Consider the following 69,617-nt stretch of genomic DNA (forward strand, 5'->3'; position numbering starts at 1 on the left):
TTTAAAAGTCTACTGATCACAGCAGTTTGACCTGATGACCAATAGCATTTCAACAACTTACCTCACCAGGGTGGAGTCGATCCCAGTTTTCATTAATGTATGTCATGAGTTCAAGCTCCGAATCAAAGTATTTCTTTTTGTGAATAACACTTAGGTTGTAAAGGCATAGGTGTGCTATATCTACCCTAGAATTCCAAAGGTTTTAATAAAAACAATTAGGAAATTAAAAAAATTCATAGGTATGAACCCCACCTGGCTAAAGTAGTGATGTGGCTCTTCATAAATCAGCCAGCTTACTGTGCTACATTAAGGAACTGTACAACTTTATAAACTACTGGGGCCATGCCCCAGCTTCCTTTGCCTGCCAGCCAGGCCTACCTCCCGCTCCCTTGACAACTCCCTTTCTCCAATCCCTGCTCTCCCCTCCCCTGCTCATACTGCCTGCTTCACACCAATGACACTGTTTGAAATTCAGCAGAAGAGGTAGGGAGGGCAACAGAAGAACAGGACTACAGCTGGAGAGCCTTCCCCTCTCTCCACCACATCCCTTCTCACCCTCCAACACTGATATGATGGCCTAGCAGCTTGCAGAAGTCTGCTGTCATGCAATATTTCACAGCACTACCTGTTGCTGACCAAGAAAACTGACAACAGCCTTACCTTTTTATTATATGTTAAGAATGACCACTTACTAGACATTTTATTTCTGTTTCTCAATATGAAGCCAGAGAGGAAGAATATACTAATAACAGTAATTGTTCACAAACTTACTAGAGCAGTGTTTCCCAACCGGTGTTCCGCGGCACACGAGTGTGCCGTGAGACACCGGCTGGTGTGCCGCGAGATGCCTGGAGGGAGGCGGGCGAGTCGGGCGGCGAGAGGCGGGGCGGCGGCGGCGAGGAGAGGCCGCGCCTCCTGCTGCTGCCTGGCGCTCCTCCTCGCAGCCGGCAGCGCTGCCTGGGCGCCTCTGCGCGACTCTGCCTCGCTGGGTTTGGTCTCCCAGCAGAGACGGGTCACACGCGCACCTCCCTCCCTCCCTCAGCCTGCGCGGAGGGAGAGCCAGAGAGAGGCATCGCTCCTGCGCGGCGGGAGAGGGAGCAGCCGGAGCGATGCCCCAAACGAAGGCATGGGACCGGAGGGGAAATCCTCCCGGCGTGACGCTGCGCGCTGACGTCACGGGGCGGGGCTTTAATGGTGGTGTGCCGCGAGATTTTTTTTCAGTAAAGAGGTGTGCCGTTGCCCAAAAACGTTTGGGAAACACTGTACTAGAGGACTATTTATGCTTTGTTTACAGCAAGGGTGGCTAATCTGTGCCCTGCTGTGATACCCAGTTTTTCTGTCATCCTTCAACATCACCTCCCTTAAGCCATTTTTAAAAAAAGTATTTTAACTGACCACTCTCACGTGCCCCCTACTGCAATTCTGTGCTGCCAAAACGTTTTTGTGACCTTACAAAATCCCCAAATATGTCCCTTAGAAAAACCTTTAAAACTGATTGCACCTTCCTTGGTCATGCCAACTTTGACATCTGACCCCTAGAAGCCTGATCATGAGTCAATGGGGCCCTTGCCCCAGAAACATTAGCGAAAGGCACGTTACGAGAACCAACTAAAAACAACTTCCTGAATTATTAGGTTACTGAATGATTTCCTCCAGTGCAACATTGTACTTACCATTGCAAGGGTAAACGTTTGAGGTATTCTGGTCCAGAACTACAAACTGAACAAATGAATGTATAAAACCTAAAAATAAAAATAACCAAAAAAGTAATTGCTGAGAAGGTACTTACTTGTAGCAACATATTCACGATGTCTATGACTTCAAAGCCCAAAGGAGCCAATACATGCTACTTAGTAGCATATCCAAGAATTAATAAAGTTATCTAGATTTGTGAACTTAAAATGCTTCCTTTGTTTTATATACATGCAAGTCCCGGTTACCAAACACAATGCATTCCCTGAAAATTGTTCGTTAAGTGAGCGTTCACAAAACAAGTCCATATTGTTTCTTATGGGAACATTTCTAATCTGGATTTGTCTGACCTCTTCACCTACCCTCTATGGTTTCTTCCCAAAATGCCTGCAGCCAACCAGCAAAAGAGAGACAAAGGAAAAACTGATTTGTCCGATCTTTCCTGCTCTCTCATTTGTCTCATTCCCCACTCCCTCCATAGTTTCTGCCCACAAACGGCTGCAGTCAACCAACAAAGCACAGAAAAGGTTGTTTGGATATCTGAATCTGTGGAGTTTATAGTGAGGTTTGGACATAATTCTTTATGTTTGGATAACTGAATTTTTGCATAACGAGCGGTTATTATAAATATAATTGTTAAGATAACTGAATCTTTATCTAGGTAACTTTATTTATACAGGCTAACTAAATACATAGCTAGGTATATATTCTGTCTTTCTGTAACAAATTACAAATCAAAATATAGAACTAATACAATCCTAATAAAGAACAGCAATAAGAACATCTCCACATGTCATAACTGCAAGCGTACAGAAAATAATAGTATTATGATGCTATAGGTATAAATGCATTCTTTCCTTGTGTCTCCCCCTGGCCTGCCCCCCAGAATAAAACCCTGACAAACACAAGTAGGATCAAGAAAATACACCTTACCTGTCACCAAACAGCATTGGCTTTTGGAGGCACTGCACACAAGCCTCATGAAACCACTGTTTGCATTTGCAGCACTGTAGCATCTTTAAATACCAGCTTCATTAACAGAAGGAAGAAAGGAAAGAATTGAATTGGAATGTGTTACGTGTTCCCTACTGAAGTGCAAACGCATGGGGCAGAATCCAAATTTGGGCAAACAGACTTCTGCTCATGGGACATGATTTCACCTTTCTCTCCTTCTCACTGCAGCCCTTCCCCAAAAAAACTGGCTCTGGAGAATCCCCCAACCTCCCGCAGGAGATTTTGAGGGCCTGTAGGAGGCTGTGGGTGGGAAGAAAGAAAGGTGATGAGTGGAAGCGCATGGCAGATCTGGATGAAATCCATTCCATTTCAGTAAATGGAAAAGTGACACTTAGCGGGCAAAAAACTGAAGGAAATTTTATCATACTTTTACTCCAACTGAAAATGTGTGGCTTAATATTATGCATGTTTACTTGAAAGTAACTCCCACTGGGTGCTATTCAATGCTAGTCCTATTCAGAGTAGACTCACTTAAGGTAATGAACATAACCCTGGGTTCATTAATTTCTGTGGGTCTGCTCTACTCCAAGTAGGACTTAGTTGAATACAACCCAATGTGTTTAATGAAGCTTGCTCCCAAGTTAAACGTGTAGAAACGTGAGCTTAACAATCCTATTTTTATGAATGCAGACTTTAAAACTGAACAGAAAGTGTAATGAAAGCCTAGTAATGAAGGCCATTACTGTAGTAAAATTGCCTTATAAATATATACGTAATATTTCTGGAACAGAATACAGCATTCAGCTCTCATATAGATTACTGGCATTTAACAGAATATACAGCAATAAATCTGAGAGAAAATCTTTTCATAAGAGTTTCAACATGCTTACTCTCCAGGACCTCCACAGTAGCAATAACACTGTTGGGCATTTGTTTTATGGCCTGCATCCCATTCAAGGTCGGATACATTGTAAGGCAATGTCTGCTTCATGACTTGCAGTGCTTTGGCATTTGGTCCTTTCTTAAGTGCGCCACCTCTCTGGAATAAAACAGATTGAAGCAGCGACCACTACTATACAAAATCAAGTTCAAATTTAAACTGTAGTCACTTCACTAAGTGGATAACTTACCTTTGTTGTTGTTGCAAAGACACACTGCCGGCAAAGCCATTTATCATCTGAATCTATCACGCTGGAATCAATATTTGGTGTGTGACACAGCTGGTGATAACCTGAATTTAAAAAGAATTTTTTATTTTTTATTACTCTAAGGTTACTAAACACCCTTGCCATCTTAACCTTTATGGCAATAAAGAAAACCCAATCCATCTTCTGATTTACATTATAATTCAAATGTATTTTATGTCAAGAGGTACAATACATATCCCATATGTACACAACCGTATCAATAGGATGACATGTAACAGTGCCAGCCTGCTTATGTAACAGACCTACAAGTGAACTTCCAATTCCTCTCCTACACACCACACACACACACACCTCTGCCATCCAAATCTGCTCTGAAGGGCTAGAGGACCCTCCAGCTGGAGAAGGGAAGAGAAGGACGAGGAAGACCTGTCAGGTCTGCTGGCACAACACTCCATCTCACCCCATGTACTTTCAGCGGACACAACACTAACTTAACTGTGTCACTCAGCTGATGGTAAGGCTTCCATCTGCAAAACAGGAAGGGGAGCAATTTTCTGCAAACCCCTGCCTCCAGCAATCTGCTCCAGAATATTAAGGGAACCTGTGGATTAGCTTCAAGAGCATATGAAAGGCTGTAGAGGAAATAGTGAATTGGCTAAATAAATAAACAAGATACATAAATAGATAAAATCCCCTTCCTCTTTTGCTGATGGAACCCTTGCCATCAGCTGAGTGACACTGTGTAATATGATCCTGAATTTTAAAAAAGTTCTGCACTGTACCTTGACCACACTTATCACAAATAACCATTTCATTGGGTGCTTCTGAATATTCTTCCTGGCATATTGTACAGACCATTTCCCCACTTTCAGTAGCTCCTAAAAAGATAAAATGGTATGGTTTACATTAAATAAATAAAATACATACACTAAATGGATACCAGTTATATCACTGTATTTTTCCATGTATTGGACAAGGTTTTTTGACTCAAAAATCACATCAAAAAACTGGGGTTGTCCAATACACCGATAGTGGCATGGGGGGGGGGAGGGCACCGCCAACCATACGGTTGGCGGAAGTGCGGCCTCCCTCAATGCTGCAGCAAGTGGGGAGCAATCTGGGGGGTGTTTCCTGCCCGCATCTTTGGGGGGGGGGGAAGAAGCTGCACACCGCCAGCAGCTCGCGGAATAAAACTACATGTTATTATTAAATTCATTTTTATATCACCCTCTTCACCTCTTTCCTATAAAAGCTCAGGATGATGACCAGTGTAAAAATGACTGCAATAGCTAATCATGTTTTGGGGACCAGCTGTTTACATCTAAACAGCAACAGATGCACTTCCCTGGGGCAGTTCCTCAAACAGGACATTGCCATACAGATTGCTCAGCCAGGTCTTTCTTCCAGCACAGACATAAGAAATCGAAGGAGATAAGACTTTAAGGCAGGCATAGGCAAATTCCGGCCCTCCAGGTGTTTGGGACTACAATTCCCATCACCCCTAGCTAACAGGACCAGTGGTCAGGGGTGATGGGAACTGTAGTCCCAAACATCTGAAGGGCTGGCGTTTGCCTATGCCTGCTTTAAGGCCAATGCCAAATGTTGTCCATCCAAGATCAATGCAGAGTTGTCAAAAAGGGACCTAAAGTGTCTATTAACGCAAACCCCCTGACCAAGCCTTCAACTTTATTCTGTTCCCTCCCATGGGGTCTCTCACTGGGACAAGACTGGAAATAAATGAGGTCTGAAATTTCAAAGTGTCAATAAAAATAAAGTAAGGTTCTTGCCTGTTTGTATGTCCTTCCAGAGAACCCAGGATTTGGAACTGTCTTCAAATATAATGAAGCAGCTCTGCTTAAGTTTGTTTATCTGAAAAGGAGAATAAATGTTAGTGTTTAGGTGGCACAGCCTCAGAAGTATGATAATTTTACAAGGCTGCTGGACACAAATTACCTTTTTGATAGTTCCAAGATAAAACAAGCCATCTGACCATCTAGCTAGGACATCTTGACCTTCTTCAAATTTGCACACTGGCTTTTTGGTTTTCTGTCCATCCCGCGAGGACAGTTTGGTCAAGGACGTTGGTGGTTTTTGGTTTCGGCGTAAAGGAGACCGCTTGTGGACCACTGAATTACCCACCCCCGTAGAGTCTCTAAAATAAGAACAAAAACAAATGTAGAATTAATATGAATAATTTGTCACTTGCTCTTCTTCTTGTAGTAAAAATATAAAGCCCTCTTTGCACCTTGCAACCCTCCAGTTAAAAGCCATCAGAAAACTACAAGCCATGTGGCACTAAAATGCAAATAAATACAATCTAATTAAGTTAATATACTGAAAAAAGAGAGTACTCAAAATAGGAGTGGGACTGAAAGCAGAACTTATCTGAAGAAAAATCTGAGATATGAATATGAAAGGTGAAGTTAGCCTTTCTCCTAGGGAATTGTAGCTAGTGCAATATCAAAATACAGGGCTGGGGAAATAGGTCATATTCCTAGATGTAAAGATTGAGTTGTAAACATCAAAGTTCTGCCATTTCTACTGCCAATATAATCCTCTGAAATTTCCTTTACAACCTGTCTCTTTGCAGTACTTTCCAAATACTCAAGTAGTACTGATCCGTAAGCAGTGAAACTTGCACATGCTAAGCCTATATTTTAGGATGTCATCTGAATTACTTGCACAACTAACGAGTAAAATGGTCATTTGGTGCCAATTGTAATAATAAAAATCAATGTCATTTTTAATTTTCTATTTAGAGTATAGCAACAAATGCAAAATGCTTCCTTTCACTCTGCAAGTGCGATGTTGTACTTGTTCAATGAGTATTTGCATAACACATCAGAACACAAAACCATAGCCAAGGTACTTACAAAAAGTTGTAAGGAAATAGAGCAAACACTGCTCTTGGCTTCTAAATCTTGGGGTGGATGCAGTGCCAGGTAAATCATGAATTCCAACTTTCCGCACACAGTGAAAAGGAGAATGTGGTATTAATGAAAGAGTGTTCCCCTGCACTCAATAATTTATCTACCAAATTTTAACAAGTGAATTAGGCTAGCCTCATCTTCCCTGTACCCACTGGGGAACACTGGGATAGAGGGATGGAACTCATCCATTGAAAATGTCTACTGATAGAAGAGCCCCCAAAACCAGCTGTACACAACACAACAACAATCTTGACAAGTACAGAATTGTGTTAAAAGAGAACATAATGTTCTATTATGTTCTTATATATGCTGGAAGCCACCCATACTGCCTGGGGCAACCCAGTCAGATGGGTATGCTACAAATAATAAAATTAGCATTATTATAAACCTACTCATGTTCACTACAGTGGTACCTCAGGATGCGAACGGGATCTACTCTGGAGCCCCGTTCGCATCCTGAATAGAACGTAAGACGCGACTGCGCATCGCATTTCACTGCTTCCGCTCATGACATCATTTTGACCGTCTGCGCATGCGGCGAAACCCGGAAGTAACGCACCGTTACTTCCGGGTCGCAGTGGAGCGCAACCCAAAAATACTTATCCTGAAGCATATTTATCCAGAGGTATGATTGTACGAAACCCCACTGTGTTCAATGGGGCTTGCTCCACAGTATTTTAAGCAGTCCACATAAAAATACAAAATTCAATTTATAAATACCTAAAAACTAGATAAAAAAGCAAAATATGTATCACAAAGAAAAAAAGAAAAAGAAAATAATCAAGAGCCCAGGAAAGCTTGGATAAACATATAGGGTGGTATTCAGCTAAGTTTTATTCAGAACAAAGAATGAAATTAATGGGTCTACTTTTGAGTAAAGGTTTGCTGAATATGTTTTAGAGATCATTGCTGCTTCCATCCCAATTACCTGGGAGACAGTGTTCTGGAGAGTGGGTGCTATCACAAAGAAGGCCCATTTTACTTTTTTACCAAGTGACAATCCACTGGTCATGGCTACTTAGGATATTCAAACTGCAATTCTAAATTTATGCTAATACTACAAACTTGCATTTGGTTGCCAATACCCAAATATACCCCAATAATTTAAAAAGGCAATGTCATCATTAAGAAAAGTCAATATACCACTAATACTTGTATAATCATTTTTTAAGATAAGCAAATTATGACGTTTTTGTGATTGTCAAGTGTTATGCTTATGAAAACAGTAGTAAAAAAGGTAATCTTCCGTCATACCATCAATGACACGAGAGAATAATATTTTCCCTTTAATATGCAATTACTTTCTTAGTGATGGAAGGAGAAACTATTGGAAATCCACATAGGGAAGTGGGCTTCTGTTCCCACAGTTGATATATATCTGCATTCATCTAGACCTCAAATAATTGGCTGAATTACAAAAAAATTATATATACCTGTAGTGGGTATGAGTTACTCGTGCGTAAACTGGTGCCTCTCTAGGCTAATTTGCCTTGTTAAACCTCTCTGACTGCGCAGCCCCTTCTCATAGTGGCTGCCTCAATCGCTGGCAGAATCCGTCAGTGGGCGTTTCTTGAACTTCTTCCAGCATAAAAGTTGTTTGATGCCCAGTCTCCGCCTTCTCTCACTGCGCGGGAGCCTCCAGCGCAGGGAGGGCGTGGGCAGCAGAGGACCTGGGCTCTCCTCACTGATGTCCAGTGAAGAATCCTGGAGCCCTCTCTCCGATTCCCCCATCAGCCCCCCTCTATCCCTGGTGTTGCGCTGAATTGCTTCCCCCTCTACTGGGCTGTTTCTCCCCCTGTTGCTGGGTCCTTCTTCCGCATCATCAGAGAGCCTCCCCTTCGCCTCTCGCTCTGATGTCAGTTCCCTGACAATACCCAACTTTCTCCAAACAAAAACACAAAGCTGGTTACATTGGTTTCTAAATACATATGATTTCTAAATGTACATGGAACTAGAAGTGCACCAGGATGAGGTTGGTAGCTTGGAAGAACTGCATAAGGAGTAGATGTTCATAGCTGATCAGTGGCACTGCTATCTAGCTCTAGCTATCTAGCAAACAAAACACGAGAGCAATAGTGCAACACTGAGGCGAAATGGTAAAATACTGCAGAGGTAGCTGGACAAGACTAAACTGGGGACAGAAACAGAGCTGGCAAAGTCTAGAGCAGTGTTTCCCAACCTTTTTTGGGCAAAGGCACACTTGTTTCATGAAAAAAATCTTGAGGCAAGCCACGCCCCCTCCAGCCAGCCGATTGGCTGGCCAGGAGGCGTGGCCGGATGGGATTCCCCTGCTCTCGCGGGGGCTGAGATGGGATTCCCCGCTCACGTGGGGGCGGATGGGATTCCCCGCTCACGTGGGGAAGGGCGTGATGCCCGCAACCCCACCTCCTGGGGCAGGCCCAGTAGCGAGCGGATGCGCAGGCCAAGTAGCGAGCGGCGATGGGATGTGGGAGCTCGCTCGCTCTGCCGCGGAACACCGGTTGGGAAACACTGGTCTAGAGCAGATCATGGCAATAGAGGTGGTCTCCCCCCACCCCACCCCCATTTCCTCCTACACTGCCACCAACTGATGCTGGTAATCCAGAAGGTGGTACTTCCCCTTTCTGCACACCACAACTATCAGAAAACACGACACACAGATGCAGCAGACTGAGACTTACACATGTTCACACTGTGCACACAAGACGATGAAGCGCCACTGCACAAAGCAAGTTGAGCTTGCTCCCGCACGTATTCTTCTGCTTGAGCAAGTTGGTAAGCAGGAAAAGGTTAAAATTCTGAGTTGCCGCTGCTCTGAGAAGGGCTTGCTGCAACTGACTCTATTGGACTCCAAGTAGACCTACAGGATGCCACAGCCCTGCTTCCAGAGTCCCATTTCAACTGCTTAATAATGAGGACCCAGCAATGAAGCCACTCTACATGCTGTATGATATAGAAGTAAGTGATGGGGACTCAACTTGTCTGCCATGCAAATGGTTGCTGGCTACTGAAGATAGATGAGATGTTAACTGGCCACCAATGACCACTTCACATGCTCCAGGGAATGTGAACAGCAGCCAGGAAGCAGCTGTGAGGTAATGAGGAATGGAACATGGCAATCACCAATCCTTCTGTTCTGCAGAAGGAAGTCAATGCCTCAATGAAGAGGTAAGGCTTAGATAAGAGCTGGAGACCCTCTCTTGTTTCAATAAGAAGCACAAGGGATTTTGAGGATTGGGACAACCTGTCCATTAGTCAAGTTAAAATAAAGAAAACATACAGCTAACAGAGTATACCTTTCCTTTTTTCCTTTTCCAAAGTTTGGACTGAAAACTGAGATGCATTCGTATGTCATTGTGCTTGTTAGAAGAAGAGGAGGAGGAGTTTGGATTTGATATCCCGCTTTATCACTACCTGAAGGAGTCTCAAAGCGGCTAACATTCTCCTTTCCCTTCCTCCCCCACAACACTCTGTGAGGTGAGTGGGGCTGAGAGACTTCAGAGAAGTGTGACTGGCCCAAGGTCACCCAGCAGCTGCATGTGGAGGAGCGGAGACACGAACCCGGTTCCCCAGATTACAAATCTACCGCTCTTAACCACTATACCACCACTACACTCACCACAGTGAGCATAAGCCTGCTGTGCCCCCATTTTGCCCTCTTCCGGGTCCGAAAGCGGCCCAGATTCTTTGAATGTACACAAAAAGGTGGTTTGCCTGTATTAAATTTCATGTTTTTGCATGTAAGATAACATGTTCAGTCCCAGGCAGTTCTAGCAATTGTGTGTATTCTAGCTAGGAAGACCTCCAGCTAGAACCCTTACGGTGGACAACAAGGACAGTGTGGGTGCAAACTACTTAGAGGTTACTGTAGTTAAAGTGATAAACAACTAAATAGAGCAGGTAAGGAACTGTGTGCTGTGCAATGAACTTTGTAGGAAGTGACTACCTTACTTTTTTACACAGAAGTCTGAGGCTGCTATGCTCCCCCTGGTTTGTGGGCTTCACAAGCAACCAAGCTTCCATGTGTTGATTTTATTACTATCACTGAATCCACAAATTTTTTCATTTCTTGTAGACAATGAAGGGGTGCACTTATCTTGACTATACCAATTAATATATCAGAAAAAATACGCTTCCCCAATACCCAGTCCCATGCTAATGTGCCCTCAGTAAGACTGCAGTCCCCGCAACCTCTTGTTAAATCATTAGATTAATTACCAAAATATTCCAGTAGATAAATAACACCTACCTGGAATATATTTTTAATCAATTAATTATATACTATATTTCTTGCAAGGAGCTCAAGGCACCCTACATGGCTGGTTCGATTCCCCACTCCTCCACATGCAGCTGCTGGGTGACCTTGGGCTAGTCACATTTCTCTGAAGTCTCTCAGCCCCACTCATCTCACAGTTTGTTTGTTGTGGGGGAGGAAGGGAAAGGAGATTGTTAGCCGCTTGGAGACTCCTTAGGGTAGTGAGAAAGCAGGATATCAAATCCAAACTCCTCTTCTTCTCAACAATCTTGTGAAGAAATTAGGCGAAGACTAAGTGACTAGCTAGCCCAGGAGTAGGAAAGGTAAGGCCCATGGGCCACAAGCGGTCCACATGGGTTGTTTAACTGGCCCATGCCCTCGAACCGAGCCACCTGCTCGGCAAGACCTCCCCCCACTGCGCTAAACCAGTGCAACACGGTGCAGGGACTTGCTTCCGTGGTGGCAGGAATCGCGTGCGCGCTCACACACGTGTACAATCCGGCCCACAGTGGGATCTCCACTGGAGTGAACCGGCCCAGGGAAGGTAAACCTTGCCGACCCCTGAGCTAGCCCATGGGAACCCAGTAATCTTCACAGCTGAAGAAGCACTTGAATCCAACTCTCCAAAGTCCTACTACTATTAACCTCTAACCAGCCTTTCTCAACCTTAGGTCCCCAGATGTTGTTGGGACTACAACTCCCAGCATCCCTGACCACTGGTCCTGCTAGCTAGGGATGATGGGAGTTGCCGTCCAACATCTGTGGACCCAAGGTTGAGATATGTTGCTCTTTCACAATACTGGCTCTCCCTTTTTCTTCACCAAATAATAACTGATATTTTTCATTGTATAGTATAGTGGAGGCTTGGTTTTGGGGGTGTCACAATGACTGCCTGTACAGGTAATCTGCAACTTACACACATTTAACACATGCAATTTCAGCTTTATGCAGTTGAAAGCCAGCTGGCTAAAATTACACAATTTAAATGCATGGATGCTGAAGAGCTTAAAAGCTCTTCTTGCACAGGGTTTTCCTAGGGTGGAAAGCTTTTAAACTCTTAGTCTTGCTTACCAGGCTATGGGTGCCTCTCACAAGATCTTCTGAGAGCCTCCCAGTCTGGTAAGCAAGACTGACAACTTAAAAGCTCTCTGCCTTGCTTGTTGGAGTAAGACCCATTTGGTGCATCACCTCCAGAAGGTAAGATTGCTTGCATGGAAGCGGTTCCAAGGGGGTTGTTCGAGTATATGTATTTTTGTGTATGTGCACCATCCCCAAAATGTACCCACTGTGCAAGATGCAATCGCACTGTACTCAGCCTAACCATCTTCAGGATTACTGCAAGGATAAAAGGGTGTGGAGAGACCTATGTATGCTGCCTTGAGCTCCTCAGAGAAAGGGTGGGATATATATACACCTATTACCTTTGTTAACCAGGAGGGTTGCCATGCCCCACTTATCTGGACTTTCTCAATATAGTTTTCTTACATACTGCTGCTCCAATTCCACCATACTGCCACAGAGCACCTGGAGTTCAGGAATTCTAAAGAGAGGCTGGCAGTCATAGTGGAGAATTTAGCATCCCAGAAATGAGTTAAAAGCTTGTGAAACTGATTTTCCCCCAAAGAAAAGAGCACACCCTCAATTTAATTCATGAACTGGATCTGCTTTTCACATAAGGAACAAACAACCAAAACACTGAGATGAGTGGCACAGTAACATTTGAAAACCAGAATAATGTAATCTGTGCTATCAACATCAAAGAAAAAAACACACCATAAAATACATTGCAATAGCGGTTAAGTGACAGCGGAAGGACATCAACCAAGACCACTAAGCAAACAGCAGCTGGACAGAAATTGCAATTAATCACAAGTAGGAAGGGACCACAAGGAATTATCTAGTCCTACCCCCTGCAATGCAGGAATCTTTTGCCCATCATGAGGATCGAGCCTATGACCCTGAGATTAAAAGTCTCATGCTCTACCAACCTATATAGCTATCAACCTATATGGCCACAGTTAATTATTTAAGGCATGGAATTCTGTGCATGATCAGAAGCATGTGTGTATGTGTACACACACACACACACACACACAGGGAGAGTCCTTCAAAAGAGGCCCCACGGATACAGAGTACACATATTCCACGGGACCTCTTTAGAAGACTCACTGTGTGTGTGGCCATTTATCTATCTCAGGGCTGCTAAACTTCTTTTGCTCTAACATACCAGGAATGTGTTAAAACTATAAACATGAGATGAAGAGAAGGAGGAGAGTAACGAGCACCCTTTGAAATAATATGCAATACCATCTTTATTGGGGGTTGTTGGGTTTTGGTTTTTTGCAAATCCAGAGTCTAAAATTACCGGACCCCCTCTTTCTAAACACCACATAAACATCTACACAGGCAAAGAGCGACGATCATAACAAAAAAAACAACAAAACGCCGCGGCTCGTTCATAGGTACGGATCAACAAAGCCAGGAAACTTCCCCGTTCTCTGGGAGTCGAGGTCGCCACGAGCGATCAAAGTGCCACCCTCTTCCCCACCCCCACCCGGGAGGCCCTCGCCTTTGTTTTGGTCTCCAGGTTGGGAGGTGGGGAGGGGGAATACAACCAGGAGCCTCTTCAAACCCACAAATGCAGCTTTTCTGTCGCCAGTAATATTACCCAAACACACCCCTCTTTTAACAAAGCACAATTAAAAATAAGGTGGGAGTGGAGGGTGGGGGTGGGAGAGAGAGGGGCCTTCGTGATGTCGGTTCCCTCCTCCCAACAAAACCGGATTTGGGGAGAACAGAGAAAGGAAATCCAGCCAGCGGAGGAAACTGAGGGCGCGGAGGGGAGGGGAGACGGAGCCGAGCTCTTTCTCCCGCCCCCTGCGCCAGCCGAGGGGGGGGGGCTTCCCTTCCCCTTCCCGGGATCCCCCTCCCCCTCCCCGGCTACCCTACCCGCTCCCTTCACCCACCTCATTCGGTCTCTCCGGTGGGGCCACCCGCTTCATACAGGGAAATCAAGTGAGCTCAACGCGCTCCTCCCGAGAGAAGCCTCCCGCCGGCCGGGCTCCTCGCGAACCAACCGCCTCACGGGGGTGGAGGGGGGGCTCTATAGGGCCGTTGGACCGGGGAGGGGGGGGTGGGCTGGACGAGGACGAAGCTCAAGGCAGCCTCACAGGCAGCCCTTCGCCTCCACGGCAGCCCTTCGCCATTTTGCTTTCCCGCGGAGGAGGAGGAGGCGCTAGTGCATTGTGGGGGAAAACACAAAAGGAGCCGCTTTCCAACGGCAACAGCGGCCCCGCCCACGCGCCGGCTCCGGCCTCGTGCCGAATCACCGCTGCCCCTTCGGCGAGGGGCGGGGCGAGGGAGCGCGAGAGCAAGAGGCAGCCAGCCAACCAACCAACCAACCCGCCCGCTTCTAGCTGCGTGCGGAAGGACACGGGGCCGCGAGAGTGCCTTGTCTGCGGGTGAACAAAGAGGGATTATTTTAAGAGAGAGACCCTCGGCTCCCTCCTCCTCCGTGTTTTTTTTAGCGAACTCTCCAGCGCGGTAGAGAGTGTTGGAAGGAAATCGGGAATGTGTTTTTAGGAAACAAGGCGTAGGCAGAGCGTTTAGCTTCGAGACCGAAGTGGACAACTTCTGCTCTTGCCTAACAGCGATAATACTCGGTGCTCTTTTTTTTCCTTTTAAAAAAATGTTCAGGGGTACTCTCATTTTGACTCAAGAAAATCACCATTTTATAGTTCGAATCAGGAAAAATAAATACAGTAAATGGACAAAAGTACAAAGATTCAAAGAATGTTTAAGGGTATGCGTGCCCCTGCGTAGCCCCAGAAAAAAATCACTGGATATACTGTACTCTATCCTGTATATTTCTCTGAAATATAAAAATGCATTCCTAGCGAAGGTGTTTTGCAGTCGCCTCCCTGCTGCTCTTCCATGTCCCTGCTTCAGCTCAGAGACGTATAATAATAATAATAATAATAATATAACAACAACATTTATACCCGGCCCATCTGGCTGGGTTTTCCTAGCCACTCTGGGCAGCTTCCAGCACAGGCTTCCTCAAACTCGGCCCTCCAGATGTTTTGAGACTACAATTTCCATCATCCCTGACCACTGGTCCTTCTAGCTAGGGATCATGGGAGTTGTAGGCCAAAAACATCTGGAGGGCCAAGGTTGAGGAAGCCTGTTCCAGCACATATAAGAAAACCATATCTTTCTGCTCCCCTGCCCTAGTGGATCAGGCCCAACAAGGCACATTTGGTGGTTCCCACATCATGGTTCCTAACACTGGCTGACTAGATGCCTCTGGGAAGCCTACAAAAGGGGGCACAAGGGCAACGGCCCTTTCTCCACTGCTACTACCAATAGACCAAATGCAACTATTACGGAAACCCAAATAAAGATGGGGCAAGGAGGGCTGGGTGAGTGTCAATGTGTTACCATGAACCAGACTCAGTCTTCATTAAAGGTAAATTCGGTCCAGTCGTGACCGACTCTGGGGTTGCAGCGCTCATCTCACTTTATTGGCCGAGGGAACCGTCGTACAGCTTCCAGGTCATGTGGAATAACTAAGCCACTTCTGGCGAACCAGAGCAGCGCACGGAAATGCCATTTACCTTCCCACCGGAGCGGTACCTATTTATCTTGGCAGGGGGTTGGACTCGATGGCCCTTGTGGTCTCTTCCAACTCTATGATTCTATGATTCTATCTACTTGCACTTTGACGTGCGTTTGAACTGCTAGGTTGGCAGGAGCAGGGACCAAGCAACGGGAGCTCACCCCATCACAGGGATTCAAACCGCTGACCTTCTGATCGGCAAGTCCTAAACTCTGTGGTTTAACCCACAGCACCACCCGCTGCATTAGGGGGAGCTTTTTACTGTGTCGCTTTCTATCTAGAGAAGGTCACAATGTTGTTGTTATCTTCCTTCATTGATGAAAGGAGATGAGAGAGTCCGATAGGGAGGTTATGTTTGTGTGGTGATTCTGCAATGTTATTCAAATGACGAAGAGAAGAGTGGAAATGCTCCCAGGCTACCTTCGACAGGGTGGTCCAGTCAGGGAGCGTCTTCATTTCAGCTTGACAACAAAGCCAGTTCTCCTGCGGGGAGAATCTGGTCACAAAGGAGTGGAATCGAGCAGTTCTGGCAAGGAGACACAAACAGTCAGAGCTCAGGTGGTTCAATATATGCCCATATTATTATTGGTAAAATCCCGTCAAAGAACACAGTGGCTTCAGTCCGCTGATGATATATAAAGCAGTGCTTGTTCTATGCACTTAGAATATGGTTTGGTCTCATATCCAACTGTGCCACTATCTCAGTGCAATAAATCACTCAAAAGTGAGATTAGCCAGTTACACCTTCAGCACTGCAGGAGAATATGCTGATTTGCCTGATTAAAAATATGATGTGTTTGAACTGCAGATCTGATTGGCTATTTTTACTTTGGAGCCATACTATAGCTAGCACAAAGGTTAATTATTTCAGCAGTGTGGCTAATGCTTATCTGCAGAGCAAAATCATATTGTGTGGAGTTTAGCTGAGGTTATACTGGCCACAGTTCAATACAGTGGTAGATGCATTTAAGCCAGTTGAAGTAAATGCACGTATCCCTGCACCTAACCTTGAGTAGGACTGTGGCCATTGGCTACAGCAGAGCTTTCCAAACCGTGTGTTGTGACATGTTTATTGTGTTAGCTGCAGTGTGTAGGTGTGTCACGGGAATGCTCCCTGCGATCTGCCCAGGGTTGGAAAAGGATTAGTTTAACCTCCGGTTTGCGAGGAAAACTGAATTACTGTGTCGCGAAATGATGCGTGTCTAAAAAGTTGGTCACAAACATTAAAAGTTTGGAAAGTTCTGGGTTATAGAAGCATGCAGGTAGGTTAGGAATAAATTCCATTACATCTGTATTAAGGGATATTTAATCTTTCAAGATTTGATTACTATTTCATTTGTTCATGTTGGTGCTTTGATAAGATGAAAACTCTAGGTGACCATAATAGCTGAAATGTTATCTCACCATGTGCAAGCACACTTGGAATACTGTGTACAGTTCTAATTGCCACATCTCAAACAAGGTATTGAAGAGCTGGAAAGGTTCTGAATAAGGAAACCACAGTGATCATGAGACTGGAACAACTGCCCTATGAAGAAAGAACCTAACATTTTCTGGCTTTTGGGGGGGGGTGAGTAATGGGGGATGGACATGATAGATGTGTCTGAAACCAAGCATGTTGTGGATAAAGTAAATAGGGAGGCCTTTTTCTCCCTTTCTCAAAATACTAGAAGAAGCTGGGGTCATCCAATGAGGCTGAATACTGGAAGATTCAGAACAGACAAACGCAAGTACCACTTCACACAGCACATAGTCACAACTATGGAATTTGCAACCACAAGCCAACTTGGATGGCTTTAAAAAGGGGATTAGACAAATGTTGCTTATCCTTGATGATTATGATCTCCCGCACTGGAGGCACCATGCATCTGAATACCGCTTGCCATGGAGTTCAGGTTGCAGAGAGGGCTAATGCATTCATGTTCTGCTTGCAGGTGTCGCATGGACATGTGGTGCCCACAATGGGAACAGAATGCTGGACTGGACAGGCTGTTCTTATACTCTTCCCTAATCCCTGTTGTTGCTCTATTGTTATTCATTTACAAACAACAACCACCACCAAGTATATTGCAGCACTTTGTCAAAAGTTGTCTGTTTTTGAGATTCCTAATTATGGGTAGTATCCAGTGACGTCTCCCCACTTGTGAAATGGAATTCCACTTGTGCAATACAACATCTGGTTTCTCTTCCTCACACACCTTTACCCCACCCCCACAGGCCCAAAAGCCAATCTAGCAGGTTTCTCAATCCTCTGGAGCAGATTGTGGGGGCTGCAGGAGGAAGGGGAAGCCTGCTCATGCTATCCTGGATCTCACTCACTCAGGTATCAGATTTTCTTTAGGTTGTGCAATATACAGTTCTTTTTTATAAAAAACAAAAATTTCTCATTTATAGTTGGGGGGGGGGAAGAATCTGTTGATCCCCCCCCCAAATCCTACACTTATAAAATATACAGAAATATTTTCATAACTAAATAAATACATTTATATACATGTATTTATATACATCTCTATACATCTACACACAAACACACACAAAAATATTTACAGTGGTACCTTGGGTTACAGATGCTTCTGGTTACAGCTGCTTCAGGTTACAGACTCTGCTAACCCAGAAATAGTACTTTGGGTTAAGAACTTTGCTTCAGGATGACAGAGAACAGAAATCGTGTGGCGGCAGCAGCGGGAGGCCTCATTAGCTAAAGTGGTACCTCAGGTTAAGAACAGTTTCAGGTTAGGAACGGACCTCCAGAACAAAATAAGTTCTTAATCCAAGGTACCACTGTACTTGAATGTTAGGGCCGGTTTGCAAGAGCAAACATCTTCCTGACCAGGGCTTCCCTACTTTTGTGGGCCCATTGAAAACATCTGACATGAGCACATGCAAGCATGCACAACCAAAGGCTTGTTTGGGCACATGGGAAGGCATCTGTGTTGCTCACAGGAGCTGTGGTAGCCATCCATACTTGTATTGAACCTCTTCAGGGAGCTATCGTGGGAGAAGCAAACTAGCTGAGCAAATAAGCATGCAGCTGATTCTGCGCCTCCTGAACGGCCATCTCCCACACCAGAGAACAATTGAGAATGCTCACCTCGGAGCATGTGTTCTCAGAGACTGTGTTTGCAGTCCTATTTTACTATGCACTCATTGCATTTCCAATGCTAGGTTTTTACTCCATGTTCATGTGACGTTATCCAAAATGCATATGTGTCCTTTATAGCCCCATCCTATAAACTGCAGAAAGAAATCTCATCCTGTTATGTAGTGTAGTTTCACCCTGGGCCAACAGGGGGATATTGTATATAGTTTTCTCTCTGGTCTGTAGATAGTTCTCACTCAGGTCCGCGGCAGTTAGTTTAGGCGGGAACTCTGAGCTGTTGTGGTTACAATGTTGACAGCCGGCTGCCTATAAATACAGGCCGGCTGAGCTGTCGCAGTCAGTTCTATTCCAGCTTGTCTTAATAAAGAGCTACTTGAAGAAATCGCTGTGCCAGCTGCTATGTCAACCCACTACTTAATACTGGCGACGAGGATGGGATGGATGGACATCAGAGCACAGCCAGATGCGGCCAGCCTCTGAACTGAGCTGAATCACAGAGCGAAATCACTGAGCGAAATCACTGGGCAGAACCAATTCAGAGCTGACTGTTCTGGCTAGAGCACTGTGTTCCATCCATCGCCCTTCACGCCGGCATCGGAATCATGGCTTCACTTGTGCCTCTACCGCCGTTTGCGCCAGCCTCTGAGTCATGGGACTCCTACCTCGCTCGGTTCGACTGCTACCTCCAAGCCAACGAGCTGACAGCAGTATCAGTGGATCGGAAGCGGGGCCTATTCCTCAGCCTCTGTGGGCCTGAGGTGTTTGAGACGGCCCGAGCATTGGTTGCGCCTGAAGCAGTCCAGGCAACACCATGGGACACGATCCAAGAGAAGCTCCGCAACCACTACGCACCAAAGCCGTCCAAGATTGCTGCCCGCCATGCGTTCTACCACCGGAACCAGGCAGAGGGGGAGTCAATCAACAACTACGCCACCGCCCTGCGACAGGCTGCAATGCACTGTGAGTTCCGAGACTTAGACGATGCCCTGATGGATCGAATCGTCTGCGGGGTCCGGGACATCCATCTGCAACGGCGTCTCCTAGCCAAGCCAGACCTCACGCTACAGAAAGCCATTGAGGAGGCTGTGGCCTCAGAAGCTGCTGAACGCTCCGCCCAGGAGATCCGCAAGTCCAGCAGCCCGCGTCTTGCTAGGGGGCCAGTTCCGGTGCATCATGAAGAGGCCAGCAGTGATGAGGCATCCTCCAGTGAAGACGATGACGTGCACCAGACAAAGCGGGAGCGCCGGAAGCTCCAACAGAAGTCCAAGGGCCAACCGGAATGTGCTGGCTGCGGAGGCGACCATTCCCGTGCCAAGTGTCGATTCAGAGACGCCATCTGTAGGAGGTGTTCCAGAAGGGGCCACATCGCTAAGGTCTGCCGATCGGCTCCGTCTGACACCCCTTCATCGACTCGCAAGTTCAAGTCTTCACTCCAGTCTGCCAAGGAAAGTTGTTTCGCTCTCACCAACTGCCGTTGCCCGTCTGGAACCACGATTGGCCAAACCGACTCGTCTACGCGACGCAAGCTGAACGTCACGGTGCTCATTGAAGGAGCTCCATGTGACATGGAGATCGACACCGGGTCTGCCCTGTCCGTCGTGTCATGGAGCACCATCAAAAGACTGGTACCCAGAGTATCTAAAAGGCAACTCGACTCTCACCGCGTACACCTGAGAGACTACCAGGGAAACGACATTCCCGTGGTAGGCGTTGGCCGGTTCCGGATCACCTTCAAGGATTTTTCGGGCCTGCTCCGGTTGGTGGTGGTCGAAGGTCAGCGGCCAAGCCTCCTAGGGCTAGACTGGTTTGATGCCCTCGGCCTGGAAGTCACCGGCATCAACTGCATCTCTAACGCAGAGACTGAGGGTCTGGTCAAAGACTTTGCCAAGGTTTTTGACGGCACCTTGGGACAATATACTGGTACGCCCATCTCCTTTAGCCTTGATCCACAAGTCGCCCCCATCAAGCTTAAGCCACGCTGGGTTCCCTTTGCTCTCAAGGCTAAGGTGGACGAACAACTGGACAAACTGATCGCCCAAGGAGTTTTGGAGCCCGTTGACCACGCAAAGTGGGAAACCCCCATCGTCACGCCTGTCAAGCCAGATGGGTCGGTGAGAATCTGCGCTGACTACAAGTGCACAATCAACAAGGCACTTCAGCAGCACGCTTATCCGGTTCCTGTTGTCCAACACCTGCTGCATTCCCTGGGTGAGGGTAAGGTCTTCGCTAAGCTGGACCTTGCCCAAGCCTATCAACAACTGCCAGTCGATGATGCCACTGCTGAAGCCCAGACGATCGTCACCCACCGGGGGGCATTCCGTTGCCGCCGGCTGCAGTTCGGGGTGAGTGTGGCTCCTGGCATCTTCCAAAGCCTTATGGAGCGTCTCCTGCAAGGCCTTCCGGGCGTGGTACCATATTTTGATGACGTCTTGGTGTCTGCAGAATCACACCAGCAGCTGTTCGAGCGCCTCCGTGCCGTGCTGACCAGGTTCCAGGAGGCCGGGCTCAAGGTAAAGAGGGAGAAGTGCCAGATTGCCGTTCCACAGGTAGAGTTCCTGGGCTATCTTATCGATGCCTCCGGCCTTCATCCAACCGCATCCAAGATCCGCGCTATCCAGCAGGCCCCCACCCCGAAGGACAAAACGGAGTTGCAGGCATTCCTGGGGCTGCTGAACTTTTATAACATGTTCCTGCCCCACAAAGCCACAGTGGCTGAGCCTCTTCACCGACTCCTTAGCACTAAGACGCCTTGGGCCTGGGGTCATCGAGAGACGGCGGCCTTCAGCGCGGTCAAGGCTCTCCTTTCTTCAGACAGTGTGCTGGTGCAGTACAGTGAATCTAGACCGCTGGTCCTTGCCTGCGACGCCTCACCTTTTGGCATCGGTGCTGTCCTTAGTCACCGTTTTCCAGATGGAAGAGAAGCACCGCTCGCCTACTTTTCCAGGACACTATCTCCGGCGGAACGGAATTACAGCCAGCTTGACAAGGAGGCATTGGCACTTGTGGCTGGAGTGAAGAGGTTCCATGAATACCTCTATGGCAGGACTTTTGACCTCATCACTGACCACAAGCCACTCCTGGGCCTCCTCGCCGGTGATCGTCCAACTCCACCGGTCCTCTCACCACGCATGCTGCGATGGACTGTTTTCCTGGCTGCCTACCACTACCAGCTCATCCATCGCCCGGGGAAATCGATGGGCCATGCCGACGCCCTCAGCCGTTGCCCTCTTCCAGCATTTGTGGAAGACCCGGCTCCAGCTTCATCGCTCCTTCTGATTGAGGATCTTCCGGCAGCGCCTGTATCGGCTGCCACTGTGGCCTCCGCGTCTGCCCAGGATCGCACCATCAGCCGGGTGCTCAACTGGGTGTGGAGGGGGTGGCCACAAGGGCCTTTTGCATCGGAGTTCCAGCCTTTCGCAACCAGACAACATGAACTCTCAGCTCATCGCGGCTGTCTGCTGTGGGGAGACCGCGTCGTGATTCCCCAGGGACTCCGTCAGCGCGTCCTGGAGGCTCTGCACGTTGGCCACCCGGGAATTGTCAAAATGAAGGCGTTGGCTCGATGTTACGTCTGGTGGCCTAATATGGACGATGCCATCACTGCCTGGGTATCCGCTTGTCAAGCGTGCCAAGAGTCGAGGCCTGCACCACCGGCAGCTAAGGGACACATCTGGGAGACGCCAAAGACACCCTGGTCGAGGGTGCACATCGATCTGGCTGGCCCCTTCCACGGCCGGACCTTCATGGTAGTGGTGGACGCCTATTCCAAATGGCTGGAGGTCGCCCTGATGCCCTCCACCACTACCGAAGCTGTCATCCGGGTGCTGCGAGGCCTGTTTGCAACGCATGGGTGTCCTGATGTCCTTGTCTCTGACAACAGACCGCAGTTCACGTCAGGCACGTTTGAGCGGTATCTTTTGGGACTGGGCATCCGCCATGCCCTAACGGCACCTTTTCATCCATCCAGCAACGGGCAAGCGGAAAGAATGGTGCGCTCGACAAAAGAGGCACTGGCGCGCCTGGACCGGGGAGACTGGCATGAGCGGGTCGCCGAATACTTGTTCGTGCAGCACATCACTCCTCATGCGGCCACAGGGAGGAGTCCTGCTGAACTGCTTATGGGCCGCCGCCTCAGGTCACCGCTCGACCGGCTACACCCAGACTTTGCCGTGGCTGAACCCCCAGGCTGTGCCAACGCACCACGGTCATTTGTCCCAGGAAACCAGGTCTTTGCCCGGAACTATGTGGGGGACATTCCTTGGGTGCCAGCCACAGTAGTGGGAGTCACTGGACCTCGCTCGTACCAGGTGGCACTCGAAGACGGACGTTTGTGGCGGCGGCACATAGACCAGCTTAGGCGCAGGGTTGGCGACTTAGACACTACTGAGGTGCCCCCAACTGCGCTTGCGGCTCCAGAAGAGACACGTACAGATGGCGAGGCCCCACCTACACCTCCCTCGCAAACTGCCAGCGTGGAGCCGAACCAAGCCGTCTCAGAACAGACTCAGACCACTCCACTTGCGGAGGCTCCACCCACAGCAGCGGACCCAGGGGAGTTGGTTCCAACGCCACCTAGGGTCGCACCACAGCCTCAGTGAGAACTGTGTGGCCCTCCGGACTTGGCTACTAGTCCCCGGCGGTCTGGCAGAGTTTCCAAGCGCCCAACTCATTTAAAGGACTACGTTGTTGGACAGGTATCACTGTTGGTCTAAGTATGGGAAATGTAACCGATATGCTTTTGTGCCTAATTGAACCATTACGCGTAGTACTGTATATAAGGAAACCATTACGATTGTAACTAACGCCTTATCTCGGTGGGGAGGGGTGTTATGTAGTGTAGTTTCACCCTGGGCCAACAGGGGGATATTGTATATAGTTTTCTCTCTGGTCTGTAGATAGTTCTCACTCAGGTCCGCGGCAGTTAGTTTAGGCGGGAACTCTGAGCTGTTGTGGTTACAATGTTGACAGCCGGCTGCCTATAAATACAGGCCGGCTGAGCTGTCGCAGTCAGTTCTATTCCAGCTTGTCTTAATAAAGAGCTACTTGAAGAAATCGCTGTGCCGGCTGCTATGTCAACCCACTACTTAATACATCCCACATTTAGAAGGACTGAGAGGAGCTTCCAAACGCACAGCCGAGTGTAATTGTGGGCTATTTGTACTGCGTTCATGGGTGTCCACAGGAATTTTTGGCGGGTGAATGAGGGTGGGGAGCAAAGTAAAACACTGCAAAGGGGGCTAGCTTCTTAAACAAAACAAAACAAAACAAAAATGAGACGTAGTGCCTATACATTGTGCCTCACCTTGAATTCTACAGATGCTGAAAAGAAATGAAAGCTGTGAACCTGGGGCTACGGTTCTGTGACGGGGAGCAATCCCCCCCCCACCGCCCATGCCCATTCTAGTAGGATTTAGACAAACATCCTGATCTTGGAAGTAATTAGGCATATGGAAAGCTATATTACCTCACATCCTCAAGGACCACCTCTTTCTGGATCCGGAGATCATCTTCTGAGGCCTTTCTTCATGTGCCTCCTCCTTGAGAGGTGCGAAGGGTGGCAACATGAGAACGGGCCTTCTCTGCAGTGGCTCCCCATCTGTGGAATGCTCTCCCCAGGGAATTTCGCCTGGCGCTGTCATTATACAGTGGTACCTCGGGTTAAGTACTTAATTCGTTCCTGAGGTCTGTTTTTAACCTGAAACTGTTCTTAACCTGAAGCACCACTTTAGCTAATAGGGCCTCCTCCTCCTGCTGCGCTGCTGGAGCACAATTTCTGTTCTCATCCTGAAGCAAAGTTCTAAACCTGAAGCACTATTTCTGGGTTAGCAGAGTCTGTAACCTGAAGCAAATGTAACCTGAAGCGTATGTAACCTGAGGTACCACTGTACACCTTTAGGCGCCAGGCAAAAATGTTCCTTTTTAACCAGGCCTTTTGGTTGATTTGATTGATATCCTATGCCCTTTTAAAATGTGGGTTTTTTTGGAGGGGGCTATTGGGTTGTTGTTTTTATTTTTATTTTTATTATGTATTTTGTAGTTTTATATCTTGATTTTATTCTGTGAACCGCCCTGAGACCCCTGCATATAGGGCAGTATATAAATTCAATAAACAACAACAATAACCACACACACGCGATGTGGGGGTTTAGGATTGCACCATTAGCCTAGATGCGACTTGATGTCTCCGGGACCATTCAATGTGGGTCTAGCAACATCTCGATTCCTTCCTTTTTCTTCGCGACTAACTTGACCCACTGAACTCAAGGGGACCCAAGTTCAGCTGATGTCCGGATCCAACCCTTTATGTCTAATTAAAGTTTCCCGAGTGGCCGTGAAGATAAAGGCACCCCCGCCCCGCGCGCCTTATTGATAAGCGCAATAAACAGAGCTCCGGGGGAAAGGCAGTGGCCCACCTTGGCCAGCAGAGGGCCCAGGCGCGGTCTTCAAGGCAGGGAGGGGATCCCCTTTGCATCCAGCAGTCAGGCAGGCGGCTCGTGCGCAGGATCCCAAGGCTGGGCTGCAAAGAAAGGTGAAGCGAAGGCGAGGAGGAGTGGCCGCAGCAGGAATATTCGGAATGCGCCTAAGTCTGCTACGCTTTCCGTCTTGAAAGGCTCCTGTGCCTTCAAGAAGCTGACTTCGAGGAAGAGGCATTGCTCGGCTGCATCTTTCACGTAGGAGGAGGTCCCGGGTTCATTCCTTGACCTATCCAGGTAGGGCTGGAGACTGAAATGTTGGCAAGCTTTGGGCGTCTGCCTTGCATGCAGAACATCCCAGGTTCAGCTGAGAGAGAGACTCTGGCATGGGTGTAGCCAAGGGGGTGGGGGGTAGTGAGGGGCAGCTGCTCCCCCTATAAATCAATAAAAATACATAGCTAACTGAGGTTCTGCCCCTTCCCCCAAAGGTCTGCTCCCCTAACAAAAGGCCTGCCCCCTCCCAAACAAAAATCCTGGCTATGCCCATGGGCTCTGGTCTGAAATTCTGGACAGCTGCTGCTGGTCAGTGTAGACCAGGGGTAGTCAACCTTTTTATACCTACCGCCCACTAATGTACCAGTGATCCAGTGATCTTTATAGGAGGAGAACATAGTTTCCTATATTCCTGATATTCACTAGGTAAAGCTTTTCCGGTCGGTGCATTTTGGGGTTGGTGAAAACTTTACATGTTGAATGGGCTGCCTGCCTCACAACTCTTAGCTGTGCAGTTAATGGGATGTAGGAAGTGGGGAGCGAGACAGAGAATGAGAGGTGTGTGTTGCACCCCTGGACGCAGTTTTACTGGCCTCTTCACTATATACCTATAGATTGCTGGCATGCGGAATTTGTTAGCTTTGCTCCTTTGAGCTCATGTGTTTGAAAATGCTGTGTGAACGAGGCTGAGTTGGGGCCTTTACTCGTGCAAAAAGCACAGGAGATGTCATTCTGGGGAAATAACCTCTCACTTTTTCAGTTTGCCCATTGTACAGAATGGAAAGCACAAGAGCGCAGTGGCTCGCTGCTTCGATCCTGGCAAGTGTGCTAGGTCTGTGCCTGCCCACTCATACAAAGCACCCTTCACCGATTTTAGTGTTGCATTTCTTCCAAGGTGGAGGAAATTGTACCTGGCTGGTGAAAGAAAGCAGTGGTTTATGCAATGCAAAGTCTAGAATTTGCTTCCACAGGAAATGGTAGTGATAGGCACTGAGTTGGATGGCTTCTAAAGGGTAAGGCTATTGGTGGCTACTAGCCACAATGACTTTGTTATGCCTCCACTGTTGAAGGTGGATGCCAAGTACAGGGAATCACAACTTGGGAGAGTGCATAGGCTCTTTTTATATTCTTAAAGGTGAATCCAGAACACCTTACAGCCTCCAGTTCAGCCACATCTATATTACGCTGCTCACCTCCCCGTTCCCCAGTCCTAATTTTGCTAATTTCATTACAGGTCAGTTTTGCGTGTTCTATTGTATTTGCATAGCACCAAGCATTAAAGAACACAGCACTCTTTTAGGGGGAATAAATGGATGCTACCAGCACTCAAAGTAACTAAGGTTGCAATCCTATACACCAGGCACTTAGCCCTCGAGATGCTGTGGGACTACAGCTTTCATCAACCCAGCAAGCATGACCAATGGTCAGGAATACTGTTGTACCTTGGGTTAAGTACTTAATTCGTTCTGGAGGTCCGTTCTTAACCTGAAACAGTTCTTAATCTGAAGCACCACTTTAGCTAATGGGGCTTCCTGCTACTGCTACGCCGCCAGAGCACGATTTCTGTTCTCATCCTGAAGCAAAGTTCTTAACCCGAGATACTATTTCTGGGTTAGCGGAGTCTGTAACCTGAAGCGTCTGTAACCTGAAGCGTATGTAACCCGAGGTACCACTGTAATGAGAATTGCAGTCCAACAAAAACTGCAGAGCACAGTGTTGGCTACGCCTGCTGTACTTACTTGGGACTTCATTGTGGCCTACTTCAGAGTAGACACATATAGGGTAGCAGCTACTTATTTTATCACTTTATGTGTATCTTACATTTGTGCCTCTACCTTTCTCCAAGAATGAAGGGCAGCTTTGGTTATATCTTTAAGTGCCCCTACTGAGAGTGGAAGAACAGTGAGCAAATCACACTAGGCTTTGTTGAAGGAGCACTTTGGTATCACTTAAAGTTTAAATCTTGAAGTGTTAGGCAGAGAGGTGCTTCTTAGGAATAGGTGAAAGGTAGGTGGTGGATATCTGCCTTTATAATGCATCGACTTGCTGTTGAGTGCCTCAGGTATTACTAAGACTTAACAAGGTCCAGCAGTTTCTTAAGGGGTGGTTTAAATGAGAAGGTATTTGGTCATAGTAGATCTTAAACCAGAACTGGCTCGTCTGTCGAAATCACTGAGAGACATAGCTCCCAGTATCTCTGTAAGTATCTCTGAACTGCCTCTGTGGAGAAGTATCTGATCTGATCTGAGAGGGACATCAATGATCTAAAAGCTCTGTGGTGAGTCATCTGCGAAGGGAAGAACTGAGGTTCAGCAGTAGAGCTAACGTTTGGCATGTGGAAGGTCCCAGGATCGATCCCTGGCATGTCCTGGTAGGGCAGAGAGAGAGAGAGAGAGAGAGACCCCTGTCTGAAACCCTGGAGTTTTTGTCTGTAGCTGCCAGTGTAGCAGAGCAGAGCTCCTTACCCATCTTCCCAGTACAGAAATCACTGCTGGTAAGGGAGAGCAGGGGATGCGGGTGGCGCTGTGGGTTAAACCACAGAGCCTAGGACTTGCCAATCAGAAGGTCAGCGGTTCGAATCCCTGCGACAGGGTGAGCTCCCATTGCTCGGTCCCTGCTCCTGACAACCTAGCAGTTCGAAAGTACCGTATTTTTCGCTCTATAGGACGCACTTTTTCCCCTCCAAAAATGAAGGGGAAATGTGTGTGCGTCCTATGGAGCGAATGCAGGCTCCTTGGCTTCGCGGCGACGCGCCTGTCCTGGAAGCTGGAGGAGGAACAGAAGGGTCTTCACAGGAGAGGCGCTGCGCAGAGAGGGAGAAGGCGCAGCGCCTCTCCTGTGAAGCAGAGGCGCTGCGCAGAGAGAGAGAGAGAGAGAGAGAGAGAAGGCGCAGCGCCCCTTGAGCAACGCTGTCATGCGAAGCCGGAGGAGGAACAGAAGGGACTCCTTCTGTTCCTCCTCCCGCATCGCAGCGACGCGCCTGTCCTGGAAGCCGAAGGAGGAACAGAAGGGTCTCCTTCTGTTCCTTCTCCAGCTTCGCTGAAGGGTGCTGTGCCTTCTCCCTCTCTGCGCAGCACCTTTCCTGTGAAGGAGGGGCGCTGCACAGAGAGAGAGAAGGCGCAGCGCCCCTTGAGCGGCGCCCCTGCCATGCGAAGCCGGAGGAGGAACAGAAGGGTCTCCTTCTGTTCCTTCTCCAGCTTCGCTGAAGGGTGCTGTGCCTTCTCCCTCTCTGCGCAGCACCTTTCCTGTGAAGGAGGGGCGCTGCACAGAGAGAGAGAAGGCACAGTGCCCCTTCAGCGACGCGTCTGTCCTGGCTTCTGCTTTAACCCTGCGCAGCCTCTTTGGGCAGGGGGAGCCTTCATCCCGCTGCCCTGAAGAGGCTTGGCGGGGTTACCCCAGAAGCCAGCACAGCCACACGGTATCCCAGAAGCCAGATCCCTCTTGCTGTTCTGGCTTCTGGGGTTCAGAATAATTTTTTCTTGTTTTCCGCCTCCCAAAACTAGGTGCGCCCTATGGTCCGGTGCGCCCTATGGTGCGAAAAATACGGTACGTCAAAGTGCAAGTAGATAAATACTGTATTTTTCGCCCTATAGAGCGCACCGGCCCATAGGGCGCACTTATTTTTTTTTGGGGGGGGAATAAAGAAAAAAAATTTATTTTCCCCCGAGCCCCAAAGAGCAAAGAAGCCATGACAGTGAGCGGGATGGATCCCGCTAGCTGTCCTGGCTTCGTTTTTAGCCTCGGGGCTGGGGGTCCGGGAGCGAAGGCGAGGTTGCGCTCAACCTCACCATAGCTCCCGGAGCTTGTGGGGCGGGGGAAGCCTGAGCTTCCCCTGACCCCAGCCCCCAGAACAGGCTGTTGCCTGCAAGCCTTGCGAGCCTGGCGGGAACTCCTGCCAGTCTTGCAAGGCTTGCGGACATCTGCGCGAAGCACGGGGCGCACTCCGGAGCACGCCCCGTGCTTCAGGCTGCAGGCTGCTGCCCGCAAGCCTTGGGAGCCCGGCGGGCACTCCAGCCGGGCTCCCAAGGCTTGCGGATAGCTTCCTGAAGCCTGGAGAGCGAGAGGGGTCGGTGCGCACCCCATAGGACGCACACACATTTCCCCTTCATTTTTGGAGGGGGAAAAGTGTGTCCTATAGGGCGAAAAATGCGGTAGGTACCACTCCGGCAGGAAGGTAAACGGCGTTTCCATGCACTGCTCTGGTTCGCCAGAAGCGGCTTAGTCATGCTGGCCACATCACCCGGAAGCTGTACGCCAGCTCCCTCGGCCAATAAAGCGAGATGAGCGCTGCAACCCTAGAGTCAGTCACGACTGGACCTAATGGTCAGGGGTCCCTTTACCTTTAAGGGAGAGCAGAGAGGTGGGGAGGTCAGTGCAGTGTGGACACAGGGAATTGCAGATTGACTCCACTGTTGCGCCTGCACCCCACTCACCCCACTGACATCACCATTTCCTTTACTGGCAGCCGCAAATCTCCACATTGGGAAGCCAAGCAAGTGACTTTGCCCTGCTTCTCCTGGCTGCCCACTCCTGGCCTCTGATGGTCAGTGTTGACAGTATTGAGCAGGACAGACCAGGATACTATGGATAGTTGTGAATAGTCATCCTTAGTTTAAAAATGCCAAACTTGAAAATTATTATTATTTCCCCTATTTCTCTCTTTGTCCCACCCTAACCTTCAGGTCCTTAATTTGCTCTCATATTTGTCTGAAGTGTCACTTTCATGTGTCAGAAATCAATAGGCAACAGAACCCTGTGACAAAGTTCATTTTTAATTGGAAGAAAAATGGCTATTTATTTTATAAGGCTGGATGGGTTACGTGAGATACGTGCAGCCGGGAGACTTTAGTGGTTTGGCTCTATTCCTGAAGTCTTAATCTCAGAAACAATGAAAAATGCTGAATGAATTGAAAGCTGATAAGTTTAAGAAGAGACCCGCCCACACGTACTTAAGAGCTGCGTGTGAGCTGTGGGATGGGGCCAGGCGGTGATGATATGCTGATGGAGCCAGTCTTACACATCTACTGGTGCACCTATGCGAGCCCCGACATCACCACCTTTGCACCACTCCTGGAATTCTGTGTAATGTGGTAATTTGCTAACATCCATGGCAGGCCTGGTGAGGAGTACCCAGAGACTATACAGGCTTCTAGACAGCAGACCTAACACAGTCAAGTGTCATTTACATTTTTCCAAAGGGGTAGCTGGCAACAAGCTTTTAAGAAAAAAGATTTTTTCCCTGGAAAGGGTAATAAATCCAGATTAAACGGGGGTGGAGTAGGGAAATACAGACTGACGTTTTGCGGACAATGGCATCCTATGGATGCTGGGGGGGGGGACCCCCAAAACAAATTACATGAGGACACCCATCGCACAATGCAGAACTGGCCCTGTTGCAGCTGCCATATTATACTCCTCCTTTAGTGTAAACCCTGGAACTCCCTGCCCATTGACCTCAACCATGTGCGCCTTCGCTGTATCTCCCTTTGGCACTTGCTAAAACCATTTTTGTTCAAGCAAGGCTATTCAGACATGTAGAAGCCGTCGTGTGTTTTATTTAATTCTAGCTTAATGCGGTTTTGAATTATTTTTAGTTTTAAATGCTTGATTTTCACTGTTTCTCACTCATTGTTTTATTGCCATCAAGTAGTATATAAATGTTGTGAAATAAAACAACCTCCTGGCCACCTCACCCTGCTCTGCTTTGGTGACCCAGCTGCTGGTGTCTCCCCACACAATGAGCAGTGTCTGCTTCCAGGACTCAGGGAAATGAATTGGGGGCTCCTGCCAACCCCGGCATCTGCCACCTGAGGCAGCTTCATCACTCCAAAAGCAGGACTGACCCTGGTGGTCTTAATGACAATGCATAAGACATTCTCCCAGGTACAACAACTTTGTTGTTGGAGTAAGCAAATCAGTTAGTGCATTGTGTATTATTACCACCTTGTTGCCTGTTCAGCCCCACCCAGTGCATGTCAGCACAATAGCCAAAACAATTCATTGGCATGGTGGAAGGGTTGGATTTTTGGGCTCACTGTGTATTTCTTCTTGTACCCAGAGGCTTGTAAGTGTGCTGCTCTATGAATGAATGTGCTTGTTCCAGCTTGCTGAACAACTGCTCTGGTTTACAGTTGCTGCTGCTGTAATTCACCTTGTCTCTGGTATCAGTGGAACACCACATAAATAGCATTATTGCGCCCCTGGTCTCTTGACTGGTGACAGGGGGCGGCCACCAAGACCATATAACACCGGTCCTGAAAGACCTACATTGGCTCCCAGTATGTTTCCAAGCACAATTCAAAGTGTTGACCTCGGCCCAGTATACCTGAAGGAGTGTCTCCACCCCCATCGTTCAGCCCGGACACTGAGGTCCAGCTCCGAGGGTCTTCTGGTGGTTCCCTCACTGCGAGAAGCTAAGCTACAGGGAACCAGGCAGAGGGCCTTCTCGGTAGTGGCTCCCGCCCTGTGGAACGCCTTCCCATCAGATGTCAAAGAAATAAACAACTACAGTGGTACCACTGGTTATGTACTTAATTCATTCTGGAGGTCCGTACTTAACCTGAACCTGTTCTTAACCTGAAGCACCACTTTAGCTAATGGGGCCTCCCGCTGCTGCCGTGCCACTGCCGCGTGATTTCTGTTCTCATCCTGAAGCAAAGTTCTTAACCTGAGGTATTATTTCTGGGTTAGCGGAGTCTGTAACCTGAAGCGTGTGTAACCTGAAGCATATGCAACCCGAGGTACCACTGTACCTGACATTTAAAAGACATCTGAAGGCAGCCCTGTTCAGGGAAGTTTTTAATGTGTGACATTTTCATGTATTTTTAATCTTTGTTGGAAGCCGCCCAGAGTGGCTGGGGAAACCCTGCCAGATGGGCAGGGTACAAATAATAAATTATTATTACTATTACTTAACTTCACCTGACAGGAATTTCCTTGGGTATTTGAGAAAACTGCAAGTCATCTTGAGTCATCCAAAGCTAATCAGTTTTAAAACTTTTAAAATATTAGGGGCAGAGGTTTAAGTACATGCCTAACTCCCCCACTGGAAACAACAATATAATTTTAGTACACTAACATTTTGATTTTATTTATTAAACGTATCTATGTCTCCATCTAATTTAAAAATGCCAGAGCAGTTTATAACAGAGTAAAAATGCCTAACTTTGACTGAATACATAGGCGTTTGCTGTCTGCATCTTCTGTCAGCATCTCCCTTGAGCCAGTGCCACCAACTGGACTCATACACTTCAGCCCGACTGGGCTAGGCAATCTGGGTAGCACTTCCAGAGACCACCTTCTGCACAGGAACAGGTCAAAGTGCTGTGGACTCACAGCTTAGAGTTGTGAGCACCAGATTCACTCCAACAAGAAGACAGTCGTTGCACAGCAGAGTATAGCAGAGCATAAATGACTCAGAGAGCAGCTCTGTAGAATATCTTCTTTATTCTATCTACAACTATAATACACAACTATGTACAGAGCTAAATGAGGTCTAAGCAAAAATGCTGAACTGCACTGAGTGTCTGCAGCTGCTCTTAGCAGCAACCTTATCTATACATACGACCTCTCTCTAACACTCAGTCTCTCTCTCTCTCTTTGATGTGAGGCTGGAGTGGAATATGTAGGGAGCAGAAACTGCCCCCTCCTCTCTGGAGAATCAGCAGATCACATCAGCAGATTCTTGGATATGGGAGGAGTGGAATCTCATCTTCATGGATGCAAAATATACGCTGTATGAAGTAATGTGTTATTCTGTGGCTTATCATCTGAAAGTGTCTTTCCTTTAAGCTTAATTTTTAGCAAAAGTCTAAGCAATTGAGCAGGGCTGGGGAGCCTGTGGCCTTCAAGGTGCGGCTGGACTGCAAATCCCATCATCACTGGCCATTGACCATGATGCTTGCAGGTTCTCCACCCCCGTAGCAGAGGATATTGAGATATCCTTCCCCCATTTGCCTTTAAGCCTGCTTGTGCAATCGTCTGTTATCCTCACATTTAAATGTTTCAAATGTTTTGCTTTCTTCACAGATGGAAAAGTTGGCTAGCTTCTTTCTTTTATGGGGAGCGTTTTCTTCAGGAGTCCTCGGCTACTCAAATGGAAAAATCAGTGTGGCTTGTGGCTCTATGGTTCCTGGTCACGGACACATTGCACAGAACTCTGCACCGCCATATGCCATCTCCACCTCCAAAACTTCATTTGCCCCAGGAGACGAAATTATAGGTGAATTCAGAACCATTTGTTGACTGCGATGTAAACCAAAAGTGATGTCAAAGGTCCACTGTAGGAAGTGCTTCCTTCCCACTTTCCCTGCCCACCCCAATGTCTCTGTTTAACATCAAACCTTAGTTAAATAACTTTTTATCTCTAAGCCAAGTATGGGCAATCTGCTGCACTCCATAAATAGCTGTGACCGTCATTCCTGACCATTGGCCATGCTGGCTGGGGCTGATGGGAATTAAAATCTAGCAATATCTGGAGGGCAGAAAGTTCTCTATCACTGGTTTAAGCCCAAATGTGAAATGAACAGGGTCCAAATTGCTCTGTGGGTGTGCATGTATATGCACTGATGCCATGTCTCCCTGCCCTCTGCCCCACTTTTTGCTGTAGCCCTTCACATTAGATTCTCCTTTTTTGACAATCTCAGTCTGTTGGGAATGATTGTTGGAGCGGGGGCGGGGGGGGGGGAGCCCTGAATGCCATGCTAGATCCTTTTGGATCCTTGCTCAGAGCTGCGATAAGTGTGTCATCTTTGGCCAACATGATCACATGGATTAGTCGTCACTGGAGAGACAAAAGGATTCTTTGTCCTCTGGAAAGAGTTTCCTATTTCAATCACATTACAGTTTGCTATAAAGGAAGTAGACATGTTTTTGTAACTTATTATCTTTCCCCTTTAGCACAGGAGTTTAGAAAGCAAATGGGTGAAAAACCAAAACCAAACATACTTATTCTCTTCCAGCAAGGGGAAGGATCGGTACCTTGTATCCCTCCAGCTGCTTTGAACTTGGCTCTTTTCCCTAAGACACTTGGTTATCCATCTACGAATAAAGCTAAGCTGAATCACAATGGACCTGATCCAGCCATTAAAAAAAATACTTTGCCATATGTGCTTGTCTGTGAAATGTACAGTTTGCTTTTCTCTGAGCCACACTGTGGTGGAAGGGAGGGTGTGGAGATCAGAGGTACTCATATCTCTGCGTGCCCAGCCTAGAGAGGCAGTACTAGTAGGCTTTTTACCTGGTGGGGCTGGGCACTGTTTTGTGGTAGATAAAAAAATAAGGTGTGGTTTCTTAAAGAGATAATTTTGCCCCCTTTCAAATGTGTTCAAAATTTTGGCTTTGGTTATAGTTTGTTACTGTGATATTCCATGGGAGGGAGGGATAATAGTAGTGGTGGTGGTGGAGATTATTATTATTATTATTATTTCCCCAGCCACTCTGGGCGGCTCCCAATAGAATATTAAAAACATGATAAACACCCAACATTAAAAACTTCCCTGAACAGGGCTGCCTTCAGATGTCTTCTAAAAGTCTGATAGTTGTTCTTCTCTTTGATATCTGGTGGGAGGGTGTTCCACAGGGCGGGTGCCACTACCAAGAAGGCCCTCTGCTTGGTTCCCTCTAGCTTCACTTCTCGCAGTGAGGGAACCACCAGAAGGCCCTCAGCGCTGGACCTCAGTGTCCGGGCAGGACGATGGGGGAGGAGACGCTCCTTCAGGTATACTGGGCCGTGGCCATTTAGGACTTTAAAGGTCAGCACCAACACTTTGAATTGTGCTTGGAAACATACTGGGAGCCAAAGTAGGTGTTTCAGGACCGATGTTATATGGTCTTGGATGGATGGATGGATGAATAGATAGATAGTCATTTTTTTCTTTAAAAAATGTTTAGGTGTACTTTCATTTTGACTGAAGAAAATCACCATTTTACAGTTCAAATTGGAATTTGAACTGGATAGATAGAGAGATAGAGAGATAGAGAGATAGAGAGATAGAGAGATAGAGAGATAGATAGATAGATAGATAGATAGATAGATAGATAGATAGATAGATAGAGTTGAGTGAGTACAGATCCCTAGTCTGGAATTTTGGGGGCTTGAGGAAAGGTCATTAAAGGCAGGGGAGAACAACACAGAACACAAATACATTTCATCAAGCAGCCCCTACTAGTGTGGACAGGAAACATCAAGATAGATTTGAATTGAAAGCACTTGGGTGCAGACAAAAGTGCACAAATTAAAATCAAATCTGTGTGACACACCCTGGTGTGTGCACACAGCCCTTGTAGGTTCTCACACTGAAGTGATGGTAGTAATAAATGCAACTTTCATTTGTTGTTGCTTTTTGCCCCTAATATTTGTTGTGGCAAAACATTTAAACTGACACTTTTTACAACATCTTTCCTACTCAGTATCTCTTATGGCAAGCGGCGATTCCAGTTTTGAGGGATTTTTACTCCAGGCCCGAGCAGTTGGAGGCGATGTTGCTGTGGGACATTTTCGAATCCTAGACCCTAACTCGCAAGGCCTTGTGTGCAATGACATTCAGGTATGTGTAACTTGTGTGGCTTGGGCTTGTGTAATTCTTTTGTTAGTAGCTTTTGCGATGCAAAAACAAGCTTTGGTTGCAGAGCAGAGACTCATATACACTGAGGGAACTATCCTATGGCCTTGAAGATGATCGGGGATAGTCTGCTTTTTTGTCTGAAGAGCTAATCCCACGCTATATCTTACCACATATGCTTTTAAAACAGTGATGGGAAACTTTAGGCCTCCCAAGGCCTCTTTATCTGGCTCTCAGGACTCTCCTCAGGCTACCCCCTCCTTGAATATTTCTGTCTGGCTGAAATGTGTCCTTGAAATCTGATAATGCCTCTGGCATTTCTGGACAGAGAGGCGTGAATGCAGAGCCTAGCCTACTCTACAATGGTAGACATTCATCGCTCTGCCCACCTTTGTCTCCTGCTCTGCCCACGTCTGGCATGGGGCTTCTAGAAGGTCAAAAAAGATTCCCCACACATGTTTTAAAGGTATATGTTGTTTTCAAATGCAGTTGGCTGTGAAAGGTGTGGAGTGGGGAATGCTACTTGGGCAAACAGCAGCTCTGCTGGTGTCTTGGGTGCACAGAACTATTTTCATGGTTCTTTTTGACTCTCGCCACAATACATGTGGTTGGAAGGAAGGAAGGAAGGCAGGAAGAAAGAAGACGGGGCTGCAATCACAGCAATGGGCCTCAGTTGGTAGAAAGAGATGGATATTTTCTACCCTCCCCGCAACCACCAATGCTCTTTCCTGGGCTCAAAATGCTCTACAGTGGTACCTCTGGATAATAATAATATAATAATTTATTATTTGTACCCCGCCCATCTGGCTGGGTTTCCCCAGCCACTCTGGGCGGCTTCCACAAAGACCAAAATTACACCAAGATGTCATACATTAAAACTTCCCTGAACAGAGCTGCCTTAAGATGTCTTCTGAATGTCACCTGGGAGAAGAGACGGTGGAAGAGGACTGGAAAAAACTTAAAGACTATTTACAAAAACACTATAAACTGTATGAATGTTAGGAGATTGCACGATTGAAAGTAACATGGCAGCAGTAAGTTTGTTGTAAGACATATGTAAATAAGTGAGGTTTAGGGAAATAACGAAATTCGAAGCAATATTATGTTCAAACCAAGCAGTTTAATTTACGATAAAGCTATTTAAAATTTGGGACATAATATTTGAGACTTATAATATAAGAACTGAAATAAGGTAATAAATTGCTGTCTATAACTATGTGACTGAGAACGCAGGGAAGGGTGATGTGAGGAAGTCCAAAGATTATGAAAATATGACTTATGAACAACTGTATTATATATGTATTCTTTTTTCATTCTTTGTTTATTTCTTAACTTTGCTTTGACTTTCTTTGTCTGTATGGTGATGGTATTTTATATGTTTGGTGGTTTGTTTGTTGTTTAAAATAATTGCAATAAATATCTTTTTTTTTTTTAAAAAAAAAGATGTCTTCTGAATGTCAGGTAGTTGTTTATCTCTTTGACATCTGATGGGAGGGCGTTCCACAGGGCGGGCACCACTACCGAGAAGGCCCTCTGCCTGGTTCCCTATAGCTTTGCTTCTCGCAATGAGGGAACCGCCAGAAGGCCCTCGGAGCTGGACCTCAGTGTCCGGGCACAACGATGGGGGTTGAGACGCTCCTTCAGGTAGACAGAGCCGAGGCCCTTTAGGGCTTTAAAGGTCAACACCAACACTTTGAATTGTGCTCGGAAACGTACTGGGAGCCAATGTAGGTCTTTCAAGACCGGTGTTATGTGGTCTCGGCGGCCGCCCCCAGTCACCAGTCTAGCTGCCGCATTCTGGATTAGTTGTAGTTTCAGGGTCACCTTCAAAGGTAGCCCCATGTAGAGCGCATTGCAGTAGTCCAAGCGGGAGATAACTAGAGCATGCACCACTCTGGCGAGACAGTCTGCGGGCAGGTAGGGTCTCAGCCTGCGTACCAGGTGGAGCTGGTAGACAGCTGCCCTGGATACAGAATTGACCTGCGCTTCCATGGACAGCTGTGAGTCGAAAATGACTCCCAGGCTGCGCACCTGGTCCTTCAGGTGTGCAGCCTGGAACGGGATCCGTTTCGGAGCCCCATTCACATCCAGAAGCAAACACAACCCATGTCCGCACGTCTGCGGGTCGCAACTCGCCGCTTCTGCACATGCGTGTGACATCATTTTGACCGTCTGCGCATGCGTGAGCTGCGAGACCCGGAATTAATGCGCTCCTTCCAGGTCGCCACAGCGTGCAACCCGAAAGTACTTATCCCGAAGCTACTTCAACCCGAGGTATGACTGTAGTCCTCAACCCAGCAGCTCTGAGACTCTGTATGTCTTATACTCCCCTTCCAGTTCCACAGGAGAGCAAGCCCATGGGAAGAAGGAGAGTGTATCTTTGTTGTCTATAAGGGAAAAGGGGCCTCTGGCTCTCTGAGCACTGCTGAACTTCATTTCTCATCAACCTCAGCCAGCACATGGCCAGTGGTCGGGGTGGTGCGTGTTGTAGCCCGACAATATCTGGAGGGCCACAAGATCCCCATCTTGGCAGGGGTGTAAAATTGTGTTCCTAGAGGAGTAGGAGACACTTTCCCATCTCCTCCAGCGTGACTAATCATACCATCGGCCAGGCTGCTCCACTTCCCCATCACCCCAATATCAGCATTACAGTGGTACCTCAGGTTAAGTACTTAATTCGTTCCGGAGGTCCGTTCTTAACCTGAAACTGTTCTTAACCTGAAGCACCACTTTAGCTAATGGGGCCTCCTGCTGCCGCCGGGCCGCCGGAGCACGATTTCTGTTCTCCTCCTGAAGCAAAGTTCTTAACCTGAGGTACTATTTCTGGATTAGCGGAGTCTGTAACCTGAAGCGTATGTAACCCGAGGTACCACTGTATTTTGTTTACAAGGCCAGCATGGTTCTTGTTTGTCCAACATCCTGCTAATCAAAATTGGGACACTCCTTTTTTAAAAAAATATCGATCTCTCACAGGAGTTAGTTGACTCGCACCAGAGATCGAGATAAAAAAACAAACATCTTTTGGTCCGGTGCTCGGCTGACTCACACCAGAAAGCTGAACCAAAAAACAGGACATTCTGGGATCCAATCAGAAGCCTAGGGTGTCCCGCTCAAATTGGGACAGTTGAAGGGTATGCAATGAAAGTTGGTGGGGAATGGTTCTCTGTAATCACCCAGCTTATCAAGCGACTCCATGGGCCCACAGTTCTGAGTTGTTTGTAGCATCTGAAATGTGCCTGATTTCCTTCTGCCTCAGGTTTTCTTTCTCTTTTCCCCCCACTGTAGAATTCTTCCCTGAGTCACACAAACAAGGCAAAGAAGCAAAACATAACAGCAATTTGGATTGCTGCTCCTGGTGTAGGGCACGTTGAGTTCAGGTACAGGCTTGTTTTCTCTGTATAAGGGAGCAGCACTTCTTAATGCCTTAATTCCCCCCAAAGTGGTTGTAAATGTATACTAGACTAGGAAGCCTACATCCTGCTGGGATTAGCTACAAGAATCCATGTCTCTGCTGCAGAAGGGTCAAGCATTTTTCTAAATTTCACTGTGGCTTGGCTCTTTGGCACTGGGAACTGCTGCAGTGAAAACAATAAGTTTTAACTGTTTTTGATTCTGAGTTTTAAGTTGTTATAACTCACCCTGGGTAAAGGGTGGGTGGTGGTGGTATTAACAGTGTAGACTGAAGCTGTTAAATCCACAAATTCCAGGCTATATAATCAATCAAATTTTATATTTGAAAAATAGAATAGTGCAATCTAGAAGAATTGGTTGGCTGTATCTGGTCAATGCTTTCTAAAATTATTTACATGCTGTGTATTCCACCATTTTCAGAGCAACAGCGGTCTATAATTTTTCGGTATTCTGGACTCAAGTTCAAAGTCAAGTTCTCGTGTCTTCCAGTTCACCACTTGTTCCAGTAAGTTTTAATCTGGTTTACTGGCCATCTTGTTTTACAAGTATGTAATAATAATACCGTGCATTTAATTTAAACTATTCTTAGAGAACTTTTTTTTTTTGGTGTAAGGACTACCAGGTCATTCTATTTAAACATTCTATTGCTGAAAACTGTAAGGGGGGGGGACCACACTCATAAGCACAAAGGAGACCAACCTTTTTTTGGCCTGAACCCACATCTCTGAAGGCCAAATACCAGCAACGTATACGTACGATACAGACATATAGAGTAACAAGTGCCATATGTTATGTACTGAAGTTCTCACCCTGGGCCAGCAGGGGGATACTGTAGATAGTTTTCACTCAGGTCCACATATGCAAATAAGGGATTAAAAGTGACGTTCAGTGATTGGATAGTTACAGAAAGTGTTACAGTTGCGTTGCAGTGGAGCTCTATATAAGCAGGCTGGCTGAACCCTTCAGTTCAGTTCTGTTCTGGCCTGTGAATAAACAAGAGCTGTTCGAAGAATCGCTGTGTTGTCTGATATGTTCACTCACAACTTAACACCATACACACTCCCCTGACATTTATTTCCTGGCAGGGCAGGTTACAACAATTAAAACAATATAGGTAGCTCACAATCTCCTCCTCAATCCCAGGATTTTTGACTGAAAAGCTGAGAAGTAAATTCCTTTTCCTTAACCATTTTTTAATGTATCCAATGTTCTTTTCTTTCACAGACCGTCTCCTCCACAACAGTAAGTGTTTGATCTTTGCATTTTGTTTTAACACGACTTGTTTCCCGCTTCATCCAAGCCCATTTCTTCCATGTCAGTAGTAACCTGAATATGTTTCTTTTGGAGAGGACAGTCGTTGTGTCCGATACCCAGGCTTGCTTCAAGGTAACGTATGGAATTGTGCTGTAAAGGGTGCTGTAAGTTTGGCAAACTCCAAGAATCCCTCCAGTGGAAATGACACAAGGATTGCATATTGAAAACATGCTAAAAACAAATGCAAAAAGGCCTGGCAGCATTTATGCACTCCAGGTGTGTGTCTCTGTGTGTAGTGTGTTCATTACGGTTGCAATGAATCTATCGACTTACATGTACCCCTGACCAGACATGCAAACAGGATTCCATTTATTTATCATGTACTTTTAAACAGGTGAACATAGTCTTATCTTAGAGGTGGAATTAATATTTTAGAAAAATAACTAACAGCCATGTTTATTGCTGATGGTTGATGGGATCTACTCTTCCTTGCAGATCTCCACAGAGGAAGGGTGTGGCAAACACAAGTTCTGTTTCAGTAACCCTGCAGGCTGCAGCCCAAGCAACCCAAACTGTTACTTCATGTCATCCGCGGCATTAGGGAGCGATGCTTTCCAATTTGAAATAAGTGGACTTTCAGATGGATATGTAGCCATTGCCTTTTCTGATGACACGATAATGGTGAGATACTGAATGATTTTTTATTTTTTTTTAAAAAGATGCTTAGGGTCTAACTATATTACTTTAATGTACAGAGCTTGCAGCCATGTCACAATTATTTTTTAAAAAATGTAGCCCTAGGTGCAGCAAACATGACAAAGGTATTGTTGAGCTAAAGGTAATAAGAGAGGAACAAGTTAAAATTGTGTCATTTTCAATAGAATTTCACTGGTGTTCACATTGCATTGATTCTGCATACAAATCTGCAAGATTTTAGTTCTTGCAAAAATTGAAAACGCTTTTTTTGAAAACCCTAAACATTAAGCAACCCTTAAAAAAACACAAGTAAGAAAAACTATTTGTATTCCGTTATATGTCGCTGAAAGTCAGCAGTGTTATGTACTGAAGTTCTGACCCTGGGCCAGCAGGGGGATACTGTAGATAGTTTTCATTCAGGTCCACATATGCAAATAAGGGAGTGAAAGTGACGTTCAGTGATTGGATAGTTACAGAAAGTGTTACAGTTGCGTTGCAGTGGAGCTCTATATAAGCAGGCTGGCTGAACCCTTCAGTTCAGTTCTGTTCTGGGCTGTGAATAAACAAGAGCTGTTGAAGAATTGCTGTGTCGTCTGATATGTTCACCCACAACTTAACAAGCAGTCCCTGTGGTTATGAAAGTATAGAGCATTTATGGACCCCAGAGCAAGCATGAATGTAGGAACATTGTAAGATGCCAAATACCATCACACCATTGGTCTATCTTGCTTAGTTTTCTCTAGGCTGAATGGCAGTGGCTTTCCAGGGTACCAGACCACATACCTGCCTTCCCCTTCCCCACCTCCATTCATTGTCGTCAAGGCTTCTTCTTCTGCAATATGCATCCCATACTCAAACCAGGTACACCTGGACGTAAGGTACCCTTAGCTAAACTGGCAGATTTCCCGTGGGCTAGTAACATTAGAATAAACAAATATAGCGTGCACTCATTCTGAATAACGGGAGACTGTTGTGTATCTTTTCCCAGGGAGATGATGATGTTTATATCTGTGGTAAGAATGGAACGGATCGCATAGAGGTTCAACACGCCTTCTCAACTGGACGCAGTCGTCCCAGCCCAAGGCCTCTGGTACTGGAAATGACTTCTGCTACCTTCGTTTTTTAAAAGTATGATGTGTGAAACTATCAGGAGTGTGGGAAACCTGTACCCCATGATTTCTTATTGGACGACAGCTCTCCTCCTTAAAAGTTGTATTTATTTATTTAATGTATTTCTACACCACTTACTCACCATATTTTTCACCCCATAAGACGCACCTGAACATAAGACGCACCAAGTTTTTAGCAGGGGGAATGCAAGAAAAAAATACTCTTTAAAGGGAGTGCTGAACAGAGCCTGCTCTTCTCTCTCCTTGGCGAAAAGCCCCCAAGAGCCACACACACACTCCGCGTGGCTCTTTAAAAGGAGCGCGGCTCTTGGGGGCTTTTGCAGGAGGTGAGGGAAGGGACTGAGGGCAGCCCATCGGTCCCCTCCCCCACCTCGCGGAAAAGCCAGCTGACGGGCTGCCCTTCTCCTTCCTTGGGGAAAAGCCCCCAAGAGCCGCACACATGCTCACGCGGCTCTTTAAAGGGAGTGCTGAGCAGAGCCTCCCGTCTGCATTCGCTCCATAAGATGCACACACATTTCCCCTCACTTTTTAGGATGGAAAAAGTGCGTCTTATGGAGCGAAAAATACGGTAATTCATGTTTTTATGTGGTGTACATAAAAAAAAATCCACAGTCAATAAAACAATACAAATTCATCATGATGCCAGACTGGGAACACTGGCCGCAGGCAGTGGGATTTGCAGTCAGAAGGCCCATTGGCTGAAATGATTTGATCTCTGCTTAATAGGGCAAAGATTAGATGACGACCATCCCTTTCAGGGAAGTCAGTAAGCTTGAAGCCTATGCCGGAAACACCCAGAGTTCGATCCTTTTGTCTGATGCTGGAAATGCTAGTCAAACTAGTCAAACTGGAAAAGCACAAGGGAATAGTGCCTTTTCTTCCTGAGTTGCAGTGGTGGGTTTTTCAAAGAATGGGAAAGAATATAGGTTTTCTTTTCAGGGGGGTTGAGGTGCAATAATGATGAATCTTCAGGATTTGTATAAACTCATCCCTTTTTAGCTCTTTATTATAGGAAGAAGGCAGATACACACAATTGTGGATTGTATTTCCACAATTAGGTGAAAAGGCAGAGATATTATAATAGCATCACATTATTTTACTTGATTATTATCAGTTTATTGATTACTACTGTGTCTGTTTCTATAAGTTTATATATAATGGTCAAAATGACTGTGACAGATAACTTTGCTGTGTGTGTGTTTAGGGTAATGTGGACGTTCTGACAACATCCTTCAGCGAGGGAATTATCAGGTGTTCTTTCATTTCGAGAAACCCCATATCAACCCAGGCAAGAAGCACTGACAGTTTGTACTACGTATTTCTGGCTTTTGGGCCATCTCACGCTGATGGTGAGTTCCACATAGAAACTGGAAATGGGGACAGTATTTACAAGAGCAACTGCATACAGAATTCTGGAGCTCAAGGCTTAAAGAGCCTAATTGTAGCAAATGCCTTTACTTATGATAGCTGGAAGGCTTTTATCACTCCAATATGTGGAGGGGGGGAGCGAGGAAAAATGGGGGGGGGGGAATAAGGATAATATGTTTTGTTTTAATTTTGAATAAAAAGGAAGACCCAGTCATCTTCCTTAACGTTGCCTGTACAGAACCTTCTTGCATACTTGAGACCTGTTGACTACAGAGACCTGTTGATTTTTAAATACTGTTGATAGCTTTGTTCATGCAGGAATTCATTTTATAACAAGAGGCCCTGCGATAACTAGTTCTTCTTCTTCTTTTTAAAAAAAACAAAAACACTTGGAGGGACGATAAGGAAGCATCCCAGGACACCCTTTATTACTGATCAGAAGGTGAACATTTCAAGCTTTGCAGCAGTAGGTGGCACCAGTTCGAGACCCTTGATAATCAAAGCTCATGGTAAGTAACTTTTTTGAGAGTGGAGTCCCAAAGTCTCTTCTTTCCATTCCACCTCCTGCAGTACGTACCTCCTGGGAGAGATGCTCCTGGTGGGTCTTGGTCTTGTGGGTAGATTCCGTACATGTTTAAGTGAGCCTAGTTTAGTAGGGATGGATTAGTTGCTTCGTGTCTTTGTTTGTCGCTCCTCTCAAGCTCTGATAGTGATAAATAAATTACATTGCGTGTTCAGACCTAGAAACCTCCCGCCTCAATAAATTCACACATGACTCAAATTTTGGTTTTGGTTTTTGGCAGAATTTAGGCCACAACTTTGATTACAGAAAGTGACTGGTTGCATAGGCTCTGGTTTGACTAGCTTCCTGCCATGCAGGTAGCGCTGACCCAGGGCACCAGCATAGGTCAGCCAAGGGTGAACACCTGGATAAGCGGAAAGCTGGGAATGGGCTAACTCTGCTACCCAAATGTCCCCCTGGACTCAGGCACGGGCACAACCCCCTCTCAGGGGTTGACCAAACCATCGAGTCCCTGGATTCCTTTAACGGAATACCCTTCACATAGGGATGCCGAGAGCGTTCTCCCATCCCTATCACCTGAACCAGAGCCTATCCGCAACCTTACAAGTTGTGATGATTTGCTATGCAGCAGGCAAAACCCAAATGGCAACAGCCAATCAGCCAAGTGGGGGAAATTTCTGCCGTGCCCCTGTCCCAACGACCGACGACACACGACGGCATAGCAAGGTCAAGCACAAAGCCCCCAAAATAGGGAAAGAAGGGCGGGTGTTCCCAATGCACATGCCAAAAGAGGAAGCTCTGGGTCACGTGCATGGGCATATATAGGTCCCTTGATCCATATAGCTTGCGTTCCATTGGCCTGATTAAACCCAGCATCGACGGACCTACCAATTGGGTGTTGTGGCTATTCAATTAAACCCACCCACAACACAGGGTTTGGTTGCCAGGTCTCACCGCTACACGTGCCCTCTTTAAGGGAGGACCTGATTTATCATTATCCTGCATGTCCATTTTAATTTTAAAAAATAATTAAAATTACTTATTGCCCATTCATATTTCCTTACAAATATTTCTAGAATCCTGCTAATGTATTAATCTGTGTACATTGCTTCTGTATATATGCAACAAAGTCCTTCCAGTCGTCTTTAAACTCATTGTCATCTCTTCCTCTTAATTTCAATATCAATCTTGCCATTTCAGCATATTCCGTTAATTTAACTTGCCAATCTTCTTTAGCTGGACACCTTCTTCTTTCCATTTCCTACTAAGGATCGAGCTGCTTGCTGAGTAATTTGAGAGCTGCTTTACCTTATAAACATGGGTGGTGCAGTACCCTACGTCGCCTGTAAAAACAAAATACAGTGGTGCCTCGCAAGACGAAAAGAATCCGTTCCGTGATTCTCTTCGTCTTGCGATTTTTTTGTCTTGCGAAGCAAGCCCATTGACGGATTAGCAGATTAGCGCTATTAGCGCTATTAGCGGCTTTTAGCGGCTTATCTGCTGATCGGATCAGCTGATAAGCGGCTTAGCGGCTTAGAAAAAGGGGGGGAAAGGGGGAAAAACCAGCAGGAACTCGCAAGACATTGTCGTCTTGCGAAGCAAGCCCATAGGAAATGTGTTTTGCGAAGCATCTCCAAAACGGAAAACCCTTTCATCTAGCGGGTTTTCCATCTTGCGAGGCATTCGTCTTGCGGGGCACCACTGTAAAGTACATGTCAGTTTACTAGAGAAATGGTACATCTTCCAGAATAGCTCCTAGAGTTTTGCCAAACATATATTTATTTTGATTAGTAAATATACAATCTATTTTTCTTGCGTTCCTATGGCGTAGAAGAATGATGGGCATACCAATGTGTTTGTGTGACACAACATACTGTACATTTATTTATCTGCGGTACTTACAACACCTCTTCAATGGGAAAGAGCTCTCAGAGTGACTCACAACAATCACATAACAAGATGGCCCCTGCCTTCATGCTTAAAATCTAAAGGATAGAACACAAAAGGATAGGAGATTGGGACGGAGGAGGGAAAACTCCCCCCCCCTCCACACTTGAACACTTAATGAAAACCTTGTAATTTTCGGGCAGGGAGCGGCTGAAGCAAATTCCCTGGAGTTGCTCCTTCTCAGGCCACTGATAATTTGGTTTTTCTTTGTCTCCATGTGTTTTCTTTGCTTCTGTTCTAAGGAGCCCTCATGTTGATCGCTTGGATGACCACAGGCAGTGTGGGAATGATATTTGCCAGGTACTTGAAGAAATCCATCAAGAAACCTCTCTTGGGTAAAGATATTTGGTTTCAGGTACGCACATTAATAGATCCATGGTTGGGTAGAGAGGACTGTTAGGTTGGCCCCTACGAACAGGGGACTACAGTAGTTTCAGCTGGTGAAATCGCGTTCAAGCTTTGGGATTGCGCAGGTTGTAATAGAAGTGTGTGCACATCTTCAGGGTTTTTTTCCCTGAGTTCAATGCTGCAGCAGCAGCAGTAACCACAATTCAACCACCGCCATTTGTTCTGATTCTGCGCTAAAGTTACTGTTTCTCCAGAGAAAAGAGGCAGAGCAAATGGAGGTGTGGATAAGCCCTCAGACTAATATATATATATATATATATATATATATTTGCTTTCGTAGATTTTCACGGGTACAGGAATGCAGGTTTTGGTGTCTTCGGGTATCTTCCCGTGTAAGAGTTGGGGTGTCTAGGCGACGTTTCGACGAGGTCTCACTCGTCATCTTCAGGCTGGTGCTTTCGGCTTCTTGTTACTGGAACAGAGCAGGATCTCAGTGTTTGAGTTCCTATAAATACTGTTGAGGGGGTGTGGTGTATAGCCTCCAACGTTCTGGGCAGAGAGGAAGTTCCCAGGTTAGTGTGCCTTTTCTTCTTTTGTTCATTAATTACTTGAGGGATATCTTGAGTGATTTCTTGAGTGATATTCTGAGTACCAATTAGGAGGGTCATTAGGTGTGGATTAGTTGCTAAAGCTTTCGTGTCTTGACCTCTTGAGCTTGTGAAGAGTTTTTCTGAGAAGATGGCTGTACTGCAAATAGTTGTGCTCTGGCTTGGCTTCGTGTATAGGGGCGAGCTGTGGTTTTGTGCCCTGTGCCAGCCAGATCTGTGTAGGGATTGCAGGGGGGTGCAGCATCCGGAGGTGCCACTATGGTTTGGCTACTGGATGGTGTCTGTAATTTATCTGTGGAGAGGGTCTGGGTTTGGGTCTGGTGTGGTTGATTGGAGATGGCGTTCTGTGTGCCTCTGGTTCTGGTGTCGGTTTTTGTGGGGAGGGCTAATTTCCAGATGTCTGGCAGGCGGGACGTGTCGTCACGCTTGTTCATGTTGTGAGGGTGTTTCTCTATCTCGATGGCTTCCATGATTATTCTCTTGTGGTGATGTTCCATGTTAAAGAGCAATTTGGAATCTGCAAAATTAATTTCGTGTCCTGTTTCTTTCATGTGTTGGTAAAGAGAGGAAGTTTTTTCTTCTTTTTTGACGGCATTCTTGTGTTCTGCGATACGTGCATTTATTCGTCTGTTTGTTTGTCCAATGTACGTGGCTGGGCAGACTTTGCAGGGTATTTCATAGACCCCTTGGTTTTCTAACTGGATTTTATCTTTGGGGTTTCTGAGGATATTGGCTATTTTTTGGTTGGTGCAAAAGGCTGTTTTGATATTGTGTTTATGGAGGATTTTGCTAATTTTATCTGTAGTGCCCTTGATATAGGGAAGGAGGGCCATGCCATTGTTTTCTTCTGTGTCTTGGTTTTTGGGGGGTGTTTCTTTTTGGATTAGCTTCGTAACCCTGTTTTGCTGGTATCCGTTGGCGATTAACACATTTGAGAGATTCTGTAACTCAGTTGTCAAGTGGTCTTTGTCAGCCAGGCGTTTGGTTCTGGAGATGAGAGTCTTGGCTACGGAGTTTATTTGTGCAGGGTGGTGGTGTGATTTTACCAACAACCAACTTCCCTTCCTCTCTTTACCAACAACCAACTTCCCTTCCTTGACGTCCTAATCTACAAAAAACCTGATGGCTCCCTAGGACACACTATCTACCGGAAAAAAAACACACACCAACCGCTACTTACATGCACAATCACACCACCACCCTGCACAAATAAACTCCGTAGCCAAGACTCTCATCTCCAGAACCAAACGCCTGGCTGACAAAGACCACTTGACAACTGAGTTACAGAATCTCTCAAATGTGTTAATCGCCAACGGATACCAGCAAAACAGGGTTACGAAGCTAATCCAAAAAGAAACACCCCCCAAAAACCAAGACACAGAAGAAAACAATGGCATGGCCCTCCTTCCCTATATCAAGGGCACTACAGATAAAATTAGCAAAATCCTCCATAAACACAATATCAAAACAGCCTTTTGCACCAACCAAAAAATAGCCAATATCCTCAGAAACCCCAAAGATAAAATCCAGTTAGAAAACCAAGGGGTCTATGAAATACCCTGCAAAGTCTGCCCAGCCACGTACATTGGACAAACAAACAGACGAATAAATGCACGTATCGCAGAACACAAGAATGCCGTCAAAAAAGAAGAAAAAACTTCCTCTCTTTACCAACACATGAAAGAAACAGGACACGAAATTAATTTTGCAGATTCCAAATTGCTCTTTAACATGGAACATCACCACAAGAGAATAATCATGGAAGCCATCGAGATAGAGAAACACCCTCACAACATGAACAAGCGTGACGACACGTCCCGCCTGCCAGACATCTGGAAATTAGCCCTCCCCACAAAAACCGACACCAGAACCAGAGGCACACAGAACGCCATCTCCAATCAACCACACCAGACCCAAACCCAGACCCTCTCCACAGATAAATTACAGACACCATCCAGTAGCCAAACCATAGTGGCACCTCCGGATGCTGCACCCCCCTGCAATCCCTACACAGATCTGGCTGGCACAGGGCACAAAACCACAGCTCGCCCCTATACACGAAGCCAAGCCAGAGCACAACTATTTGCAGTACAGCCATCTTCTCAGAAAAACTCTTCACAAGCTCAAGAGGTCAAGACACGAAAGCTTTAGCAACTAATCCACACCTAATGACCCTCCTAATTGGTACTCAGAATATCACTCAAGAAATCACTCAAGATATCCCTCAAGTAATTAATGAACAAAAGAAGAAAAGGCACACTAACCTGGGAACTTCCTCTCTGCCCAGAACGTTGGAGGCTATACACCACACCCCCTCAACAGTATTTATAGGAACTCAAACACTGAGATCCTGCTCTGTTCCAGTAACAAGAAGCCAAAAGCACCAGCCTGAAGATGACGAGTGAGACCTCGTCGAAACGTCGCCTAGACACCCCAACTCTTACACGGGAAGACACCCGAAGACACCAAAACCTGCATTCCTGTACCCGTGAAAATCTACGAAAGCAAATATATATATATATATATATAAAAATTAATGATACAAATTTAATTCCTCATGTTGTTTACAATTATTCTCCCTTCCCTCCTCTGGACTTCCCTCAACTCCCCCTCTGCTGAGTTATTTAGTTTTATTTATCGTATCCTGCTTTTCCTACACAAAAATAAAATCCCTTATCATTTCTCTAAAATATCTGTTACTCAAATGAAGTTGTGAAAGTTTAATCCTGCCAGTGAATCCAGTCCATTCTGTTGTTTCTGCAAATAAACTGTAAATGATTCCCAGACTCTTTTGAAGTCCTTTTTGTCCTTCTCTCATAGTTTGTCTGTTAGCTTAGCCAATTCTGCATAGTTCATCAGCTTTTCTTGCCATTGTTCTTTTGATGGTATTTCTTCCATCTTCCAATATTGCGCAATCAAGATTCTTGCTACTGTTGTACCATACATAAATAATGTCCATTTTTCTTTTGGTAGCTCTTGATTTGAGATACCTAACAAAAAGGCTTCAGGGTGTTTGACAAAATTCATTTTAAACATTTTTTTTCAATTCATTGTATATCATTTCCCAATATTTTTTAAAGCATTTGCATTCCCACCACATATGCTAAAATTCTCCTTCCTTTTCCTTACATCTCCAACATCTGTTATTTTATTTCCTAAACATCTTTGCCATTTTCACTGGTGTGATATACCATCTATACATCATTTTCATGTAATTCTCTCTTAATAGTATGCAATTTTATATCAACTTTCCATAATTTTTCCCAACTTTCAAATTGGATGTTGTGTCCCACATCCTGATCCCATTTAATCATAACTGATCTAACCTCTTCATCTTTGGTTTCCCACTCTAATGAAATACTGTATGCTTTTTAAAAACAATTTAACATTCTCTTCCACGATTTCTTTTTGAAATCTGGAGATTGTATAACTAAACCCCTTTTTATTGTCTTCTTTAAAAATTTCATTTAATTGCCTAAGGTGTAACCAACTTTGTAAATAGTCTTTCAGCTCATCATACTTTTTTAGTTTGGGTTTACCTTCTTCTTCTGCTAACAACTCTCTATGTGTCAATCAGCTTACTTTTTTGGTCGACTTAAGTGAAAATGCTTCAGTGGGTGACAGCCACCATGGTGTTTTCCACTCTAACAGATCTTTATATTTTTCCCACACTCTTATTAATGACTTTCTTATTATATGGTTTGAAAAACCTTTATGTATTTTCCCTTTCCCATACCATAAATATGAGCACCAGCCAAATCTAGTGTCGTGTCCTTCTAGTTCTAACTTCTAACTCTTCTTCTTTTTCCAATTTATCCAATCCCTTATCCATACAAGACATGCTGCTTCAAAATACAATTTCAAATCTGGGAGAGAAAAGCCTCCTCTATCTCTTAAGTCTGTTAGTATCTTATGTTTTATCCTTGGTCTTTTCCCATTCCAGACAAATTTTGAAATATCTTTTTGCCATTTTTTGAAGGATATATTGTTATTTCTGAAATAGAAATAGTATCTTTGGCAAAGCACTCATCGTTATTGCTGCAATTTTCCTTAACGGGAAGATTCATCCTTCCCCAGATTTCTAGAAGCCCTCAGACTTTTGAGTCTTACCCTGTTCTGCCTGTAGATGGTGAAAGTGAATTGGCTATTTTAAAGAAGGAACCAAGGCCATTGAGAGACTGTTGCCTCATCTGTACTATATATTTAAGGCAGTAACATTCAACTTTCAACTGTCATGGCTTCTCCCAAGGAATCCTGGGTGTACCACATTGAGAACTGCTGTTCTGTGAGGGGGAAGGAGGGTTAAAAATAAAAAAGAAAAAATGGCTTTATACATATCTATTCTATATAATGGCAATAGACCAGTTAATCCTTCACTTTTCACTGGTTTGTAATCTAATTTAAGCACATTCTTTCCCTTTCAGATCCACTTTTTGATGATGTTGTTAACTGTCGTGGCAACGGCAATCGCTTTCATATTAAGCTTTGTGGCAGCAAATGGGTGGAGTGAAGTAAGTTTAGCTTTCCTTGATTTCTACAGCGCCTAGATCCCTGCTGAACAACTTACTTTGATGAAGGGTGATGAAGGAGGCTGATGAAAGAGCAGGGACCAATTTGCTACCCCTCTCCAAAGCAGACTGCCAGCAGCCTATAGCCAAAGCCAACAAGACATGCAACACACATACACTGTAAGACACCTCTGAGTTAGCAGCAGGGACCTACATGGTATATTGAGGGTGCAGAAAGTGGTGGATTTTTTTCAGCACAATCCTCTGCATATTTACTCATAAGCAAGCATGCTTCTGAACTGTTCATTGGGTAAAGGTAAAAGTAAAGGGTCCCCTGACCATTAGGTCCTGTCACAGACGACTCTGGGGTTGCGGCGCTCATCTTGCTTTATTGGCAGAGGGAGCCAGCGTACAGCTTGCGGGTCATGTGGCCAGCATGACTAAGCCGCTTCTGGCGAACCAGGGCAGCGCACGGAAATGCCGTTTACCTTCCCGCCGGAGCGGTTCCTATTTATCTACTTGCACTTTGACGTGCTTTTGAGCTGCTAGGTGGGCAGGAGCTGGGACCAAACAACGGAAGCTCACCCCGTTGCGGGGATTAGAACCGCTGACCTTCTGATCGGCAAGCCCTAGGCTCTGTGGTTTAACCCACAGCATTGGGACTTACTCGTAATTGTGTGTTTTGTGATTGCAGTTTAAATTTGCCCAGAATAGATGTATATTAGACTTAATACAGTGGTGCCCCGCAAGACGAAATTAATTCGTTCCGCAAGTTTTGTCGTCTAGCGAATTTTTCGTCTTGCGAATCACGAAATCCCATAGGAATGCATTGAAAATCAATTAATGCGTTCCTATGGTCAAAAAAAGTCCAAACAAAGCCAAATTTGGTACAACAACAGTTTATTAACTGCTCTTTAAAGTCACACATACTGTAAAGAGCAGTTCAAAAACTGAAGGGAAAATAAATTAACTTTATAAACAAAACATGTCTTTGTTTTTAGACAAAGGAAACAAAGCCGCGAGACGTTTTCGTCTTGCGAAGCAAGCCCATAGGGAAACTCGTCTTGCGAGGCAAATCGAAAACGGAAAAACCTTTCGTCTAGCGAGTTTTTTGTCTTGCGAGGCATTCGTCTTGCGAGGTACCACTGTATCTAGATAGCAAGCCCTGCAGTTATGCATTCTATGCCATTCATTCAAGTGGTTTTTTTATATATATAAGAATTTGCTGGATATTTAATTACATTGGATTATTTAAATACGATCACTCGACCAAAATGTGCTTCTGCATCAACATTTCATCTCCTAATTCCCCTGTCCCCAGACTTTGATTAGTCTGCAATTAAGTATGGGCGGATGCACAGTTTTTGTTGTTTTTTGCTTGCATTGATTGGTAAGTCTATTCTGTCTGACGTCCATGCAGTGGTTTGTTTTTTTTTAAGGAAACTTCATCTAAAAATGCCCCGGAAATGGCATGATAAGAGATGTCAAACCTTCCTGAGTGACTGTACAGAGAAATAGCTGACTGACCACTTCTACTTATGGTCGGCAGCTACCTTTTCCGTTATACAATGACCGCTCCCCACATTAAATGGGGGGGCGCCCTTTGTGTGGTTGTGCACAGCCCCCTGGACCCTATGTGGCACCATTAGCACAGGCTTGGCTTCGCCTTCCCCAGGTGGGATACCTGGAGGTCTCCGCCTACCTCAGACAGTTGCCCAATCCCACCTGGGGAGGCGTTGCCAAGGTGGTCAGGCCAGGTAGGGGGAGGGACTACCTGCCCACACAATAGGGGGAGGATCTTACCTGGGAATTGTCAGTTGGGAATCGTCTGTTATACAATGTTCTTTGCCTCCCCAAGGTCCCTTTGCAAGGATATTGTATGTGAACAAGGATTTCCTACAAGAAGAATTAAGATGCAGCCTTTTCTAAAGGAGAGGTGGCTTCCGTAGCATTTGCAAAGTGTAAATAGGACTCATACCCTTTTCTCCCTGACAGAGTGCAGGAGCTCATGCTGTTATTGGATGCATTGTCACGATTCTCTCTTTGATTCAACCAGCCATAGCTTTTTTCCGACCATCTCTTCAAGATAACCGGTCAGTACATCAAATGTAATTAATGAGGTAAAAATTAAATAAATGCTTCCTTGAATTGCAGAAGCATTATACGCTAAACCGGCAGAACAGTTACAGCTGGATGCTAGCTACTTCAGAACTGCCTGTGGAAGAGGAAAAATATATTCATCATAAGCTCTCAGGGAGGTTCGCAGAAGCTACCCTTTCCCATTACCATTTCAGAAGCACTGAAATCATAGGGTTTTCTTGATTTTTAATTGTGCTGAGCAAAATTGTAAATACAGACAATTGTTATTTTTAGCCATTTATTTCTCATAGTCAGAGCTTTTTTTCAATCGGAGCTCACTGGAACGGAGTTCTGGCACCTTTTAGGGGTGTTCTGGCACCTGTTTTGTGAGCTACCTGCATAGCCACTGAGCAACCAAAACCATCAAATGCCAACAGTGCCCTTCAGCTCTCTATATTGGACAAACAGGACAATCTTTACGCCAAAGGATAAATGGACATAAATCTGACACCAGGAATCATAAAACAGAGAACCCAATAGGAGAACACTTCCATTTCCCAAGATCTTAGAGTAGCTGTCTTATTGCAAAAGAATTTTAGAAATACACTTGAAAGAGAAGTTGCTGAGTTACAACTCATTACCAAACTAAAAACTATGGAGAGACCTGGTCTGAATAGAGATATTGGATTCATGTCCCGTTATACACACTAAAGCTAATTTTGGTCATCTATCCCTTCAAAAATCCCTTGCCCTTCCCTATGGAACCAACTGCCATCATTAACAGTCATCAACAGTTATAAGGTTGTAGCGACCTCCGTTTCAGAGTATCTGAAGAAATGTGTATGCACACGAAAGCTCATACCTAGAAAGCTTATACTTAGTTGGTCTTTAAGGTGCTACTGGAATTATTTTTTATAATTTTTTTTTTTGGGGGGGAATATTCTTTTAAAAACTGTCTTAAGACAAAAAGACTTGATTCTCTTAAGGGAGTTCTTTTTGGATCATCTTTTAATAATTTTTTTTCTTTCATCTTGTTATTTATTACAACCAAAACCAGTTCACAACCATATCTGGGATTAGGCAAAGCTAATGGGGCTGAAGGCAAGGCCTTGGCCCTTCTAGAACTAGATAACAATGAGATCCTGATTCCATAGCTCTGTGTTTTGCCAACTGTGCAATGTGCCAGGAGTAGCAATGGAATTCCTGGCACAAGGCATGGATGGTGGCCAGCTTGCAAGATCTTTTTGGCACCCAATGTGGAAGGTGAATCTGAGTTGGGGAATCTGTGCGACCCTCCAGAAGTTCTTGGGCTCCAATTCCCCTCATCCCCAGTCAGCATGGCCAGTGGTTAGGGATGATGGCAGTTGGGTGTCCAACCATGTCTACAGGGCCACAGGTTCTCCAGTCGTGTGATAGCTCTCTGTGTCTATGCATATGTATGTTGGGGAAGAGGGACTAGTAGGTGTCTTGCATGCTGTCTCCCTTACACTCTCCCTGTGAGATGTACTTTAAGTGGCTTTGAGTTACACAGCATTGTCAGAATCACTGCTGTGTAACTCAAGCCTTTTAGCTAGGCCCGCTGTTGTTGACGACATCCAGTGCCTTGTTGTTTTCTGGCTCACAGTAAAAACAAGCCAACCCCTATTGCATTTGGGAAAGATAATGCTTTGCTCTGGTGCGGTGCCTTTAGGACTTGCAGAAAACAAATCTGGAATGTGAATTGAATACACTGGTGTGCCTAAAAAGAGGCCTGCTGGAGCAGAATAAAGAGCCATCTCATTCATCATTGTGTTTCAAGCAGAGACCAGCCAGATACTTTATAGGAAGTCCTCAAGCAGAACTTGAAGGCACCAGCATTCGCTGCTGTTGCACCCCACCAATTTGTAGTCAGTGGCACATGCCCTCTGAACATGTTTCAATAGGCTAACAGCAGCAATAGGCTAACAGCACCATTTCCCCCAGTGGCAGCCATAGGTGTGCTAGATGAGTTCTCCACCTCCTATTTAGTGGAACTGAACCTTACTGCCCTCTCAAAGTCTGCTCCGCCACAAGGAGAATGCAATGGACAGAGTAGGCATGATGTAACCAGCTGATGTTTACTCCTTGGGAGAGCAAAGATATCTAACAGTGTTTTGCATTGCACCAACAGGAGGTTTATTTTTAATTGGTTTCACATGCTAAACGCATTAGTCATCAAAGTTTTGGCAGGTAAGTGGATGGGTGCTTCTGTTGCAACTTACAAGTAGGATGCTCGATTCCCACTGTGGAAGGCAGTCTAGAAAGGCACAAGGCTAAGATGATGCTGCACAGAATGAGATGCCACCCACCTCAGTAAAATTAGGTCGGCAGCTGGAGTGGAATGTTAACACCCTAGTCCTAAGGACACATACTGAGAAACTCCAGCAATAGGTAGATACCTGGAACACAATAGCAGGTAATATACATAAGCAAAACTTGGCATGACTTAGCTCCAAACACTGTCTGTTCAAAATCAGGCTGCAGGGAATCTCTGTTTTTGTTTTGAACAAGATTCTAGCTTTGCATTGTCCAGAGAAACCTAAGTACAAGTGGGCCATTTCTGTTGCAAGGGCTCCAAGTTAACGTTTGCAAAAGTCAGACAGGACATACAGTGGTGCCCCGCAAGACGAACGCCTTGCGAGACGAAAAACTCGCAAGACGAAAGGTTTTTTCGTTTTCGAGTTGCTTCGCAAGACGAATTTCCCTATGGGCTTGCTTCGCAAAATGAAGCTTGCCCCCGCACCCCGGACCTCTTTTGAACCAAGGGGCTGCAACGGGGAGAAGCGATCTTCTCCCCTCCCCCCCTTGCTTCAAAAGAGGGGACAGAGGGGAAGGCGCGCGCGCGCCTTCCCCTCTCTCCCCGGACCCCTTTTGAACCAAGGGGCGGCAACGGGGAGAAGCGATTCTCCCCGCTGCCCCTTCCCTTGCTTTAAAACAGGTCCGGGGACAGAGGGGAAGGCCCGCGGCGCTTCCCCTCTGTCCCCGGACGGTCTCCATAGGAACGCATTGATTGATTTTCAATGCATTCCTATGGGAAACCGTGCTTCGCAAGAAGAAAAACTCGCAAGAAGAAAAAACTTGCGGAACGAATTAATTTCGTCTTGCGAGGCACCACTGTACTGTATACCCATATTACAGAGATAATGGTATAACTGTATTTTTACTTCTTATTTTCTGGGAGTCCTGCAAATTCTGTAGACTGGGGAGGAATCTTCAGACTGTGGAAAGGCCTGACAGTTTTAAGTGGTCAAAAAACCCCAATGTATGTTTATAGGGCAGTATTCAACTCACTCTTCGCCTGTGTAGAAGACCTTTTGCTTGTACAAGGCTTGTGTCCTTTCTTGTTAATGTGCCTCCTAATTTTGTTCTGGAGTTTTCTCACAATGCCCCCCCCCCCCGAGCAGATTTGGGGAGGGTGCAGGGCATGCACAGAGAGAGGTGGAAACATTTCCATTGTGCAAGCGGAAGTCATTCCACGTGCGCAAGGTGTTAGCTAAACACAACCCAAAATATAAAAATTCAAGGAGGCAGGATTTCAGGGACACTTTATGAACCCGGTTGGGGTGGTGATAAAACTTCTCCTGTACCATTTGCGTCCTGTAGCTGGGGGACGAAATGTATTGAATATTACGCCTAGATTTTTTTATTAAAAATAACCAGCCGGTATGTCTCCAACAGGCTATTTTTCCACATGCGTTTGTAGGTATCAGATGCTGTGGTATCAGTGTTCCTCATTCATGCAACAATGTTCACACAAAGTCATGGATGCCAATATGCCGCCCCTAAATCCCCCCCCTCCTATTTGATTCAGATTTTATCTTTGCGAGGAAAATTTGAAGTTAACAACAATGTCCCAACCTTGTTGCTAAAGCAACCTGTTTGTGGTGTTAAGTTTCCATTTGGAAGCACCAGATCATGGAAAGGTCTAATGCCTCGCCTCTTCCTTCTTTAGTTGCCGCCATATTTCTGGGACTGCAGATGCTCAGCAGCTCTCCTAGCCAATGGATGGTTAAAACAATGGGAGGCTTTGTGGCCTGGGAAGTCTTAGCTGCTATCCTGATGGATGTAACTCTGTGGTTGAAAAAGAAAGGTGAAGCTTGATTCGGATCTATGTATAAAAAGCTTTTCTTAACAAAGCACGCAAGTAGGAATTAATAACATTCCTGTTTTTTGTTTTGCTTTGTGTTTTACAGAAATGTATGAAGATTCAAACACCAAGGTAATCTTTTTGTTCTTCCAGTCATTATCAGTGTTTTGTTTTCTTAGATTTCTACTTGAGTGGAAGCTCTAAACCAGAAGGTTATTGGGGAAACCAAACAATATTGAAAATGTTGCTAGCTAACTCTATGTATGGGGTTCCGATCCTCCTCCGCCCCACTTTAAGGAACCCTCCAGGCATCATTTTTATTATGCATGTATTATGATTTGTGCTCAAGAGAGTATTGGAGTGCTTATATGTGCACCTGCAAAAGTTTGGAGGCAGTTATACTACTTTGTTTCCAGTCGGTGTGCATCCTGTAACTTCCTGTTGAAACCTTGCACAGTGGCGTGGCGTGGGGGGTGCAGGGGGGCCAGCCCCACCGGGCGCAACATCTGGGGGTTAGGGTTAGGGTGCGCAAATCCACGGGTTAGGGGGGGCAAATTACTTGCCTTGCCCCGGGTGCTGACAACCCACGCTACGCCACTGACATTGCAATCACAAATATTCTGGCATTTATTTATTTGGCCTGCTTTTGTTGCGCTATAGCACATGATTGCCCTTCCAGACAGCAAGAATCCAACAACATTGGGGCAGCATCACAGAAAAACTAATAATGTGGAATGGCATGTGGAAGGTCCAGTATAAACCCACCACTAATGCAGTATTATTGCATCAATGGCATTTTGCAGAATAATACCCCCCCCCCAAAAAAAAAAGTCTGGAGGAAGCCTAAAAAAGCTAAGTTGCTTCAGGAAGGGGGCAGGTGGTGTTGACAAACTTGCCAGGCCACAGTTATTAGGTCTTCTCTCTTTTTTATGAACATTGATGAGCCGTTCAAAAGGAATACAGTGGTACCTCGGGTTACAGACGCTTCAGGTTACAGACTCCGCTAACCCAGATATAGTACCTCGGGTTAAGAACTTTGCTTCAGGATGAGAACAGAAATTGTGCGGCAGTGGTGCAGCGGCAGCAAGAGGGCCCCATTAGGTAAAGTGATGCTTCAGGTTAAGAACAGTTTCAGATTAAGAACGGACCTCCAGAATGAATTAAGTTCTTAACCTGAGGTACCACTGTATAGTGAACAGATCTTTTTCATGGAAGATCTCAAACTGTATATCACGTAGAGATTGTGATTAAGCTGTGTACAAACTGCGGAAATAAAATTCAAAAACGTATAATTGTTAAGCAGAATTTTCATTGTTTTAATTTTGTTTCCTTTCTAGGTGAAAAGTGAAGTGATACTGCTGCTGTTGTACCTGTGTGGCAACCTGGCATTTTTAATAGCTCTGCTTATAGGTATTGGAAGTTCTTAAAATCGGTTTCCCGTTTGGAGGAAGAATGAAAATGGCTTCTGCTCTTTTTCTACCCAGACAGAAATTTCCGACCTCCTCTGTGCAATTGTCTACCTGGATGTACCAGCTACTTGTTGAAAGGCATCCACACTGATCATGAAAGTTGTCTGATAATGATTCTAAAGGAAACTAATTTACAAATGAAGCCAAATATGGCAGATCCCAAGTGCGTGAGTGTGTTGACATGAAATGCATCTTTAGTCCTGACCATGTTTGACGTACCGGATTTGGATATTGGTAGGGTTTCTTTTTCAAGCCATGGCAAGAGAAACTCCCCCCTTCTTTTATGATGCCATCTTAATCAGTTATTCTGTTACTTTAAATTTAAGGCTGGATTTACAATTTCACTCTCAGACAAATTCTAAGTACTACAGAGGCTTCATTAGTACTCCCCTTAACTTGACAAATGCAAGTACAATCAACACGCTCTTTCTACCACGCTGAGGCTGCAACCCTGCAAACATTTATTTGCAAGTAAACCCTACTGGCTGCTTTGGAATGCATGTCTGATTAAGACTGCAGTGCCTGTGTGGTCAGCTGCATGGAGATAAACACAGATCTCTCGCCTCTGCAGACTGCTCCATTCATTTCAGAGGAAGAACACAATCTGTGGTCACATTTCTTGACATGAGTTGTTCTAGGGAGCTCTTTCATCAGTGAACAATTACTGGGGCATGGCATATATTTAATTATGACAACCCCCAAATTAATCACATTACTCTCTTAATGTTTTCTCCCAGGGTTTTGCTGTCCTTAAATTACTGATCTAGTCCAGCAGCTATTGGCAAGACCTTGGATCGTCCCAAGCTGCAAATGTTTCGTCACATTTTCAGGGACGCGGACTTAGAAAAAATATTGGGGGGGCCCGGGAAAGCGCATGAATAATAAATAAGCTCATGAATATGCAAATAAAGTGGCTCCGGCCCTAAATAGGGCAAGCCACGCCCCCCAGCCAGCCGATTGGCTGGCTGGGAGGTGTGGCCAGTCGGGATTCCCCTGTTCTCGCGGGATTTCCGGCAGTGCCTCCGATTAGGGCGCGCGGCTGGCTGGCTGGCGAAGGAGCAGGTGAGGAGGAGGCGGGGGACGGCGGCGGCGCTCTGCTGAAAGGGCGCCCGCCCGAGATTATTGGGGGGGCTGAGCCCCCCAAAAAAATTTTTTGAGGGGGCTCGAGCCCCCTCAAGCCCCATGGAGTCGGCGCCTATGCACATTTTACAACTCTTTGCCAGTGTTCAAAAACCGTTAGCAATAGAAAGATGTTTCACATGTAACACTAATCATGATAGCTGTCGAAGCACAGATTTATGAATTTAGAATCCATTTGGCTCTGCAATCTAAATGCAATACTGGCTGGCTGCCCCTTACCTGAGCCTCGTTCTCTGTTCTTCATCCTCTTCCTTGCTGCTTGCTCATTCCATCCATCCAGCACAGAAGAGAGGACTTCTTCTTTTTGCCTCCCACATGCCTGCATTGTGTTATTTGCCTTCAATCTGCAATCCTCAACAATGTCCAAGGGGAATTTTGTGGTCTTCCTCCACAAGATAGCACTTGCTGTTTAGCCTCACCCCCCCCCCTGTCTCTGAATACATAGAACCATAAAATTGTAGAGATGGAAGGGACCCTAAGAATCATACAGTCCAACCCCCTGCGATGCAGGAATGTGCAACTGTCCCATACGGGGATCAAACATGCGACCTTGGAGTTATCAGCACCACACTCTAACTGATTGAGCTACCCATCCTATTCTCTTCTTGGCAACAGTGGCCAGAAAGGGGAGTAGAGCTCAATTTTTCCCCTGGGTTGTTGACAGCCCCAGTGGGAACAGTCCATTTGGCTATGTAGACCTTGGCCTGGTACAGCATGTTAATTCTTACGTCTGTAATAATCCAAAGCAAAACACCAGCATCAATGTTATGATCAACTTTTGTATTATTATTCTTATGCTGATTTTAAAATATTCCTTTTGTACTGTTCAGATTTTATATGATTAAATGCAATTCTTTTTGCATCTGTTGAAATAAAAGTCTCATTGAGCGACAAGTGGCATTCTCTCTTGCAAATGCAAGCAGGTCTTCTGTTTTCCTACAACTTCCCTACACAAACAGCTCAGAGAAGCTCAGGAAGCTTGGTTATAACTCTTCAGGATTTGGAGAGTTGCCGCTCAAGATGTTTGGTGTCTTATGCAAAGAATAAGAAGGAGCCCCTTCCTGGTCCACATAGAGATTGCAACCCAACCAGCCATTGAATCTTAACTTCAGCACTGAGATCAACACTTCAGGCCAGCAGCCTAGTTTAGGGGGCACAGGGCTTGCGAGTTCAAGGTGCTTGGGGGCAGTGGTTGGAGCTATTATTGTTACCCAATTCCCCCACCAAGCACATCCATCGCTGCACTTTGCCTAATAGTAGGGTCAGCCCAGTCAAGGCTGTAAGGACGGGTGGGACAACTGGAGTCCTTCCTCTCGTTCTCACCCAAGTTGCTATGGAGGAGAGAAGGGAAAATAGCAGGAACTTTCCATCTCTTCTTTCCATAGCAGTAGTTCACTATTACAGTGGTACCTCTGGATGCAAACGGGATCCGTTCCGGAGCCCTGTTCGCATCCTGAAGTGAATGCAACCCATGTGTGCTCAGGTCGCGATTTGCCACTTCTGTGCATGCGTGTGACGTCATTTTGAGCGTTTGCGCGAGTGGCGAAACCCGGAAGTAATGCATTCCGTTACTTCCGGGTCACCGCGGAGTGCAACCCGAAAATGCTCAACCTGAAGCAACTTTAACCTGAGGTATGACTGTATTTATTTATTATTTTATAAATATTTGTTATTAAAATCCAATATAAACCACATTTTACCAATGTCAAATTACAATTCAAATTCAAATATATATCAATTATAAAGCCAATTATACATTTTGTATGACTTCCTGCGTGCTAGATTTCAAGGTGAGATGATTTTATTTCATCCTGCTTCCGAGTCTTAATTAATCCAATTACATTCAGTTTTGATCTTAATCCCTTATTGACAGCTACAGAGTTTTTGACTTCCATTCAAATGAACACATTCAACAATTCCTCCCCCGCAAGAGGAGTTCTATATCCCATATATTTCCTGTGTGTGGTGTTGATCTTACCCATATTGTTTCTTCATTCTTCACTATTTTTTAAACCTGTTCTCCCAGGTGAAATATATAAAGCTGTGAGAAGGGGGAGCCAGTATTGACTACGAAGGGACAAAACTGGAAACGAAAGTGATTTTTTATTATTCTCTTCTGTTTTGTAGCCTTTGTTGTATAGGGCTGGGAAAGAATCGCCGGCTGTCCCACCATTCCTTGGAGGACTACTAAAAGTCAGTGCAGCAACACTGGGCCTTGGTGGGCCAGTGATCTGATAATATAGAATTGTAAGGGACCATGAGGGTCATTTAGTCCAACCCCTGCAATGCAGGAATTGTTTTGCCCAACGTGGCGCTCAAACCCAGGACTCTGAGATTCAGAGTCTTATGCTCTGCTGTCTGAGCTATCCCACAGGATATAAGGCAACTTGATCTGCTAATCTCTAGAGCAGTGTTTCCCAACCGGTGTTCCGTGGCACACTAGTGTGCCGCCGGACGTTGCCTAGTGTGCCGTGGGAGGGAGGCGGGCGAGTCGGGCTAATCCTCCGGCCCCGCTCCCCCGGGGAACGTGCCCCGTCATCCGCTTCTGCCTTGCTCCCTGTGACAGGAATTCCCCAAACTACATCAGCATCTGCCGCTTGCCCAGCAGCCCCGGCGCTGCCTTGCGCCCGGTGCCCCCGCCATCCTCGGCGCAGGGAGCGAGGGGCGCGCAGGCAGGCGCTGCCCGGCGGAGCGACGGCTCCTTCCGAGCGGCTGGCAGTGTCTGGGCATGACTGGCCTCCCGCCTGGTCCCGCGGCGGCTGCAGACGCGGCCGAAGCAGCGCAGGGAAGGAGACGCCCGGCCGCCCAGCCCAGCCCCGCACGCTCCCACTCTCGGCGGCCGGGGAGCGGGGCCAAAGCGGGCCCCCACCTGAGTGGCGGCTGCGTGAGCCAATAGGCGAGCTGGGGCAGAGGGGGAGGCGGGGTTCCGGAGAACAAAGGAGGGAGGGGGCACCCGGGAGAAGGGGGCGGGGCGGGAGGAGCGGGGAGCGCGGCGCTGCACCCGGGACGCCCCAGTTCCGCCGGGTTAGAAGCCGGCGGCCTACCTCTGCTGGCCGTGGAAGGCAGCCGGGTCTGGATCGCGCCCCGAGAGTGGCGGGGTCCGCGCACAGCCTGCCCTCCAGGCTGGGAAGTGGCTCCTAGGCTCCGCCTGAAGCCACGCAGAGCCCGCAAGGCGCCCTCGGCGCAACTTGGCCGGGGCAAAAGGCGAAGCTCTGGAGGGAAAGGCGGCCGGATTCCCCTCCTCGGCGGGTCCGGTGGTCTCCCGCCTCCTCTGAGGAAGGGTCTCTTCTTCAGCTTTTCTGATCCTTCGTGGCCCCGTTGGGAGAAGCCGAAATAAATAATGGCCGTGCCATTAAAGTTCTCTCTTTTATAAAAGGGATCCTAATAGAATCGTAGAGTTGGAAGGGATCCCCAGGGCTATCCAGTACTGTACAACCCCTGCAGTGCAGGAATCTCAGCCATAGCATCCATGGCAGACAGACATCCCACCTCTGCTTAAAAACCTCCAAGAAGGGAAAAACCTCCCGAGGGAGACCATTCCCCTGTTGAACAGCCCTTACCAGCAGAAAGTTCTTTCCCATGTTTAGTCAAAATCTTTATTGTAACGTGAATCCACTGGTTCGAGTCCTACCTTCTCTACCTTCTATGCTGTTACTATTTTTTTATTTTTTTTTTACATAAGTAAAAAGTGACCTTTCCCCATCTGGCATGGTGGTGTGCCTCGAGATTTTTTCCATGAAACAAGTGTGCCTTTGCCCAAAAAAGGTTGGGAAACACTGCTCTAGAGAACCACAGCACATCCTTGATGAGGGAGGAAATGGACAAACCCTGAAATAGGATGAAGATTCCTACACTGTGCATCACTTCTCTTCCTCTGTTGGTAAGACAGGAGACCCCTTTCATAATTTGCCTTCCATCCATGGCCATTAAAAAGCTAACACAATAATGATTATAGGTATTCGCTATTGTTTGTACCAATTATTGTTGCCTCATTGCATAGCTTGCTGGCAACCTCACATCCTCCAGGCCAAGGAAGTAGTAATTGCTGGCATTCATGTGTTAAATACAGATAATTAGCAATCTGTTATAATCCGCTGACAGAAGGAGCTCTCCTCTTAAAGTATCTACATTTTGGGCTTCAGATTATGTTAAATCTGGTCAACAATATCATGAGCACAGAACAAACTGTTGATGTATTATGTGCTCTTTTCTGCAGCTACAGAGAACTTTATACGAGCTCACAATGTTATTATTTCTCCCTCCGCTGTCCCTGTGAAACCTCTCTCGTATGGAGTTGCTGTTAGTCAGTACCTTATTTTCTTGCCATTTCTTTCATTTCCTCAGATGTACTGGGACTTTTGATATCTGGAAAACAGAAAATCAGTACTATTTAGGGGGATGAGAACAGCAATATTCAAATTAAGGTAGTGGAGAGAATCGAAGAATTGTAGAGATGGAAGGGACCCTGCGAGTCATCTGGCCCAACAAACTGCTAATGCAGGAAAATGCCTCTGACAACCTGAGACAGGTTGAGAGTGTAGGGATCTTGGAGTTACTGGTTCCAGCATCCAGAGCTGGACCAGCAGGATAATGTGTAGGGAAGTTTTCAGTCTTTGATGTTTTATTATATTTGTTGGAAACTGGGCAGAGTGGCTGCAGCAATCCAATCAGATGGCCTGGTTAGGTAAAGGTAAAGGGACCATTAGGCCCAGTCGTGGCCGACTCTGGGGTTGCGGCGCTCATCTTGTTTTATTGGCCGAGGGAGCCGGCGTACAGCTTCCGGGTCATGTGGCCAGCATGACTAAGCCGCTTCTGGCGAACCAGAGCAGCGCACAGAAACGCCATTTACCTTCCCGCCAGAGCGGTACCTATTTATCTACTTGCACTTTGACGTGCTTTCGAACTGCTAGGTTGGCGGCAGCAGCAGGGACCGAGCAACAGGAGCTCACCCTGCCACGGGGATTCGAACCGCCAACCTTCTGATCAGCAAGTCCTAGGCTCTGTGGTTTAACCCACAGCGCCACCCGCGGCCTGGTTACAAAGAATAAAAATACAACCATCATCATCATTAACCCATCCTTCTTGATACAGCAAATCTAGGGCAGCCCACAGGACAGAGGGTTGCTGCTGTTGCAGGAACGTTAGGGATTCACATGCCAGTCTCTGAATCTGTCACCTCTGCAGCAGGAAAACTTTTGTTGGGGAAAAAAATCCAAAATATTATCAAAGACCAAATCACCGTAATAGTGTCTCATCGTATCCCGCTTGGTGGAACGGAGGACTGCATTCATCTATTTTTGCAGCTGCCCCATGCTAAAGATGGCCAGCAGGACCCCAGAGAACATTTTCTGCAGGGTCGGGGTGTCTGAGGGAGCCCAGGACCCCAATAAAAGAAATGGCAAATAATGTTATACTGAGGAGGAGAAGAAGGCTATGCCCCTTGGATGGTATCTGTCAGAGCTGCTTCCAGATCCTAGCTCACAGAGGATCACGCTAGCCAGCGTTCACTTTATAAAAGTCTTTATTGAGTTACAGTTTCCATTCTCAAGCTGCCGCGTGCAGCTCTACGTCTTATGGGTTAGACCGGCGAAGCTCCGTCTGAGTCTCCGCCCCCTGTACACCAGCTTAATACCCTAGCCTTACTCCACCTTTTCCGCCTGACCGTTCTTCTCTGGGTCCCTCTGCCCCCCGCGGTCTCTTCCTTCCTGGACTCTTCTGACGCTGACCCCCCGGACCCTTCTGTCTCCTTGCGTCGGGCTTTAGGACCTGGCTCCCTTTCCGGGCTGCTTACTGCGCCACCTTCCTGTGCATTTGAACTTGGCGCGCGCGCCCAACCTTCCACTTTCCGCTTAACCGTTTCTTCGCTCCCCGATGGAGGTGTGGCCACTCCTGACTCATGCCCTCCCCCCTGCTGCGAGCTGCCAGAGCTCGATACCTGGCACCCTTCCTCTCCACTGCGCTCTGTTGGTGACGCTGGCCCCGATTTCCAACTGCTGCCCTCTGAGCCCCCTCTGGACCCTTCTTCCTGGGGTGTCCCCCTAGGCTCCCCCCTTGCTCTGGCCACTGGCGCTCCTTTCTGTGAATCTTCTGATTCACTGGAAAGACTCGGAGATCTCGGGTCGTCGTCATCACTCATCTTTTCTTCGGCCTCCTCCCCCTCGCTCTCTGTTTCCTCCCTTGCCCTCGCCTCTGCTCCTGAACCCCTGACATCCATCCCCCCCTCGAAGCCCCCCCTTCCCCCCTCCCCTCCTTCCGGTGCGGGAGCTGGGTGCTGCAGTGTCATGGGGACGAATGCCGGATACAGTTCGCTTCCCGTGGCGGGCCTCCAACTGAAGACTTCCGGTTCTTCCTCCCTGCGCTCGTCGCCGACGGTCGCCTCCTCTTCCATCTCTATGCCGCCGTGCTCGAACCCAAGGTCTTCCCCGAACACGTCCATGTCCGTCTCTTCATCGGTCCCTCCTGGGGGCGTTGCTCGCCCGAGACCCTCCAGCCACTTCCTGCGCCACTGTTCCTCTGGTCTATCGTCCCACCAATACGAGGGTTCTGAGGCAGATCCCGAGGGTGACCCCTCCGGGGAACGTGTGTCCATTGTCGGTTCCTCGTCCGAGTCGAACCCCTGAAACGTGCTAGCTGAAAGCGTCGGAGTGAAAAGCCAATCGTCGAAAAAGTCTGCTGGCATGGGCCTGTGTGGGAAGAGGGCATGAAACTCGTCTTTAAGCAGAGGTTCCTCCAAAGCGTAGCCCAGCACCCAACTGTTGGCACTGGCCGGGGTGCCCTCTCTGGCGAGAAGGTATTCTACTCCCTCTTCTCCCCATCTCGAGTCCAAAATCTCTGTGACCTCGTTGATGGGCTCCTCCTGTGGCGCTCCCCCTTGCTCGGTTCCCTTTCGGTGCGGACTCGGCGCCGTTCCTGGTTCCTGAAATCTGTGAGGTGTCTTGTAGGGAGTGAGCACCGATCTGTGGAACACCGGATGCATCCTGGAGCCCTCCGGCAGCGTCAGCCTGAAGGCTACCGGGTTGACCTGCTCTTCGACTTGGTAGGGTCCCAGTTGTTTATGCCCTAGTTTCTTCTTCGCTAACGACCTGGCCGGTACTGCGTGGGCTGCCAACCAGACCCAGTCTCCCACATGGATCTCTTCGCCAACCCTCCTGTGTTTGTCTGCTTGTACCTTGTATGCGTGCTTGGCCAGCTCCAGGTGCCGCCGAAGCTGATCGTGGACCTCCTGCAACTCCGACGCGAACGCGTCTGCTGTCTGCGGCTCCCCCTCCCCCATTCTTTCCAGTCCCGGGAAGGTTCTGGGGTGCCTTCCGTTGTTGGCGAAGAACGGCGTCACCCCCGTGGACACGTGCTTCGTGTTGTTGTAGGCGAACTCGGCGAGAGGCAGGTAATCCACCCACGTCGCGGGCTGTTGATTCGCATAACATCTCAGGTACTGCTGCATGATGGCATTGACCCGCTCCGCTTGTCCGTTGGTCTGCGGGTGTCTAGCCGAAGCCAGGTTGATCTTGACGTTCAGGAAGCCCATCAGCTTCTGCCAGAAGTTCGAGATGAACTGCCGCCCCCGGTCGGACAGTATAGACCGCGGCAGACCGTGAACCTTGAACACGTGATCTATGAACAGTTTGGCGGTCTGTTCCGCCGTGGCCACCTTCGCACACGGAATGAAATGTGCCATCTTGGAGAACAAGTCCACCACCACTAGCACTGCCGTCTTGCCTCTCGAGCTGGGCAGATCCGTGACAAAGTCCAGGGCCACTCTCTCCCATGGTTCGAACGGGGTTTGCAGCGGTTCCAGCAGTCCCGCCGGCGGTCTGTGTACTGGTTTGGCCCTCTGGCAGGTGTCGCACCTCGCCACGTAGTCCGCGACTTCCCCTCTCATTCTGGGCCACCAGAAGTCTCTGGCTACTAATTCTATCGTCTTCTCTGTGCCAAAGTGCCCAGCGGTGGGCGCGTCGTGCAACTGCTGCAGTACCTTGGCGCGAAGATCGTCCCCCGGCATGTAGATGGCCCCTTTACGGAGGAGTAATCCGTCTCGAACCTGGAACTCGCCGGTCACCGTCGTGCCCCTGCGTGCCTCTGCCATCTTCGCTCGCGCGAAGGAGTCGTCCTGCAACGCACGTCGAACCGCCTCCAGGTCAACAGTCGCGGAAGCGCACGCCCACGCTGTCGGTGCGAAGATGTGCATGGCCGCCGCTGGCGTCGCCTCCTCGAGGTATTGCGGTTTACGGGAGAGGGCGTCCGCCATGATGTTGGTGTCCCCCGGGACATACTCTATGCGGAAGTCGAAGTCCGCAAAGAACTCTGCCCAACGTATCTGCCTCTGGTTCAGGAACCGCGCCGTGCGCCAGTGCTCCAGGTTCTTGTGGTCCGTGCGGACCTGCACCGTGTGCTTGGCTCCGATCAGGAAGTGCCTCCACGCCTTAAAGGCTGCATGAATGGCCAACAACTCCCTGTCCCAGATGGTGTAGTTCTGTTCTGACTTGGTGAGCTTCCTGGAGTAGAACGCTCCCGGTCTCCACGCCCCCTGCGGGTCTTGCTGCAACAGCACTGCTCCCACGGCTCTGTCCGAGGCGTCCGTCTCCACCCTCATCGGTCTGCTGGGGTCGACGTGTAGTAGCTGCTCTTCCGACGCGAAGAGACGCTTGAGTGCCTGAAAGGACTGCTCCGCCTGCTCCGTCCAGATGAACTTCTTCTTCTTGGAGCTGAGCGTGTCTGTGATGGGCGCCGTCTGCATCGCAAACCCCTTGATAAACTTGCGATAGAAGTTCGCAAAGCCGACAAACCGCTGGACCTCCTTCCTGGTGCGCGGACTTTTCCAATCCAAAACCGCGCGAACCTTGGCGCTGTCCATGGCGAGCCCCTTATCGGACAACCTGTAGCCCAGGAAGTCCACCTCCGACACGTCGAACTGGCATTTTTCCAGCTTGGCGTAGAGCCTATGCTGCTGCAGTCTGCTCAGCACTTCCTTGACGTCTCTGTCGTGATCCTGCTGCGAGTCAGAAAAGATGAGTATGTCATCCAGGAAACAGACACACTTCTTGTAGAGGAGCCCCGCCAGCACGTGATGCATGAAAGCTTGAAAACAGTGGGAGCCATTTTGCAATCCA

General features: G+C 46.9%; 2 protein-coding genes across 3 annotated transcripts in view; one reads left to right on the top strand and one right to left on the bottom strand.

Moving 5' to 3' along the window:
• Positions 1-14,225, bottom strand: part of MTF2 (metal response element binding transcription factor 2) — a 23,246-nt gene extending 9,021 nt beyond the window's left edge. Inside the window, exons 1-9 of the mRNA XM_081195004.1 lie at positions 13,925-14,225; positions 5,748-5,946; positions 5,582-5,663; positions 4,577-4,672; positions 3,777-3,877; positions 3,537-3,685; positions 2,626-2,721; positions 1,674-1,742; positions 62-185 (exon numbers count right to left, since the gene is read on the bottom strand). Coding sequence (XP_081051130.1) covers positions 62-185; positions 1,674-1,742; positions 2,626-2,721; positions 3,537-3,685; positions 3,777-3,877; positions 4,577-4,672; positions 5,582-5,663; positions 5,748-5,946; positions 13,925-13,929 — 921 coding nt within the window. The 5' untranslated portion in view covers positions 13,930-14,225. The remainder of the gene's footprint in view (positions 1-61; positions 186-1,673; positions 1,743-2,625; positions 2,722-3,536; positions 3,686-3,776; positions 3,878-4,576; positions 4,673-5,581; positions 5,664-5,747; positions 5,947-13,924) is intronic.
• A 10,914-nt stretch (positions 14,226-25,139) lies between these two features.
• LOC308587393 (putative ferric-chelate reductase 1) lies at positions 25,140-60,191 on the top strand. Of its 2 annotated transcripts, XM_081195025.1 has the most exons (17): positions 25,140-25,386; positions 33,391-33,583; positions 35,773-35,909; positions 39,210-39,301; positions 39,756-39,840; positions 40,560-40,577; positions 41,085-41,270; positions 42,274-42,375; positions 43,620-43,764; positions 44,179-44,292; positions 46,496-46,608; positions 51,634-51,720; positions 53,713-53,810; positions 55,946-56,004; positions 57,767-57,904; positions 58,008-58,033; positions 59,239-60,191. In XM_081195025.1, exons 2-17 carry the CDS (start codon positions 33,391-33,393, stop codon positions 59,326-59,328), a joined length of 1,683 nt encoding a protein of 560 aa, XP_081051151.1. In that variant the 5' UTR covers positions 25,140-25,386; the 3' UTR covers positions 59,329-60,191. The 2 variants fall into 2 exon arrangements, 1 of the variants encoding a protein (XP_081051151.1); XR_014008345.1 differs by lacking the exon at positions 55,946-56,004.
• Positions 60,192-69,617: the final 9,426 nt, after the last annotated feature.

Source organism: Podarcis bocagei (assembly GCF_964188305.1).
Source record: "Podarcis bocagei genome assembly, chromosome: 5".
In the NCBI taxonomy this organism is placed as follows: Eukaryota; Metazoa; Chordata; class Lepidosauria; order Squamata; family Lacertidae; genus Podarcis; species Podarcis bocagei.

What these genes read in the sequence shown, in the direction of transcription:
- LOC308587393 (XM_081195025.1), top strand. Translation starts at nt 33,391, where the DNA reads ATGGAAAAGTTGGCTAGCTTCTTTCTTTTATGGGGAGCGTTTTCTTCA. An exon ending in GTAGGGCACGTTGAGTTCAG is followed by an intron (nt 39,302 to 39,755) that starts GTACAGGCTTGT and finishes CACCATTTTCAG; the next exon opens with AGCAACAGCGGTCTATAATT. An exon ending in CAGCAAATGGGTGGAGTGAA is followed by an intron (nt 51,721 to 53,712) that starts GTAAGTTTAGCT and finishes TCTCCCTGACAG; the next exon opens with AGTGCAGGAGCTCATGCTGT.